The sequence below is a fragment of the Corylus avellana genome, chromosome 8 (genome assembly GCF_965113065.1).
Source record: "Corylus avellana chromosome 8, dhCorAvel1.hap1.2, whole genome shotgun sequence".
NCBI lineage: Eukaryota > Viridiplantae > Streptophyta > Magnoliopsida > Fagales > Betulaceae > Corylus > Corylus avellana.
Genome location: NC_142497.1, coordinates 17,920,416 through 17,992,504, shown reverse-complemented (window position 1 = coordinate 17,992,504; position 72,089 = coordinate 17,920,416). Strand labels below are relative to the sequence as shown.

Genomic DNA, 72,089 nt, shown 5'->3' with positions numbered 1-72,089 from the left:
AAATAATTTAAATATAATTTTTAGTCTTCTAATGATTTATTAATTATTTCTTTATTCTTTCATTTTCTCCAACATCGCCAAGCTCAGCCTTTAGATCCCTGCAAGACCGCTATCGCTTTGAGCCTAGCCAAGTTGCTCGGCCTCAAGACCCCATTCGTTAGTAGGAAGCTCTTCTCATTGGGTCTTCGTGAGGCCATCGACATGCACATCAAGGAGGAGACCAAAGTTATTGAGTGTAGAGAAGATCACAAAGAGTGTTAAGACAATCTAGTGTTGGAGGAGAAGGTGTAAAGCAGAAACGTGTTGGAAGGAAAGAACTTTTGTGAGAGAGAGAGGCTCATGTGGCATCTTATATGAGTGCTACATGATAAGTTTTAAACAACAAAATTTGATAAAGGAATTTAATTATTTAGTGACTGACATAATAAATGTTACTAGATTATTACGTCAATTTATAAGAAATTTATAGTAAAAATTACAATACTTTTAACAACACTTTACAGACATAAACATTCATTATTTTAGCATGATCGTTCCTTTTTTTTTGGAAAAAGTTACTTCATTCAATAAAGGATTAATAGATCAAAAGATCAAACTGATCAAAAGGGGGGGAAGACACCTTCCCTCCTTACAATACCACAGATTGGTGGAGTCTCCTCCAGCTAGGTGAAATCTGTGACATGGGTTGTTGCTAACTTTGCTAACTCGTGTACTGTCCCATTTGCCTCCCTTGGCACATGCATAAAGGACGCATACTCCAAAGAGTTTAGTTCAACTTAGATACCCTCCACAAAATGACCATAGCAACTATTCCAAGGACGAGCATCATTTACTGCTTGGACAACCAGCTTTGCATCCCCTTCAAAAATGATCTAGTTATAGCATAGTTCCTTGTCCAGCATCACATCGTAGAAAGCAGCTAATGCTTCAGCCGTTGTGGGGTCAACCTGTAGCTTCCTTCATGATGCTTCGGCCAGCTAGGAATCTCCCCATGGTGCTTCGAGCGATGCACCCCAGACCAATTCTCCCATGCTTTTATCCCCCGTTGCGTCCCAGTTAATTTTAACCATATTTTCAAGAGGCGGTTGCCACTTGATTGTTGTTTCTCCTTGACCTTGATGGCTTTCCATTTCTTCCCTCATATTTGCTCTTTGAAAATCATCTAAGGCCTCAATCGATTCTCGCATGAGCTGGTTGGGAGGAACGAAAGCTTCGCCGTGAACCATACCATTTCTGCGCAGCCATATATGTCTGGCTACCACTGCAAATAACTCCAATTACTTATGCTCACACCGCTCCAGAAGGTTCTCAAACACAATAAGAAAATCGATCCCACACAACATCCTTTTTGGAACTTAACATCATTTGCAGCAGGACAGCTCCAGAGGGTGTGTTCCACCGACTCATCCTCAGATTCACAAATAGGGCATGCTTTATTCTGGACCACTCCCCTTCGCCATAAGTTAACTTTGGTAGGCAGAAGATTATTAAGGGCCCTCCAAAAAAACATTTTGACCATATTGGGGACATGCAACTACCAGCACACCTTCCACACCTCCTTCTTATAATACAATTTCGATCCCTCACTGTTCATACATGTTGCTTTCTCCATCTCCATATGATACGCACTCCTAACCAAGAAAACTCCACTGGGAGTGCATCTCCATATAAGTCGATCCCGCAACTGGAGGGGGCTTAGTGGAATACCCTTGATCACCTTTACCTCCTCTTCATCACAAATTGTAGCAATTAGGTCACCATTCCAAGTCTTCGTATCTTGGTCTATTAAATCAGCAACCCAAGCATCCTCATCCAATAAGACTCTTAGAGACCGCACCATGTAGGTAACCAAAGATGGGATCCATCGATCACCCCACACTTTGATATCACTTCCATTGCCCACCCTCCAAATGAGCCCCTACCTAAGGACCGAATGAGCTGCCATCATACTCCTCCAAGCAAAAGACAATCGGTTCTCCACCTAGGCCTCCAAAATAGATCTCGAGGGATAGTATTTAGCTCCAATAATACGTGCTGCCAAAGAGGAGGGATTTTGCAACAACCTCCATATTTGTTTCGCAAGTAGTGCTTTGTTGAAGGTTACTAAATCTCTGAAAACCCAAACCCTCATCTGCTCCCAACTCATCAATGAATTTTTGTTATATAATCTTTATGCCACCCCCCCCCCCCCCCCCCCAAAAAAAAAAAAAAAAAAACTATTGCATCATACCATTTATTTCTTTGGACAAAGAGCGCGAAAGATGCTCATACAATACGTGAGAATGGTTTGTGCAACCACTTTTAGCAATATCTCCTTTCCCGCTTGAGACAAAAATTTGTTCTTCCAATTGTGGAGGTAGTTCCACACTCTATCTTTTATAGTTTTGAAAGCTTGCAGTCGAGATTTCCCTACAAGGGTTAGAAGTCCCAAATATTTGTCATAATTTTGGGTTGCCTGCAAACCTGAAAGTTGAGAGATCTCTACCCTCTTCCCGGGACTAGTATTACGACTGAAAAAGATAGACGTCTTCTCGTTGTTGATTTTCTAACCCGAGGCTACTTCATATTTTTCTAAAATTTGCATCATCCGCCTCCATTCTACAGAATTAGCCTTACAAAATAAGAGGCTATCATCTGCAAAGAAAAGATGGCTAATCCGTTGGCCAGATTTTGAAGTAGGTACCCCTGTTATGATTCCTCTATGTTCAGACTACGTAAGTAGTGAATTGAGCCCTTCCGCACAGAGAATAAACATGTATGGGGATAGTGGGTCACCTTGGTGAATTCCCCATGATGGCCTGATATTCCCAACTGGCTGGCGATTCACCATAATAACATAAGAAACAGTACGTACACACTCCATCAACAAATTAATCTCCCAGTCAGAGAAACCCATTTTTTGCATTATTGCTTCCAAAAAAGTCCACTCCACCCTATCATACGCCTTACTCATGTCAAGCTTTATCTCTATAAAACCCACTTTACTCCACATGCGAGTGTGCATGGTGTAAAGTGTTTTGAAGGCCGCTAACACATTATTGATTATCAATCTACCCAGTATGAATGCACTTTGATTCTCCAATATAAAATGCGGAAGCACCCTCTTTAGTTGATTGGCCAACACTTTGGAGATAAGTTTGTAAGTCACATTACAGAGGCTAATAGGTCTAAAATCAGATACATTGCAAGGGTCTGTTTTCTTTGGGATTAAAGCAATACGAGTAACATTTATCAAATCATCCATGGGCCAGACTTTGAAGTAGGTACCTTTGTTATGATTCCTCTTTTTTCAGCTTGTGTAAGTAGTGAACTGAGCCCTTCCGCACAGAGAATAAACATGCATGGGGATAGTGGATCACCTTGGTTAATTCCCCGTGATGGCCTGATATTCCCAACTGGTTGGCCATTCACCACAATAGCATAAGAAACAATACGTACACACTCCATCAACAAATTAATTCACCGTTCGGAGAAACCCATTTTTTGCATTATTGCTTCCAAAAAAGCCCACTTCACTTTATCATACGCCTGACTCATGTCAAGCTTTATCCCCATAAAATCCACTTTACTCCACATGTGATTGTGCATGGTGTAGAGTGTTTTATAGGCCACTAACACATTATCGATTATTAATCTACCCGGTATGAATGCACTTTGATTCTCCGATATAACAAGTGGAAGCACCCTCTTTAGTTGATTGGCCAACACTTAGGAGATAAGTTTGTAAGTCACATTATAAAGGCTCATAGGTCTAAAATCAGATACATTGCAAGGGCTTGTTTTCTTTGGGATTAAAGCAATATGTGTAAAATTTATCAAATCATTGTAAAACCATTTGGACCTGAGGCTTTGAGAGGTGCCATTTGAAGCAAAACTTAATATACCTCATCCTCTGTAAAGATGGCTTCTAGTTGGGTGTTCATTTCCGTGGATACATTGCATTCAATAGCCATGATGCATTCCCCAACATTTTGGGGTTCAACCGTGGTGATGAGATCGTGATAGTAGTCAATAGGGTTGTGCAGATCGGCCGCCTGCTGCCCACCGGCCATATACCATTCGTCACCGCACAGACGCCGACTCGCCACCAACAATTGGCGGCCGGTAAACGGCAAGAAATCTCCCTACCGACATCAGGTCGGTCGGTAGGCGAGATACTACGTTTCAGTTCGGTTTTCGAACCGAATCAAACCGCATCTGTTGTAATTTTTTAAAGTATAAATATATAAAACAAAATGACACCGTTTTGTGCCAAGCAAATGATTCTAGATCTCCTTTTTTATTTTTATTTATTTAAAAAAAGACCGTAACTTAACTGAAAACACAAAAAATAAAACCCTAACTTAATTGGAAAAGGCTGAAACCCATTTTCTTTCGTCATTGCCGTTGCCATTCAGAAAATGAAGTAAGGTCTCTTGCAGTTGCCGACATTCTCTCCGACTCCAAAACTCACTTTCTCTCATCTCTCTGTCCAAGTGAGTTTAAAATAGTCACACTTATTTGTGTTTATGTTTTTGGTCTTTATTTTTTTTTTCTGCACACTTTTTCTTAAAGTGTATGTCTTATCTTACTTCTTTTTTCTTTTTCTTTATCTTTTTTTTTTTCTTTTTTTGAGGACAAGTCAGAGCATGAGTGTGTATCAGGACTCAGACTTCTACTTTTACTTCTGAGGATGCGTGTGTTTTGTGCATTAGTGATAGCATGTGTGTGTTTTGTGCATTAGTAGGTGATAAAGTAAATAATATGGAGGGGGAGAGTAAATGTGAGTTGGCTTTAAGAGAAGATAATCCAAACAACTCTGCCGTTGCATGCCTCTTTTCTACCAAGCGCTTGGCTCAATGCTTCAACCTTTAGACATCAGCTTTACGTCAAATTTGCTACAGTAATTGACCAAGTTTAAATTTGATGTTAGTTGTCAAATTAAATTTATTTATTCTTATAAAAAAATCAATGTTAAATGTTGATGAATTTATTTATTCTTATAAAAAAATCAATGTTAAATGTTGATGAATTTATTTATTCTTATAAAAGAATCAATGTTAAAAATTTATTAATTTTTAGTTCTTAATCAATTAAAGATGGATTCACCTCAAATGACACATTTATCAGGTAGTGCTCCTTGTCATCTATCTTTGCCTATGGACACTCCAATGACTCCTATAAAAATTGAAGATGTAGAAATATCTGATGCTAGTTCTATGCCAATTGATGGTTGTGGTGGTGGTGGATGACCATCACTCCCTAGGAAAAAAAGAAATGTGACAAACAAATCTGTAGCATGGAACCATTTCACTAGGGATAAAAGTACTCCCGATAATGATCTTGTAGCACATTGCAATTACTGTGGAGCTTCCTATAAATGTCATCCAAAAAACAATGGCACATCATCCATGTTGTATCATTTGAGCTCATGCCAAAAGTACAAGAGTCTAAAGGATAAGCAAGATAGGTCTCAATCTAAGTTTATTTTTGGGGCCAAGCAAGATGGTACTAGTAACAACCTCATGATTGCCAATTATTCTGAGAAGGTTATTAGGGAAAGACTTTGCGAAATGATTATTGTTGATGAAATGCCGTTTATGACAGTGGAGGGAAAGGGATTTCAAAAGTTTGCCAAGGCTCTTGAGCCTCGATTTAATGTTCCTTCTCGCTATACAGCGATGAAGGATTGTCTCAAGCTATATATAAATGATAAAAACACACTGAAGAATTCATTTTTGATAACTGGTCAAAGAGTTTGCTTAACAACCGACACGTGGACTTCAATTCAAAATATGAATTATATGTGTGTTACTGGAAATTTCATTGATCCTAATTGGACATATCATAAAAGAATATTAGCATTTCGTCGAATGTCGGATCATAAGGGGCAAACAATTGCGAAAGAATTAGAAGAGTGTTTGGTAGAATGGGGGATTCATAGGATGCTGACAATATCAGTTGACAACGCAAGTGCTAATGAAACTGCAATTGATTGGTTTAAAAAAAAAACTACATCCAATAATGAAGTTTGTTGTCACGAGTTTATTCATGTGAGATGTTCTGCACATATTCTTAATATAATTGTGCATGAGGGTTTGAAGAATGTTGACGATTCAATCATAAAGATCCAAAATATGGTGAAGTATGTGAAGTCTTCCCCCCAAAGATTGGCTCTCTTTAAGTCTTGTGCAGAAAGAAAAAGCGTTGAGTGTAATGCTTCATTGAAACTTGATGTTTCCACTAGATGGAACTCTACTTATATCATGTTGGAGGTGGCAGAAAAGTATCAAAGGGCCTTTGAACTTATGCTAGATGAAGATGGGCATTCTATGAACTATTTGTATGATGATGGTGTAGGAAAAAAGGGGTTGAGAACTCTGACTGATGATGATTGGCACAATATCCGTCAATTTATTAAGTTCTTACAAGTATTTTATGATGTCACAGAGAAAATATCTAGTTCTATGTATTCGATTTCCAACTTATTTTTCGACATATTATGTTTTGTTCATTCATGTTTGATAGAGTATTGTGAAAGTAATGATCCTTTGTTGAGTACAATGGCGAAGAAAATGAAAGAAAAATATGATAAATATTGGGGAAATGTCGAGAAGATTAACCCATTGTTGTTTGTGGCTTCTTTGCTTGATCCACGTTACAAGATGATTGCTTAGGAATATTGGTTTCGGCTTAGTTTTGGGGTTGAGAAAGCAAAACGGATGGACACTCAACTAAAATGGGTATTGAGTCGGTAATACGAGCACTATTCTAATGGTTATAAAAATGTTGGAAGTGGGTCTATATTGTCAAATGATGAAGAGGTGAGAAGTGGTACAACATCAGTGGGTAGTTCTAAGTCTAAAACTATTTTCATACAGAATTTTCATTCAATTCAGGCGTCTCGAAATTCGATGCAATGTAAGACAGAGATAGAACAATATTTTTTTGAGGATGTTGAGACGCTAAGTGAAAACTTTGATATTTTAATATGGTGGAAGGTAAATTCAACAAAGTTTCCGATCCTCGCTGAGGTAGCCCGAGATGTATTGGCAATTCCAATTACGACAGTTGCTTCTGAGTCAGCATTTAGCACTGGAGGTCACGTGATAGATCCTTTTCGGAGTTCTTTGGCTGTGAAAACAGTGGAGGCTCTTGTACGTACTCAAAATTGGTTGACATCTTCTCTTATTAGTGCACATGAGTCATACTATTAGAAAAATAAATTTCATAATTTTGTAACTGTTCAACTTATTCGTTGTTTTGATTTTACTAATTCTGTCAAATTTTTATTGTGGTAGAATATATGTCCAATTCCATCACATTTGACGTGGAGTAAGGCTTCAAGGATGGACTCAGACGAATGGTGTTTCTTTGGTCGAAGGAATCAAATGATGCTATTTACTATTTAGTTTTTTTTTTTTTTTTTTTTAATTCTAAGTTGGGTTGTGAATTAATAATTTGCACTTTATTTAATTGTTTTAGTGCAGTATTGTATTAACACTAAAGTATTTTGTGATTTGTGAAGTATGGATAATAAGGTTAAGTTTAATTGTTGTTGTGCTATTTAAAATGTATTTGTGATTTTCTTTAAGTGATGTGTTTGTGACTTGAAGTTTAAATTTTTTTTAAGTGATTGCATGTGTTAAAAAACCCAGATAAGTCTTTTTTTAAGTGATGTACAAGTGATTCCCATTTGTTTATTACGTGGAGTACAACATAAACCTTGACACTTTTTTCAGAGTTATACTTCTTTTTTCTTCTTTTATATTTTATTCAAATATTTGTTTTATTATGCATACTTTTTTATTATGGTCACCTGCTGGCAGCTGCACACTTTTTCTTGGCCACACCGCATTTTGAATGGTTATCTTTCTTTCTTTCTTCTCTCTCCCTCATCTGCTTTTTTTAGACTTCCAGTTTTCAAGCAAGAATGGTTATGCTCCAAGCAAGAACGACTCTTCCTTCTAGTTTATCAGCTAGAATCTTGCTTGTCTTTGACTCCTTGTTTGCAATCTAAAGAAACACAAAATGGTTCTTGAAGAACCAGCTTTCTACTTTGCGAAAATTGAGATTTGCCAGCCCGTGAAGTAGTGACGCCAAACAGATCAACCATACCTCTCCACCCCAAGAAGCTCTCTCTCTCTCTAACAGGTTACCAACCGTTACCGTCAGCGAATAATCGGTGACGGTAACGGTCGAAATCAAATTTGTTGAGATGAAGTCGGTGAAATTACTGACTTCAACAACAAATTCGGGATGGTAGGCGGAAAACCCCCTACCGTCACCGATTCCCCCAATACCCACCCCTTGTAGTCAAGAAAAGCTTGCTCGATGGTTTCCTGAGTTGTGCATAGGGGTGGTTATCGGTCATAACGGTCTAGTTTTGCCTATTTCTGGTTACCGACCAAAATTTATCGGTTAATCGGTTTCCTTACCGATTACCGACCGATAAGAATTTATTCCAAAATTTTCGGTTAAAATGGTTCGGTTAAACCAGTTTTCGTGGACTTTTTATTGGATAATTACTGTTTGCTAATTGGGCCAAAAATTAGTTGTTTTGGAGGCCCAAATACTTTTTATTGGGCTAAAATTGCTTATTAAAAATTAGTTGTTTTGGCCCTTTTAAGAGCCCAAATACATTTTTTTGAGCTAAAATAGCTTATTGAAGCTTTTTTATATTGATCCACCACAACTTTTTTATCTTATAAAATAAATTTCTCTAAAGCAAATTGACTAATTAACACAAGGAATGCTAATTAGACTAAGCAAATCTCAACCAAACAAAACTAATGAATGAAAAATGCTTTCACCAAAGGCAAAGAAATCTCATCCAATGCCTTCATTAAAGCAGCAAACACCAGCACCAATCTGGCAATCTCAATGCATCAAATCAACAAAACTCAAAAAAAAAAATCAAACCTACCCAAACCCAAATTAGAATCTATCCATGAATAATAAATAAAGTATCAACTAAGTAAAGTCACTTAGTAAAAGAAAAATAACTCATATAAAGGGGAATACCGATTACACAAACTTAGTAGAGAGAAAACATAAAGATAGTGATCAATATGAATAAATATAAACACGGTTGCACAATAATTTCCATGAGCCACCTCAAACTTGGATTATCTTCAATTCCTTAAATTTGATTCCTTTAATAATCCAACAAATCAAAAGATAAACATAGTGAATCGCTATTAGTGATTAATATTACAGAGTAAGAAATAAATATCAAGTAAGAAAACAATAAGATGCAAAAAACTTACCAAATACTTGAACAAAACATTACTTCGTAAAGTTCATCTATCAAACCTTAATCCACGTCAAATGTGAGGGACTTAGACAAAATTTCTACCACAATGAAATTGTTAAAGGATTAGTAAAAATAATTTACTCAAATAATTCGAACAATGAACAAATTTGAAATTAACAAATATTACCTAACTCAAGCTTGTAGCTTTCTTCATCTTCAATATCAAGCAAGAGTGGCTCACCATACTCAGAAATGGGAGAAAATCTCAACTAATTCTAATAACAAATAAGAGCTTTCACTGTTATTGGAGCCAAAGAACTCCGAAAAGAATCTATGATGCGACCTCTGGTGCTATACGTCGATTCAGAAGTACCAGAAGTAAGTGGAATTGCCAGGACATCTCGCGCTATCTCAGAGAGCACCGAAAAGTTTGCCATATTTATCCTCCACCACATTAAAATATCAAAGGTGTCATTTGGTGTCTCGACATCCACAATATTGCTCTATCTCTGTCCGACACATCATCACATTTTTTGATGCTCAAAATGTATGGTAGTCCGCTAAAGCATCTTTCTTATTAGTACCCACACCTCTTGAACTTGTGCAATTATGCTATTCATTTGAAAACCTAGCCTCACTTCCTCCAACATTCTTAGCATAATGTTAATAAAACTGGTCCAAGACATTCTTTAAGTTGTCAACAATATTTTTTTTGCTTTTGGTATACCCACATTATTCTGGAACCAATATTCCAAAACATTTATCTTGTAACATGGACCAAACACAGAAGTAACAAACAACAATGGGTTAATAGCCTCAACATCTCCCCAATACTTATCATATTTCACTTTCATTTTCGTTGCCATGTTACTCAACGAATAATCATCACTTTCTCAATACTCCATCAAACAATAATAAAATTTTTGGAGTATACTAAAAAACAAGTTGGAAGTTGAGTACGAGGAACCCGACATCTGAATTGTCTCCTCACACACGCAGGAATTTAACAAAGTGTCAAACATTATTCCAATCTTCTTCAGTCGGAGCCCCCAACGCATCCCTCCCTCCACTATCATCAGTCAAATAGTGTAAAAAATTTGCATATTCGTCTAACATAAGATCAAATGCCCTTTCATACTTATGTGTCACTTCCAACATGGTATAAGTAGAGTTCCATCTAGTGGAAACATCGAGAGTCAATGAAGATCTACACCTAAGTGTCTTCCTTTCCACACAAGACTTCAAAATGGCAAATCTTGGGGGGGGGGGGGGGGGGGGGGGATCCCTTCACATACTTCACCATATTTTAGATCCTTCCAATTGAATCATCTACATCCTTCATATCCTCCTGCACAATTAAATTTAGAACATGCGCACAACATCTTACATGAACAAACTCATAGCGACAAATAACATTTTTATTGGACATATTTCTTTTTTTAAACTCACCAATTGCACGATCATTAGCACTTGCATTGTCTAGTGTTATAGCTAACAAACGGTTAATCCCCAATTCCACAAACATTGCTCTATTTTCTTAGTAATTGTTATTGCCTTGTGATCTAACACTTAGCAAAATGCCAATATTCTTTTGTGATATTTCCAAGTAGAATCAATGAAATGCTCACTTACAACCATGTAATTCATATTCTGAATCGAAGTCCAAGTGTCAGTGGTCAAACAAATCCTTTAACCAGCCATCAACAACTTATTTTTGATTTTGTCATTTTTGCTTATAAACAACTTTAACATAATCCTTCATCACTGTATAGCAAGAAGAAAGCTTAAATTGAGACTCAAGAACTTTAAACATTTTCTTAACACTCATCTTCTCCACAATTGAAAATAAAAATTCATCAACAATGATCATTTCACAAAGTGTCTCCCTAATAAGTTTTTCAGAATACTTAGCAACAATTAGGTTATTACCAATACCACCACCACTCTGACTCTGTTCGGCCATAAAAGTGAACTTAGATTAAGAGCTATCTTCTTTTGCTTTTAAGCTCTTGTACTTTTGACATGTTCTAACATGATACAACTTGTTAGAGGTACCATATTTTGTAGCATGACATTTATACTGAGTCTCACAATAGTTACAACTTGCAGTATGAGAATCTTCAGAATTATTTATATCTTTAATAAAATGTTCTCATACTGAAGATCTTTTTTTACGAGGGATTGGTGATCATTGACCACGACCATGAGATGCTCTCATAGAACAATCGCATCTAATTCCTTGGATATCCGTATCCAACTCATCCGAATCATCGTCATAGGTTTCTAATTCTTCATCATCTATGCCTATGGGACAACAAGAAGTAGCTAATGTAGGTACATCCATCTAAACTTTTGAAGTTTCAGAAAAATAGTAAGTGTTAATGTTTACTTTTCTGTTTCTGGGTTTATCTCAATTACAATAAAAATAAAAATAGTTTGTATTCAATTATCTGACATTGATAAAACCAAACTTGAATATTTAAATTTCTGGCAGAACATAGCTACATGAAAAACACACAGAATTCTGATTAGGAGACTTTGATTTAAAAATAAAAGTGCCAGGGAAGTTAAAAATGAGCTTAGCTTTCAGATTCTAATGCAAAATGTTAAAATAACAGCATTGTTGAGGGGGATAACATGTTTCGTTTTAAAGTCTGAAGGTTCAAGGATGGTTGGATCTAGAAAGAAAAACTGTTTCGGATGGGAATTATAGATTATCTTTATAGCTTTCTAAAAAAAAAATTATTTAGTAAAACCTAGGCAATCGCACCTAAGTTTCCAAAGCAATCACACTTGGAAGGGGAAAAAAAAAAAAAGAAGAAGAAGAAGAAGAAGATAATTACACAATTAAAAAGAGCTTAAAATTCCTGGAAAAGAGTTGGCAACAACCTAATACGTTCCACCTTGTTTATCTAATATTTGTTTTGAAACTACAGAACCATCATGCTATATGAGAGTAATTCTGGCCGGCATTCTCTTGTCCATCCAAAGTCCATCTCGGCTGACGTGGTGTGGTCCACTCAGCCACGCCACGTCAGTCCTTAAAAAAAAAAAAAAAAAATTAGGATTTACACGAACGAAACATTCTTTTTGCAAAAACAATTTCCCCCCAAATCTTTTGCTCTGCTCTCCATCTCCCTCTCCCAACCAGCAGCCACCCACAAGCATTGTCGACAACCAGCTACCACGGCCACCAGGTTCGTCCATCTCCATCTCCGGCCACAAGGTACCTCGCCATCTCCACCTCTGACGACCAATCGGCATCTACATCCACCGTACCGCCACGATGACCCATCATCTCTTCCCACTGTACAACTCCGACGACCTATCACCACCGCCGACAAGCGGAGACATCAAAAGAGGTCAGATTATTTTTGTTTTTTCTTGTTTTTCTCGTTTTGATTTCTCCTCCTCTGGTAGTGGCACATAGATCTGTTTTTTTTTTTTGTTTTTTTTTTGGATTACTAATATGAGTTTGATTGTTCTAAATCTGGCTGGGTCTGAATCTCAGATTTTTTGTGGGTTGAATCTAGGTTTTCTCATTTTTAGGAAAATATATGGGCCTTTCGTGTCAAGTGTTGTCGTTTTTAGGGATTTTTTTTTTTTTTTGCCACGAAGTTGGTTATTTTTATGGTTGTTGTATAGATGATTTTCGGTTATACCCACTTAATGATTTAGCCCAAATCCCTAAAAACTTTGAGAGCTTAGGTTGTAAACTGAAATTTTCTCCACAATATTGCGTTGCTTCAGATTCGGTTTTCAATGATATCCATGAGATTACAGCTCCATTTTTGGCTTACCCATTGGTTAAATTGGTAGATATTAAATCATTTATTGATGGTTTATGCTGGGTCTTTGTTTTATATAGCCGATTGGGGTATTCTTGTTAGTTGAAGTAGTTTTATTTGTTAATTTTCTGGATGTTGGCAGATTTATGAAAGGTAAATTTTGGGTGTTTAGTTGGGTAGCCTGATTGATTATGGGTGGAGTAGGAGTTGGGTCTTGGTATTCTCTGTATTGGCCGAAATTGGAGCAAATTTGGGATCTTTTGTTTTAAATTTCCAGAGAGCTTATTTCCGCCAAGTTGTTTAATACTACTTGTTATTTGAATATTCAAATGCTTTTTCTAACATTGTTTGTATGATTTTCTAATTGAAGCTTTGCCAAGGAACACAAGAAGACACAAATGATGTACTGTCACCTCTTATTCAATTTGAGATTTAAGAGCTCGTGGAATCTCATTTTTTGTGGAAGTTATGTAATCTCATTTGTTGCGACCTTGTTAAATAAAATGAAAGTATTTTGCTTTTGTCTAGCAATTGATGTGCATAGAAATATGCAGGAAAATGGCAATTAACTGTTATTATCCATGACTGTGGGTAGCATATACATCATGTCCTCTTGCCTGTGTTCAAACTCAATTTTTGCATTAATTCTTTCAGCAATGAGAGAGGGACAGAAGTATAGGAAGCAAAAAAACCCCAATCCATCAAAATCAGTTGCCTCGCCATCAAACAGAGAAAATCCAAAACAATTGACACTCTTTGGTAGCAAATGAAGGAGGTGACAAAGGGAAAGAAAAAAAAAAAAAATTGAATTTTTCTTCACTAGGAAACAGAACTCAGGATTTCAATTTCATGATTTCATTCAATTCCTCAGTTTTTCACAAAAACCAGCCAACATAAGTGTATATCTAACACAATTAGAACTAACAAAAAAAAAAAAATCTACGAGCTACTTGCAAGAGTAGCATGAATGGCAGAAACAACACACCTCCATTATCAACCAAAACTAAAACAACTACACCAAAGGACCTGTGAATCTCAATTTCAACCTCCATCCACAATGGATCTTCCAAATCAAACATGTTAAAAATGAGATTTCTCATACCAAATGCAATATGTTCATAATGAAGCACTACATTACCAACAATTTACTATTACTGAAAATAGCAAAAAAAGTAGCAATTTACATGGATTGAGTATTACTGGAACTAGTGTGTATCTCCACAATTGGATACAATAGTAGAAAAATGTGCTAAAAACATCTGGTTTGGAAGGGAACTGAGCAATTCTTTCAACAATTTCCATGTCTTCCGAAAGAACAGAACATAACCCCTTCTTATGATTGGGCAAGCCTCCGTTGGAATCTTCTTGAAAAGGAGTCTGAGAAATTCACAAAGATTGAGTTATAACTATTTGAACACTTCAAATATTATATAACCATTGTTCAAATAGTCAATATGCACATTAAATCACAGACATAGAAACAAACACATGGGGGAAAGAGAGACAAAAACAGAACATGCAGGCATAGAAACAAACATAATGCATGTTTACTCAGTCTTAATGATTACTCAATCTGAAATTATAAATTTTGACATGATAAATGTATAACCTTGTCTAATTTAATTCCCATTAGATAAAAGAGTAGGAGCAAATAAGAGCTAGCACGTGAGGAGGTCTACGATACAATTATTGTAAAACAAAAACTTCATAAAAATGTGTGTTTATATGTACAAATATGGTAAAACCACAATGTAAAACCAAACAAAGCCAACCTCAATGACCTCGGTCCTATGCACTGTCAAGTGAGTTGTTAAGTTATATGTAGCACCAAAAATGATCTTATTACATGAAAATGAAGACCTCAAGACCAACTGGTGAAAATCAAAGTCTTAAAGAAGCCCTAGAGAAGCAACTACACACCCAATATAAAACAAAAAATCAGTATACCATCTCCTAGTAACAAATACATTCTCCAAATTAAACAAAACCAACAAACCCATACGTGATCTATAGGAAAAAAAAATAAAAGCAAATCATCAAACACATCAACTACAAAAACAAACATGTAAAACAATAATCAGAAATCCAAATGCCAAACAATAGCCAAACAAAACGTCGAATAGAAAAGAAAATCAGTTACCTGAGGGAATTAAAATCGAGAAACGAAAAGAATAGAGAAAAAAAGCTTACCTCTTTTGGTGGCCCAGCTCTTCGGTCGGAAGCATGAGTGTGTTGAAGGGAGGAGAGGGAGGGAAAACGACGGTGGGAGAGGGAGAAGCTCGTGGGTTGTCTGGGATGACTCGACGACGGTGGGAAGGGAACAAGCTCATCTGTGTGCTTGGTTTGCAGTGGGTGGCTTGTCGGAGGTGCTTCTGCATGCCAGTGGGTGGCGGCCGGTGGTGGGGAGGGAGAAGATGAAGACGAGGGATTTAGGGATTTTGAAATTTTTAGAAAAAATAGAGGTTTATAAGTGGGAGGGAAGGACACCAATTTTTTAATTTTTTTTTAAAGGTCAGATGTGGCGTGACTGACTGGACCACGCCACGTCAGCTGAGAGGGACGTTGGAGGGACAAGGGAGCACTGTGTAGAATTACTTGCTCTATGATGGTATAGCGCAATCCAAAATGATAGCTCAAAAAACCCAGAAAAAAAAAATACAAGAATCATTCTCAAAAAGTACAAATGGAAACATAAATTAAAAACAAAGTATTCTAAACAAAAATTAAAAAACCCAGATAGTTTTAGACAAAGTGAATCTATTTCTATTAAACCTTCAAGCATCATACCCAAAACAAATTTGATGAAGGAGTCGAAGGACCAAACCTGGTTGATGAAAATGCACGACTGTTAGACCACCACCGCGCAAACCCATGACGCTTCGACGTTCTAGAATAGCGCACAACGCAACTCACGACCACGACCACGAGCGAGCTGAGAGTGAGACCAGAGGGGCGTGCGAGAGAGTCAGAGAGCAGGGGGAAGAGAGTTTTGATTTAGGGTTAGGAGAAAAGAGAGAAAGATAGGTATATATGCCTTAACAAAAAAATGTCATTTTGTTTTCTATAAATTGTATATTAGAAAAAATGAAAAATTGAGAATTACATTTATACTCCACCATCAGTTTCTTATCGGGTATATCGAAAACTGATAACCAAATTTTAACTAACCGATTACAACCGATAAGATAATTAGTATAAACATTTTAACTGATTACCGACCGATATCTTTCGGTTTCGGTTAATATCGGTTCGGTCAAAATCGATGAGCGGTCGGTAATCGATAATCAATTAATCTGCTCACCCTTATTTGTGCATATTCGGCTAGCCCCATCTACAATTTGTGCAATCCGGTTACCACACTGCCTTTGCCAAACACACACATGAAAAAACTGTGTTGCGGTCCCCATCCCGTAGCCACTCCATCTTGGCCACTATTGCTTCTGCCTTCCACATCAAAATCAGTCTCCCACTACGCCCCACACTATCCACCACGAACATATGATCAAAGCCCAATTTTTTTCGCACAAAGTCACACTTTTTATTCATCATTTTGGTTTCCATAAGGAAACCAAAAGGGGTCTATTTTCCTTCACCATCTGGTGGAGGTCTCGAACTGTCCAAGGGTTCCAAAGCCCTCGGTAGTTCCAACTTAAAATTCTTATTGCGGCTGGTGGGGCTATACCATAGCCTTCGCATGTTCATTTCTACACTGCTTGGTATGTTGTACACAAGCCTTCACCCATTTTCTGCTAGACTTCTCTTGTTGCCCTTCCTCCAGTTGTGTTTGTCTTCTAGTCGGTGTGAACTCCTCATCAAGATCCTCCCATCCACTCCATTTCTCTCCCACGTGAGGCGGACTTCTACGTCCAACATATTTTTGAGTTGGTGTAATGTGGAAACCTGGTGCATTGCTCGAGCGGGAAGGACCAGCTCACCTATATGGTTATTATGGCGAGCCTCAGCAGCCTCCACGCGGCCTAGACCTAGAGACGTGGGCTTAGTTACTCATGCTTCATTTAAGAAAATTCCTCTATCTTTCTCCATCCTACCCCTCCTTTATTATATCCCATTGACCCACCTAGATACTCGACGAGCCCCCCATATCACGTTCCTTTTCTTACATTTAATAGTCAATATCTTCTTCATTGGGCTAGAATCTCCATCTTCTCCTGATTCCAAATATGTGTTTGTTGTGAATTGCGCCCCACCAGTATTCTCAGCATGATTCTCTGCATGACTCTTGCTTGCTTCCAAAATCAAATTCCCAGAGTCTCCACTTTCCTTATCAGTGCCATATAGGGTTTCATTTTTACCAAAACTGCCCTTCCCCCATGCGCCGATGAGGTTGGAGTTACCCTCGTCCAGCCACCTTGCTAGGCCACGCTACCACCATAATCACCACCGTGCTTTCTTCCAGGTCCGTTGCTTGATTCTTCACCCTCATATTCCTTCTTTGATTCTCTATGCCTAGGAGTGTCAATACGGGCGGTTTCGCTAACCGCTAACCACGTAACCGCTTAATCGTATTAACCGCTATAACTGCCTAGTGGTTAGCGGTTAGAGGTTATTGAGTTTACTAACCGTAACCGCTAACTGCCTTTTTATATAATATATTTTTATAACTATAATTATAATAATATTCATACATATAACATAATCACTTGATCATTAAATCACAATTTTTTTTAGATAATTAAATCACAATTTGAGTAATAATATATTATTACTATAATTTATATGATTATATCACATGATCAATTGATCATTAAATCATTTGATTATATAATAACAAATTATACATATATAATATGACATGACTCATAAGTATACCAATTCATACTAATATAACAATTAAGTATCTAGAGACTTAGTTCCAATGTATGTTATAAACTTATAAGTGTATATATGTTATAAATTATAATTATACATATATGCATATGAATAATATAAATGTATAAGATCAATACTTAATCATATGATTCAATGACAATTCAAATATTTTATTCAAGTTAATCATATTATTATTGTACAATGATAATGTGATTCATATAATATCAAATTAAGTAATTGACATTAGATTCAATAATGTGTTACTTATAACCACAATTGAAGTATTAATGTATTATCATTCTAATTTATATGATTATATAATAACAAATTATACATATATAATATGACATAAGTCATAAGTATACCAATTCATACTAATACAATAATTAAGTACCTAAAGACTTAGTTCCAATGTATGTTATAAACTTATAAGTCTATAGATGTTATAAATTATAATTATACATATATGCATAAATAATATAAATGTATAATATCAATACTTAATCATATAATTGGGATTTTTCAAAGTAAATTGGGATGTTGCCATTGCACAAGGGGAGAAGCGAATGGGAGTAGGGGTAATCATACGAGACGAGATGGGAAATACTATTGCAGCGTTAAGCCATCCTATTTCAGCCATCCACGATCCAGCTACAGCCGAAGGATTAGCTGCTCTACGGGCGGTGGAGTTCTGCAGGGAGGTGGGAGTAAATGATGTGATCCTTGAAGGGGACTCTTTGCTGGTGGATAGGGCAATTAGTGACCCCCAAAAAAATTGGCTTCCATATGGACAGATTATTGAAGATATCAAATGGGTTTTAGGGTTTCTTAATAGATGGAGAATCCGACATGTCAAAAGGGAAGCTAATTTAGCCGCCCACAGTTTAGCAAAGTATGGTATAAGGAACTGAGAGACTCAAGTATGGTTGGAAGAAAATCCTAGTTGTATTTCCGAGGTTGTGATTTTAGAGCAAATGGCTCTATCTTTGTAAGGCTTAGGCTTGTTTTTTCATTTTTTTGGAATGAAATGATTTATCGTTTCCCTAAAAAAAAAAAAAAATCATATAATTCAATGACAATTCAAATACTTTATTCAAGTGAATCATATTATTAATGTACAATGATAATGTGATTCGTATAATATCGAATTAAGTAATTGACAATGGATTAAACTATGTGTTACTTATAAACACAATTGAAGTATTAATGTATTATCATTCTAATTTTAGTAATGTTATCACTATAATTGATATGATTATATCACATGATAAATTGATTATTAAATCATATGATTATATAATAACAAATAATACATATAATGATTTATAATATGACATATAATCATATATATCATATGTTTTATTTGAACTTCTTTTATATGTTGTGTTGAATTTTTTATTTTTTATTTTTTTTATATGTTGTGTTTAATATTTAAGGAATTTTTTTTAAAGTACAAGTAAATGTAAATTTGGGGTCAAATATTTTTTATTTTTCAATATGGACTCTTTGAATAAAAATTGGGCCTAAGAAGACACTAAAAATACAAAAAACAAATGAGGGTAAAAAATGCTATACTAATAAAAAAGCCCAAAAAGCCAAATTTTAAAAAAGCGGTTAGCGGGCGGTTACCTATTTCACTAACCGCTAACCGGCGGTTAGTAGCTAACCGCTAACTGCTAAGCGGTTAGCGGTTGCGGTTAGTGAAATCTACTAACCGCTAAGGCGGTTACGATTAGCGGTTATTGCCAATAACCGCTAATCGTAACCGTATTGACACCCCTATCTATGCCAGCCACCCCCATGACCATAACGTCGTTTAGGGGACGCAACACGCAGCCACAGACCAAACTGATCCTCCTTCTCCCCCCCTTGAAGTTGTCAGCCACTCCCCTTCCCACAGCCACTGCTACCATAGCGGATAACTCCACACTTGAAACAAAACTTTGGTATCTTTTCGTATTGAAACGCCACCCAAGTTGTTTTTTCTTTTAGCCTTAGCATTCTCCCACGGGACAGAGGCTTGGTCAAGTCTAGCCGGATTCTTACCCGTAGGTATTCTCCCCACCCAACGCCATCGTCAGTAACATGCACCTCCTCTACTTCCCCCACCGTCGCCCCTACCTGTTGCCCAGTCTCCTTACTCATGCAAGCAAGTGGGTGATTGAACATTCGAACCCAGAACACCGCTTTCTCAAACTCCAACTGGTTGGGCGGGGTTAGCCCATCAAAATCAGCCAGGATACGAGGTCACCATCAAACGTCCATGGACGCCCCTCAAGAACCCTAGATTTATCCTAGAAATTCTCAAACTCAATAAAAAATAGGTTCGTCCCCATAACCTTAAAAGATACCAACCCGTTGGGTGCCAAGCCCAAATCAGTGGTATTTTGATGATATCCTTGCTTACCGATCTATCCGCCAGAAGTTTTCTTACAAGACAGGATGAGCCCCGTGACACCAAGGGATCAGTCATTGTTTCATCAATATCCACCCTCACACATTCCTCCTCCAGCAGATTAAAATTTCCCCACATCTTTGTGAGGTCCTTCGCCGTATTATCCATAGTCAATTGGTTCTCTATCGATCACGCAGTAGCATGTCACTCGCACTCCAATAAGGAGATCCAAGATTCACTTGTGGGTTCCGGTAGGGGACTCAGAGAGAAGATGAGACTTTTTTTAAAAAAAGAAAAAGAAAAGAAAAGAATGACTTAACTAACAAAAGCATGATAGTTCCTAATTTTATTAGAGTAGTTGAATCAATAATGAATTATTTGATGAGTATGGTCAAGACTATATAATAGCACATTAGAGCACTCACAATGGAGGAGCCAAATGATACTTTTATCTAAAATAGCTAATTAGATTTGTAAAAAAAACCCCACATTGGATTAGGGAAAAAAAAAGAAAAAAAAACGGATATTTTATAGGATTAGCCTAAATAAACATGCTACATGTAGCCGCACTATTCATGGAAGCCATTTTATTTTCTCCTACTATTTCTCTTCCACATCTCTCTTCTCTAGAGTTGGCAAAATAGGTACTTGACACGACCCGATTACGACTTGCGGATACCCGTTACACTATTAACCTATACACGAACACGACCCGTTTATTAAATGGGTAACCGGGTCTAATACGATTATGACATGGAAATAGCCGGGTAACCCGACAAGACCCGTTTAACCCGTTTATAATAAACGGGTCATATCGGGTAGACACGACCCGACACGACCCGTTCTCTTAACAAGCAACCCGGCCTGACCTGGCCCGACCCGCTAAAAACCCTAAACCCTAAACCCTAATTTTTTTTAAAAAAAAAATAGTAATAATAATACATGAATACCAATACAATTGTTAATAAAAACATTCACAAAATTAGCAATTTTCAACTCTATACATATTAGAATATTAGATAGTCATTTTCATAATTCCATGTAATGCAATAATGATTTTAGTTTCTCTTTAAGGAGACTCCTTTGCTATGATGACCAGTCTAGATTTTCTCTGTTTTACTGTTCATATATATATATATAAAGGTGTATATATGAAATAAATATGGATCAAATTAGATTTCCCACGACATTTCCATCATAGCAATAAAGAAAAAGATAATAATAATAATAATAAAACTAACAAAAACAAAATAATAAAGAAAAAAGAAACAAAACTCAAAACTACATCATCATTAGATTCATTACAAATTAGGTTCTCATGGGCCATTATGCCCGGTGTTGTCTACTTGAAGTCTTGAAGGATCCATGATCCATCCCATGTAATCAAAGATATGAATTATGAAACACTACAAATATACTCATTTTTTTACTTTTTTTTTTTAACCGGGCTTGGTGGGTACCTGTTAGACCCGGTTAGTACCCACCAAACCCGAACAGTAACCGGGTCTGGCAGACGCGAAATTAACCGTGTCTTAAATGGGTAGACCCGAACCCGATAAGGCTAAACTCAATACATGTTTTTTCGTGTCAGGTTCGCGGGTCATGTCAAAATTGACAACCCTACTCTTCTCCCAAAATTTTCTCCTACTATTTCTCTCTCCACATCTTTTTTTTTTCTTCAAAAAGTTGAAAAATAGGATCTTTAGGAAAACTACCATCCTTATAAAAAATAAAAATAAATAAAATTAAAATGATATAGATAAATAAAATAGATAATCAGATGTATGATGTCTTTTAAAACTCATTAGCTAAACTAGATAAAGTGGGTTTTGATTAGCCATTTTGCATAAAAATATACACAAACCACCTTGAATGCATGGAAATAGGGGGAATGAGGCAAGTCCTAGTGAAATAGCTAATCCAAAAAACTGCTTTTCCAATTCATTCAAAGCAAATTGATCAAAAAAAAAAATCCCTAACTAGTTGAGCTCATCCCTATCTTCTTTAGTCAAAATTTAGTTAAAGAATGGTATGCTAGCTTTTGCTTTGTTGTCATTTCATAAGGACACTGATTAAATTATTAATTTCATACAAAAAAATAAAAATAAAAACTTTTGAAATTAATGATTCCTAGCTATTTCCATAAAAAAAAAAAAAAAAAAAAAAAATACATTCCCCATCAAAGTTAAATATGTGAAGTGAGTTAAAACATTAGTGCTTGAATTACATTTTATTTTACCTTTCAGGATTTGTATTATGTGACTTGATTCATTATATTTTTAGTTTTTCATGATTTAGTGAATTGAAATGTAAAAGGGGACGAGTCTTTCCTTTCTTTTTTTTTAGTGGAGGTGCGTAATCAACTACTGATTGAAGGGGAACTTTAGAATAGAGAGTATCCAGTTCATGACTAGAATTTCTTCTCATAAATCATCAAGCCACAAATGGGACACGTGCCCCATTAATAAAAAAATAATAAAAAATTATTTAAAATTTAAACAATAAATAAATAACAAATTAATAAAAAAAAAAAAAAGGAGTGGCTGGTCACTCCATCTTGGCCATAGGGTGTGGCTTTTTTATTATTTTATTATTTTTATATTTTTTTTATTAGTGGGACACGTGTCCCATTTGTGGGAGAAGAAATCCTTGTCATGAACTGAATACTCTCTAATCCATTTTCGACTGGAGATGATCTGGATCCATTGAAGGGAGGCATTCTCGATTGATTCCGCACCGTTTGGCAAAAGTTTGTTACGATTCATCCAAAAAATTTAACTTTCAACATTTTTATTTTTTACAACATATCAATAACATTTTATTACTATTCAAATAAAAAAGTCACTACAAAACAAAAAAAATTCACTTTTTCATATCACATTCTTACTTTTTTTTTTTTTTTTTTTTACATCAATCAATTTTTGCTACAGTTCCTGTCCACTAAACAGTAACTGTCCAATGCCAAACAGAGTGTTGGATAAAATGTTGGTTGAGGTGATGCATTGAGAGTCTCTTTGAGATGTTGTGTTAGAGAGTTTAAAAGATATTTTTATTATTTTAAAAGTTGTGTCAAACAAAAAGTTGACATGCTTGGTAAAAAATTTCAAAAGCACTTATTTTACTTTTTAACTTTATGACATAAACGTATATTTGAGAAAAGCTTAAAAATGAAGGTTTTTTTTTTAAAAAAAAAAAAAATCATTTTTGACTTAAAAAGCTTCATTTCTCAATGCAATCTTAAACATGCTCTGAGTGCGTTTGATACTGCGATTTTGCAAATCAAAAGTGCGATTAAATTAGAAGGTGGAAAGAGCAAACCCTAACCCCCTTCCAGTGCAATCCAAAAGGAAGGAAGGATGGTTTCTTCCATCCTTCTTCCCTTCCCCTTTTTCCTTGTTTTTGTTTTAAATTTTGTTTAGACTCTAGCAGCAGCGCCCAACCTCCTCCACCTCACCATTTGTTGTCCTCCTCGATCTTTTGGCTTTGTCTGTTTTTGCAAGGGTTCTTAGATCAGTTTTTCCCAAAGCAGATCTACGTTTTTGCCGCCGGTCCAAGTCTTATACGTGTCATTACACATTCTTCTCTGGTGCCAACGAGTCATGTAGACAACAAACGTTTTCCCTCCAGTCGGCACACGATGGTTGTGGTTTCAACTCGTGGATCGCGTGAATCTCACGCACTTTTGTGCAAGCATACTACTGTTGTTTGTGGTTTTTTGTTTGTTTATATTGTTCTGGTTTTCGAGTTGAGGATAAATAATTTTCGGTGTGAGGGCTTATCTCTCAAGGCCAGTGAAATAAAAACTTTTGTTGTCGGGATATAATCAACCCATGTCTTAAATCTAGTATGCTAGGAACAGATCTATGTCATAAATGAAGTTTGTCCATAGGTGAGATCGGAGGTCATGAATGCGATTTGATTGTTAAATTTTTCGATGTATCTACGACTTTGTAACCACATAGTTTTTGCCTATGTTCTTAAGAGCTTTATGCCCTGTGATGTAAGAGTTTTATACTCTGAATCTTTTATGAAATGAAAAGATGTTTATCTATTTAAAAAAAAAAGTGATTAAATTAAATTGTAGAAAATATAGCATTTGATAAGTGCAATTTTTTAAAATTGCGATTTGAAAATTTGAAAATTTGAAAAATATGCTTTTTTAAATTGCAAGCAAGAGAATATGTGTTTAAAAACGCACTACTTAAAAGTTAAATTAGGATATTAAAAGTCAAATTATAATTTTACGAAATTCTTAACTACATTTTAATTCACAAATTTTGAATTTACAAACCAATTGTATCGAGTCTCTGACTTGAGATTTCTCTCATGGGGGAATTTTGCAAGGCCCAAGGATTAAAGAAATTAGTTGTAATGGAGGTTATGGGTTTGGGTCGATTACAGAGCTTGCTATCTTAAATTGGGCTTTTTGCACAATTTATGGCTTCCTGACTCGGCATTCAGAGTGTTAGGACAGTCATGGCCTTAAATTTGCAGTATTGGCTTGGGTTTCCTTCCCGTCACAGGACGCAGCGGGTTTTGGCTATAATTTTTTAAAATATTCATGTACTTGACCTGGCCCGCAAATCCTAAGATACTGTAGTTACTGTTTATTGAAGTCGAGTATCGGGTACCAAATTGTCATACCCAAGGGGTGCGGGTTGGGTATAGAAAAACCCGAAAACCACCAAAACTGATCGGTGCCCACCCCTTAGTCTTACATGCCACATGGGTTGCCTTTGGGTATTTTATTAGGCTACTTAGGCAATCACTTAAGACTCTCACCCAATAAAATAAGTCTTCTGTATAGCAGGGGTACAAATACAATTAAGACATCTTCTATACAAAATGGTTTAAGGTTTTAATTATGGAAAAAAGATTATATATGTTCTCTAATTAAGGCCCAATTATGATAACACAATTTTTTTGTTCCCAATTGAAAGAAGAAAGAATTTAATGAGCAAAATATTGAGACTTAGGGAGAAATGAAAACAAATAGAAAGAAATGCCCAAATTATGGTAAAAATGATAGTCAACACTCTCTAATTAAGGGAAATAATTCAATACAAAAGATATTCAGACTTTAAAGAAAAAAAAAAAAAAATCTCAAATATAAAGTACGGCCTCAATTATACTACAAAGGTTAGTCAATGCTCTCTAATTAATAACTCAATTACGGTCAAATTATTTAGTTTCAAGAAATTAAACTCATTGGACTGATAGTTTGCGACAAAAAAAAAAAAAAAGAAAAAAAGTCCTTTGAAAGTTTTCTTAAATATGATATTTATTTGTTGGTTTGAATTTTTTTTTAAAAAAAAAAAACCAAAAGTTTTAAAATAAGTTTTAGAAATAAAAGAAGGTAATCAATAAATTTTACAACAGCCATACTCACAAAACCCTAGCAGAGCTTAAGGAAGTGCCGCACAGCTAAGGGAGAGGGGTTTCTCCCCCTCCCCCCCTCCTCTCTTTCCCCCTCTCTTTCCTTGATCTGTTCCCCCTCCCTTCCCCATTTTCCTTCTCCCCTCTCTTCCCAGATCTGTGTTTCTTTTCTTTTTTGTGTTTTGGATTTCGCTTTCGTTTCCGTGTTGTTGTTCTTTGTTTGCTTGTTTATTTTTTCTTGCTAGGTGTTTGTTTGGGCACACTTTGTGGGTGCCGCTCATGGGGGATTCACTCAAACTTCCCCCCAATTCTTTGAGTGTGCCGTCAATCCCCTCCGCGCCAGCTTTGTCGTTTACTGTCTTCTGCTGGGTCTTTTCACACGTCTCCACCGCGATGTGCTTCCAGCGCCATCTACGCATCAGTTTCCGACAAGCACGTGATCGGCATTTCTTCCGGCTGCTGTCATCCGCCTAGTGTGCTCATATTTTTCAATTTTTAATTGTATTGCTTTGATTTTTCCTGTATTTTTCTTGTTTTCTTGCTGCTTGTAATAAGGCCACGTCCTCTCTCTTGATCTACTCACTTGTTATTTTGGTCCAGACCCCTGAGGTTGTGGATGTGAACGATATCCTGGCTTTCGGGTTTAGGAGGATGTGTATCGGCATGGGGTCCTTTTGATCCCAAGGTCGAGGAATAAAAGCTTCCTATGCATTAGTTTGTATCTGCCTAGCGCAGATCTGTTATTCCAACTGAAGATTAGTTATAGGTTAGCGGATGTTTGGCGTCTTTGATGTGTAATCTTTTAGTTACGACTTTAATCTTTTAGTTTCGGCTAGGATCTTTCAGAACGTTTTGTTCTGTGATTGTAAGAGTTTTAATGCTCTTGATTTATCTATTAATGAGATAAGAATGATTTTCCTTCAAAAAAAAAAAGAAAAAAGAAGGTAATCAAATTGGCGTACTATAATATATAAACATAAACCCTAAACATAGGATAACGCTAGATATTTCAATGGATTCTTTCCAAAATGCTTTCTAAATGATGTGGCAAGCATTTTTTTCCTTAAAAAAATTTTCATTCTCTCTCATTTGAAAATATTTTAAGGAAAAATAGTGTTTACCACATCACTTGGGAATAATCATTGAGACACCTAGTAGCCCTCATAAACATATTAGATTTAAAAAAAAAAATACATGCATCACTCACAAAATTTTAGACAATGTTTATTACAGTTGCTTATATATATATATTCCAAATTAAAATAATTAAAATTGGTATAATCTTACAGTTATATATATTCCAAATTAAAATAATTAAAATTGATATAATCTTACAGAGGACTAACATGAACTAATAAAATGATTTAATTAAATTACCACATAATTGACAATGTGGTTTCAAACTTTTAACTACCACAATGTGTGTCCCAAACTACCAAAAATTGTCAATGTCTCTCCTAATAGCGAAAATACCCTCAATACAATTAAAATAATTTTTTAATTAAAAAAACTAAAAATTAAAATTTTAAAAAGGAGTGGAAAGTTAAAAAAAAAAAAAAAAAAAAAAAAAATTTAAAGAACAAAATTATTATTATTATTATTATTTTCGAATTTATAGCGGTATTTTTATCTTCTTGACAAAAATTTAGGATTATCTTTGTTTTTTTGTTTTTTTTTTTTTTTTGGCCTTGAGGGATATTGACAATTTTTTAATAGTTTGAGGGGACATTATCCCAATTAACATTATATATTGAATGGTTATTTTGAGGGGTACATGAATTTTTTTTTCTTTTTTTTAAAGGAGGAATTGCACCTCATGTAACTACACTACATAAAACCTATCAATTTCTGACGTGGCTAGAGTAAACGAATTTATGCCACATCACTAATTATTGATATGGCATTTTATGCCACGTCAATAAATATTTTTCTAACGTGGCAAAGTTGGCAGGTTAGTAATTAGTGACCAGGCAATATCCACACGTCATTAAATTCTGACATGTTAGACATTGTCACGTCAATAAATTTTTTAGGATTTTAAAACTTTAAAAATTATATATTTTATTGACGTGTTAAATTTTTACACGTCAATAAATTTTGACGTGTAAAATTGCCACGTCAAAAATTTCTGACGTGGTAATTTTACACGTCAATAATTACTGATGTGTTTAACTGCCACGTCAATAATTTCTAACGTTGTAGTTTAACTCGTCAATAATTATTGACACGTCAGAAATTTGCTGATGTGGCAATTACACACGTCAATAACAAATTTTATCATGCCAAAATTTCCTGACCTGGCAATTTCACAGGTCAGGATTTCTTGACGAGTGAAATTGCCAAGTCAGGAAATTATTGACTTGCCAGTTTCACACGTCAATATTTTATGACGTGTGAAATTTCAAAGGCAATAAATAATGAGAGGTGATTAATTTTATTTAATAATTAATTAAATTTTATACAAACAATATAGTAATTCATAATTTATGAATTTAAGTTAAATTTTGTGCAAACTAATTAATTAATTAATTAGGTATATATATATACTAATTGGACTTGGCATGTAGTGCACGTGTATATCACGTATATATATAATAAAATTATTATATAATGTGCACCGAATTATCGATCTTTGGGTTTTTTTTTTTTTTCTCTAATTAATTATTGTTCTTATTAGAATTAAATATATTGCATGTACATGCTATAAGCTATATAATTAATAAAGTTAAGTTAATTATATAATGATCATGATGCATGCATGCAATATGCTTCCCTCCATTAATTAATTCTATTTCAAATAACTAATTATAAAAGTATACATATATATAGACCTAACTAGAGATTCTTTTGAAAATAACTATTAGGGGTGGGCACGGGTAGGGGCGGGGTGGGTATTGGCATTTTTCTCACCTGACCCCGCACACTGCGGGTTCTGGAAATTCCAACCCGCCACTCGAGGACAATGAACAACATCCGCGCGGGGCGGGGGAGATCGGGGCAGGGTAGATCTGGGCGGGTTGTGCTGGTTTCTTTCTTCTCCTCTGTTTCTTCTCCTTCATTTTCGTCTCTGATTCTTTCTTTTCCATTTTATTCTCCTTTGTTTCTTTCTTCTCACAACCCAACAACAAAGTTACAGAACCCCCCCAAAAAAAAAACCTATAAACAATGGAAAAGAAAATTTATTTGTTTGAACAAACACAACCCAATATCAAATCCATTTATGAAAGGGGTCTAGAGAGAAAAAAACTTGGATCGTGGTTTATGGAAGAGGGAGCGGCGCAGCAGCTCGTGGTTTGAGGATGTAGAGTGGCGATGCAGATGAGAGACGAAGATAGAGCAAACCATAGAGACCACAGAGAGAGAGAGAGAGAGAGCAAGAGAGTCAGAGAGAGAGCAAGAGAACAGACGAGGTCACAAGAGAGAGGAAGAGAGGGAGAGAGGCGGCAAAAAATGAGAGAGTTAGGAACTTAGAACTAGGGTTTTTTGCTTTTATACTCATGCGGGTAGGATCGGGGCGCGGCGGGTACCCGTAGGAAATAAATCCATATACCCGCAACCCGCCCAGCCCTGCACGGGTTGAGTAAATCCTACCCGAACCTGCAAAAATAAACATAAAAACCGCGCGGGGCGGAGCGGTTCAGGGTGGGTCGAGTCGGGTTTGCGGGTTGGGTGGGTTTTTGCGAACCCCTAATAACTATGGACCGGAAGAAATAATCATAAACATATATGACATATTTAATCCATCACTTTGTTCTGCAAATTAATTTAGTATATTCATCACTGATCACCACTATCTGGGAATTGTTAAAAGATGGTTGGAAAATTGATTTTTAATTTATCAATTCTTTCTTTTTTAATTATTTTAATTTTACTTTGAATGTCATTCTCCTACATTAATGCAGTCTAGTTGCTAGCTGTGCGCAACCTACACGATGAGAGAGGCATGCATTTATCTTATCAGTCAACGTCCTAAACATCTTTTGGCGATGCCATGCCATCTTATGAATTTGATAATATAAATACATTAGAGAGAAAATCATACAATTTTCCTAATTAACTATATTATCATAATTTTATTTAAAAGACGGTTCAAATATTAATAAAACTTGGTTTATCATACTAAGGGCCTGTTTGAGATTGAGTTTGAGGGAACTAAAAGTGCTTTTAACACTCAAAAAGCCCGAAGAAAAAAGTACCCGTTTGATAAAAAAATTAAAAGTACTTTTAAAGGTCTAAAAAGCCTAAAAATTACCAAAAAACACTTTTGGCAAAAGCTTAAAAATGAAGCTTTTGCCCAAAAGCTCTTTTAGACTTAAAAGCTCTATTTCTCAAACGCAGTCCCAAACATGCTCTAAATTATTCAAAGTTATATCAACCTTTTGCGTGCTAGAACCCCACAAGCTAGTTAAGTATTCACAACTAATTAAATCAAAAGAATTAGATTTCTTAATTTTCTCTAAGCCTCTACTAGTTTTCTTAATATATTACTTTTCATAGTATAAGTAACATGTCAGTAAATTTTCTGATGTGGCAAACAATGCCACGTTAGTAAATTTACTGACGTGCCAAACAATGCCACGTCAGAAATGTTTTTGACGTAGTACTTTTACCACGTCAGAAAAGTTTTTGACGTGAAACTTTTACTAGGTCAGCAAATTTATTGACGTGGTAAATAATGCCACGTCAATAAATTTATTGACATGGCACTGTTTGGCACGTCAATAAATTTTATTGACGTGGCAAATAGTAGCACGTCAGTAAATTTTGACGTGCTAAAATTTACTGACCCCTACGTTTCTAACCTTCAACACACATCAGAAATGCCACGTCAGAAAAGTTTTCTGACGTGTCAAACATCATGACACGTCAGAAAAAATTAGTCAAGAAAAAATAGTTATTTTGTAGTACTATGAGAATGGGAGATTGACAAAATAAAAATAAAAAGTAGGGATTCCGATTCGTTGTAATAACTAATAAGATCTAGAGTTGATAAAAAAAAAGGAGTGTCTTGTATTAAAGTGGAGAGAGAAATAGATGAAATAACATAAAATAAATAAATAAATAAAAAAAAAAGTTCACGTACCTTCTTAAATTACCACCTAATTGATAATATTTTTCAAACTTTCAGCTGAGACAATATCCATAAACTATTAAAAATTGTCAATATTTTCCAAATGACAAAAATACCCTTAAAATAAAAACAAAAAATTCATAAAAAAAAAACTAAAACCAATTTTTATTTTATTTTATTTTCTTAAAAAAAAACTAGAGTGTATTTTGGTTTCTTTTTTTCTTTTTTTAAAGAATTTTTTTTTAATTAATTAATTTGTTTTTTTTTTTCAAAAATTTATTGAAGTAATTTTGTCTTATTGACAAAATTTAGTGTGATTTTAGTCTTTTTTGCTGCCCGGAAGACATTATCAATTTTTTTATAGTTTAAAAGAAATATTATCAATTGTATAGTAATGGAGGTATGTAGACTTTTTCTTAAAAAAAAAACAAGTAAAGAGTGGATTTTGACTCTTTAAATGTGAGGAGGTTGGTGACAAAACTAAATATAGGGAGGAGAGTACGAAGTTTGTTTTTCTTGTAAATTAATCCAAATTTGACTGAAAGTGGTGTTTGTGAATGCTCTAAGAGATTACCTTTTTCATCCTCGTGACGGACATAAATTAGCTACAAACTAATTTGTATCTAATAACGTGACATGTGTAATTTAGTATGTGAGAATCACATTTTTTTTTTTTTAATAACACGTGATTCTCACATTTTTTTTTTATAGCTATAGGACCATATTACTTTATTAGACTGATTTGTCTGAATTAGTTACGTACCAATTTGTAGTTAATTTTTGTCTCCTCCAAAATATTTGAGCATTTTTTGTGGTACAGAAGAAATCCTGATTTTTTTTAAAAAAATGTATAAACGTATTTTTGGTTTGGATGGATGACAATGACATGGCTCGTTTTAAGCCGTTCATTAAAATGACGTAATGAGCTGTCCGAATTTAAGAAATTTTTAAAAATGACCCAGGATCTCTATCAAAGTTTTATGTGACTCTGACACCGTGGGATGGAGACAACAACCGAACAGAGTGGTCGCACAACTCGCACCTTTGAACACTTCGGTATATTCCTTTCCGCATTTGTCCCCACAGTTATTTGATTAGGATCAATTTTATTATTTTCAAAAACTCAAAAAATGATTTAATAAACATCATAACCCCATGGCCTAATTTTGAATTGAACCTTTATTTTAATTTCATTTGCAACATAAATAAAAACTATTTTTACTAAATTAAATAAGTGGTTAAATACTTTATTTCCTCTGTGGTTTAATTTCTTTATTTTTTTTGCCTCTTAAAGTTTATTTTTTATCACATGAGATACATCTGGTTTGCTTAAAGAATGAGATGTTACCTCCGTCTAAATTTCGTCTAAAATTTGACGAAACGCCATGCCAACACCAATAACAAATTAACACGTATGTATATAATTAATTAAAAAATATTTTTTTTCAAAATTAAAAACATTAAAATTATATTAAATTAAATTAAATTAAAAATGTAGCCACCTCTTGGCCACTTGGGGGTGCCACCCCCATTTGGGCGGTTTGGGTGTGGCCGAGAGGAGCCAAAGGAGGTGTCTGAAACCACTCCCACCCAAACTGGCCATTTGGGGGTGGCCATAGCGTTCTCCAAACCCTTTTTTTTTTTTTAAAAAAAGAAAAAATTAATTGAATTTTGTTTTTAAACTTTTTTAAAAAGGATTTATTTCACCCTTAAATAAAACTAATAAGAATTTGTTTCCAATGATAGTTTGAATTATTCTCCCTCTCTTATGTGGATATGTTAAAAAAAAAACAACAAAACTAATAAGAATTTACTTATTCTGTTGACCGGAAAAGTCTTCTATTTTTTTTTTTAACCTTTTAATCCAACGAATCAACGTTAAGCGGCATGTATCGGGCGCGAATGGCGTAGCTAATTCCTAATTATGTCATCGTGGCAGCTACGCAGCCTACGCCCAGAAATTTTCTCACTCTCAAAATCCGTCAAAGACCACGTCCAATAACGTGGCTGTATTTCATTGGATGCCTTTCACTCCCATCAGGCTATCCCAATGATATTACAAGCTGTGGTCGTGATTGTTTAAGGTGCAAGCGTTTTCGTGGACCAATGAAATTAGAAGGGTGACAGGAGTAGTATACTTTGGGAAGTCATTCGATTCTTGCTCAAAGCGAATCTTCCGAAGCTTAACGCGTTCACACCCTGAGGTGAGCAGATTTTTAACTCTCATAAAGTTTTTCACACGTTTGGAGACCGAATGACGGAAATAACCCTATACCAGCTTCTATTATGTAAAACACTTTTTAAGGGTATGGTTCTTATTGCATTTTAGAAATAAAATTTTTAAATAAAAAATACTTTTTGACAAAAGTTTTTTTTTTTTTTGGTTATTTTTAATTTTTTTGAACTCTTAAAAGAGCTTTTAATTTTTTTATCAAACAAATATTTATTTATTCAAATAAATTTTTTGAGTATTAAACACACACCCAAACATATCATAAGATCTCGTTTGATTTACGAAATGTCTAGTCAATTGGAAAATAAATAGTTATTACTATGAATAGAATAATTATTCCTATTCTTTAGTTTGATAACAATATACATTCAAAAATTGGAATTGAATCAAAATTGCGAAAAACTCAATTTTTTTTTTTTTTTTTTTTTTCACTCGTTAAAAAAAAAAAAATCTGAAATAAATGGGTGGTTGACCACCCTGATATGCAACGGCCACCCCAAAATGCGACGGGGGTGGTGCGGCCACCCCCGACCTCTTTTGTGGGTGGCCGACCACCCCAATGACCACCCATTTTATTTTATTTTTTTCATATTTTATTTTATTTATTTTGTTTTAAGTTTAAATATGAGCATTTTTTTAAAATGTATTACATTCCTTAATATTTAGCTAAATCACTCATTTTTTAGTGACTTTGCTAATCTTGTGTGTATGAGATTAGTAGTTTTATGAAAATAAACTATTTCTAAGAATAGTCTATTACCAAATAAAAGAATAACTATATTAGGATTAGTTAGTCAATTGTAAGAGTTTATTCCGGAAACCAAATGGACCATAAGTATACAAATATATACAGAACTTAAAGGGTATTTTGGTCTTGCAACAAACGATCCACCACAAAATGTTTCCAATTCTCTTTTGGTGGTGGACCATACCGTCTTTTTGGAAGGGTACTACAATTGAACTGAAATAGATTATACTGTTTCTCCTAATAAACTCTTGACCTTTGCTCCGTGTGCTTTCTTATCCGTCTTTTTCTTAATTTTCCACCTACCCAAAAGCTCGACCTTGTGATCCGGTTGTTCAAACCAATCTCAGCTGTCCAAATCCAAAACCATTAATATCCACACGATCTAAGTAATCCAACGGCCAAGATCAAAGTACTAGAACCTTCTCTTTCCCCACAGAGCCCCCATGGCTTCACCTTTATAAGCTCTCCCAGTCCCTGGCCTGTGCTCAACTCGTGCCACTCTCTGCCTAGGGTTTCATTTCTCTATTTTTCTTTCTCTCATTTCTTGGATCACTCTCTCTACTTCCAAGGTTTGTTCCCGCCAGCTTTCACGGATCTCAAAGACTCCGATCTATCCGCTTCTGTTTCCATTTAGCTTATGGCTGCATTTTGGAATTTGGATTGTAGATTTAAACGCAGATCTTGTTTCTGTTTGGATTTTGCTTTCGTTTTCTATAAATTTGGTTTGGTTGTGCTGAGAACCGGATCTTTCTTGTTGTAGACTCGTGAAAATGGTGAAGAAGTATCCATCTGTGAACGCTGAATACCATAAGGCCATCGAGAAGGTCAAGAGGAAGCTCAGGGGCCTCATAGCTGAGAAGAACTGCGCTCCGATCATGCTGCGTCTCGCGTACAATCTCTCACTCTCTATAATATTTACCATGGAATTTGTGTTTTGCACCAAGGCTAAGCAGACCAACAAGAACTCTAAGAATGCCAATAGGAGCTCAGAAATTGTTGACTCTCTGTGTATTTGTGTATTTAAGTATGTAAAATGATGTGGTTGGTGCAGATGGCACTCTGCTGGGACCTTTGACGTGAAGACAAGGACCGGAGGTCCGTTCGGAACCATGAAGCACTCGGAGGAGCTCGGCCACGCCGCCAACAGTGGCCTCGACATTGCCGTCAGGCTCTTGGAGCCCATCAAGGAACAATTCCCCACCCTCTCCTACGCCGATTTCTACCAGGTAGGTTAATCCTTATTTATTTGCAGATTTAATTTTGATCCTCTTTTTTTCTTTTTCTTTTTTAATCGCTGTTTGATTGATATTTTTATTTTTATTTTTATTTATTTATTTATTTTTCACTTTAATTTGTTTTATCCTTTTTAATGCAGTTGGCTGGGGTTGTTGCTGTCGAAGTCGCCGGTGGGCCCGAGATCCCCTTCCACCCCGGGCGTGAGGCAAGTCTACTTTCATTTTTGGAATTTAATAATTAATTATTTATATATTTGCGTGTTATAGATTTGGATCTTCTGCCTGAAACGTGTAATTTTTTCTTCGCATCTGGTCGGTCTTGTGAATTATCGTGTTAAAGTTTCACGGTTTCGTTCATTGTTTTTGACTTACTTGGTTCCTTTTAATTGAAAAACTTTGTGCGCCGAACGCATTCAGTCCTGGCCGCCAACTTGCGTCGACTTGACTTTTAACATTTTACAAGCCACCTTGGATTTTTTGTTTAATTGGCTATATGATTGTCTGAAAGCTTGTTTGGATTGCGCTATAGGAAATTTGATAATTACTTTTTTACATTTTTTTTTTTTTAACTTTTTGTTATTAAAAAAAAAAAAAAAAAAAAAAAAAGGTCAAAACACACTCTAGTTTTTCGGAAAAAATGAAGTTTTTTATTTTAAAGAAAAGCTATTTATAGCTTTAAAAATTCTATTTCCTTCCAGACATGCCTAGTAATTTTTTAGTTTCCAATATGTCTCGGCCGGCTATGCAGCGGAAATCATTGTCCCCGTCACTCTTGGCAAAAGAATCTTCTGAATGTACAGCGGCAGGCGAACTTTTTAATTTTTTTTTTCTAAGGAAATCAGATGATACTTTCCAATAACATTTTCTTTTGTGCTTCATCTAGAGATTAAGATCGTGAGAAGTCAACAATTTAGATGTGTTATTCTTGTATTAGAATCTTGTATATTAAATTGAATGTATACTCTGGTTATGTTGTCCCCATTTGATACTGATGGTTGCCCTCTTATATTCTCAGGACAAGCCTGCGCCGCCTCCTGAGGGCCGTCTTCCTGATGCTACTAAGGGTTAGTATTCTTGTTGGTACCCTGGCTGATCTTTTGATTGGATAGCCTGTAACTGTGGGTTGTTTATGGAATTATGGGATGTTTCTTGACTCTTTTTTTTTATTGATGCAGGTTGTGACCATTTGAGGGTGGTATTTGGCAAACAAATGGGCCTCAGTGACCAGGACATCGTTGCTCTTTCTGGTGCTCACACTCTGGTTAGTATGTTTCCTTAGGATCCTTTGGGTTACTTCTAGGAACTATTGTTTATGCTGAAAGGCTTTAATTCTTTGCAGGGAAGGTGCCACAAGGAGCGTTCTGGCTTTGAGGGACCCTGGACTGCCAACCCTCTCATCTTTGACAACTCATACTTCAAGTGAGTTTCCTTCCCTGCCGGACTTTCCTGGTCTAATTTATTAAATTGCCTGTCCCCTTCATGCGCTTGAAATTTGCTGAGAGAGAATCTTAAACAAATGTTTTTGAATTTTATTAGGGAACTCTTGAGTGGTGAGAAGGAAGGGCTTCTGCAGCTGCCATCTGACAAGGCACTTCTGTCTGACCCAGTCTTCCGCCCTCTTGTTGACAAATATGCCGCGGTATGTATTTCTATTTCATTTAGCTGTCAATTAGATTTCACTACCGATGTGGGACAATTGGTAATTTGCTTACTCCTGTGGAACTTTTCTCCTCTCTCAGGATGAGGATGCCTTCTTTGTTGATTATGCAGAGGCCCACCTGAAGCTCTCTGAGCTTGGGTAAGTGTTGGATTTTTATCTTATTTGGTAATATTTTTGCAATTGTGAAGTGGTATGATTGAAATGCTCGCCTTGGTGTGTGCAGATTTGCCGATGCCTAAGCAGTTGCAAAAGAAATGGGGACGTAAAGGATAGTGCCAATGCCTTCTTGCCTTTCCTCTTTTGTTTTGATTCATCAAAGACTTGGTCTTTGGGTAGTTGGTTGATGAAAGTTGGGGTGGTTTATTGCTTTCTTTTGTTGGTCAATGGAAGAAATCGGGTTGAATTCTGTGGTACTCGTCCTTTAGTTTACAATAATACATTTTGAGAAATTGTCTGTTTGGTATGTTACACTCTTACCTGACCGGTCACACGCGCGAACACTGCGTGATTATATGTATCTGTGATGTTAAAACTGTTTAATTATATCCCCCAACCAATCTAATAGCATTTTTTGTTGGCTAATTAGTAGAACTTTTGGTTGCATGGTCTTGCAATATGGATCAGGATATTAGATGGCTGCTCCCGGGTATGGATTGGTCGGGATATTACTTTGAGAGGTCTTCTTAGGGAGGGTAATAAATTCCCAATTGAGAGGTATTGTCGGGAGGTTTTGGTTCAAGTTTTCATAGGGGTTCAACTAGCCAGGTATCTTATTTAATTATAAAATTAAATCTTGTTAAAAAAAAGAAAAGGAAATGTTCAAATTGTCTCCCCAAAACTTTAGTAGTTGGTGCTCTTCTCCCTTGGCCTCTCCAAATTTAGGATATGCCCCTGACAACTACACCCTGATGCTTTTGCTTTTCGAACCAACCTATTTTGGTCAAATTTTCTCGGCCGAATTATCTCGTTCGGCTCTTTATTGTGGTATGGTTCAAAGGAGCAAAGAATGTGGAGGTCTCTCTCTAATGCTCTTCTTGTACCATCATTATTTATATGTGATAGATCCATGAGTAGAATCTGACATGTGAGAAAAACTCATTCAATCCCATCAGGAATTGAAACACATACTCTTTATGTTGATATTCAAGAACAGTCCGTGAGGCACCACAAGAACACGAAGGCAAGGGATGATAGTTGTTCAATTCATCCCAAAATTCTTTTAAACAAGTGTAATAAGAGCTCGCCGGAATGATTATAGAGAAAGAGCAGATATGATCTTCTGCAACTAGAAAATGCGAGGTCCATTTGATTGAGAGTATTGCTCTATGATATCATTCTGCATTTCTTGCTATTGCTGGTTTTGCCAAAGATTCGTCAATGAATCCTAGTTTATTCTTGGCACAGAGAGGCTAGAGAGCCATTGACATTGATATATTCCATGTATGATAATTGTTTTCAACCTAAGGTTGTGAAATGAGGAGAGTTCATGGACTATCTCTATGGTGAAGATAGAATGGACTGGAAAATTCTACACCTAATGATACAGAACTTGATGGAATAGCATCCATGAAGTTAGCGGGAGGTAAAGTAGGTGAATGCATAAAGAAGAAATGAAGAAACAAAGAATATTGGAAGATTAGATGAAGAACACTGACGAAAAGTGAAGAAGAATGAAGAATAGTGTGCTTTGATACCATTTAAGAAAGCAGAGCATGCAAATAAGGAAGAAGACTTGTGGAAACTTTCGATATTTGCGTTAATGAACAAAGACACATGAGTTCAATATTTATCCTAAGAGCTTTACATTGAAAAATAGATTAACCAATTGTAAAATAATCAACTAATCTACTTAAGAAAATAACCAACTTGACAACTGTATTAACAAGCTTAACAAACATTTCCAGCTCATTCTCACACATGGTAAACATTTTAATCCAGCTCATCTTCCTCCTAAATTGTTGCAATTGTAATAGGAAATTCCTACTTTGGGGAACCAAAATGATAAAATGCATGTTTTTAACTTTTCATCCGACTCTCTATTATAAGAAAATTTTTGGAGAGGTTACATGGTGCGCAAATGGGGGATTGGCGGGAGAATCTCTCTTGCATGAGGGTTAGCATGAGATATCTCACCCAGAAACTCCGGGGCGGTTGGCTACTGGGGAGTTCTCACCCCGTGATCCACCGGTGTGGGAGATCCCCACATCTTGTGGGTGGGTCATGGTGCCACCATCTCTCCAAGGGTTGCAAGGTAGATCTCTCCTGTTTGTCCATCATTTTTTTTTTACTAGTATGGGGGACACATCACACATGCATGGTGAATGTTGAATAGTGAGTTGTTATATTTTTGGACGGAACATAGACAAAAAAAGACAAAAGATTAACAACAAAACTGCATATGCCACTTTTGATAATTTTTAAAATCGAATGATGATAGAAGTGTAAACCATAAGGAATAAAAAAAACATTCAATCCTAATTTCAATTAGGGCTTGACTAGGCAAAATTATAGATGGATTAGTTCGATGTGGGTGTATTGCATGATTGCATACATACTATGTGAGGGAAAATGTTGAGGTTGACCAAGTCACCAAGCTCAAGCATTGGGCAAGTTTTTTAGGTGTGCAAGGGTGGATTGGGTTTGGGTTTGTCAACTTGAAGACCATAGACCTTTCACCTTAGGTGGCGTTGGGTCGCTCGTGGAGTCAGTGACGGGGCAACCCTACTGACTTTTGAATTGGGCAGGATCAAGGATGTTCATGTTTTACCTTTTAACATGGTCTCTAGAATGAATGATTAGGCCAATTTTTTATTTATTTATTATTATTATTATTATTATTATTATTTCTTTTCGTGCTTTCTTAAAACAAAATTATTATCAAATAATTCAAAACACAAAAATAATTTTCATTTTCATGTCACATCATAACATTTTTTCAACAAAAACTAAAAAACTATTCTCACCGAGAATTGGTACTCTCAACATTTTCGAGTGTCAATCTCCTAGCATTTTTGTTTATGTGGTACATTCACATTCACATTCACCTTTTTTATTTTATTTTATTTTTTAATAAACAAAAGAACAAAGAGAATGCTAGGAGATGGACACTTGAAAATACTGAGTAACATTTTTCATTCTCAAAACACATTAACAATCAGAGCTTACATTATTGTTTAGTTATGAAAGGTACGAAAGATTACATATGGAAAAGTGGAAAACTTTTTGTTGGGGAGATAAACATGAGTTTTACCAAGAGAACATTAGTATACACATTAAGTAATATTTTTCTTTATGCTTTTTTAATGTGAGACTCAATACTCATAAGTGTACTCACAACACTTTTATTATAATTTCTTAACAAATTGAAATTCGTGTGACAGTCTATGTGAGTGCCACATGACATAATATGGATAAAAAGGAGGATAATTTGATAAATAAATTTAACTATTTAGTGACTAAACACCAAGCATACTGTCAAGTCATTTGTAAGAAACCTAGAGTAAAAATTATAGTCGTAATCTGAAATTTTAATCCATCCTTTTTCGTTACAATTTTGTTGGAATAAGATAACATTTCCCCTTGAGATTCAATGTTTCAAATAGGGGTAGACAGATTAACCAATTACCGATTACCGACCGCTTATTGAATTTGACCGAATCGATATTAACCGCAATTGATAGTTATCGGTCGATAATCGGTTAAAAATTTTATACCGATTATCTTATCGGTCGGTTAAATGGTCGTTATCGGTTTTCGATATAACTGATAAGAAATCGATAAGAAACCAATAAGGGGGTACAAATGTAATTCTGAATTTTTCATTTTTCATACTATACAATTTATAGAAAACAAAACAACATCGTTTTATTAAGGCATATATATACCTATCTTTCTCTTTTTTTCCCTAATCCTAAATCAAAATTGCCGCAAATTACGGCCCCCTGCTCTCTCATAGATTGATAGATCGATCTTTTGCTTTTATATATATATATATATGCTTTGCGTTGGTGTGAGGGAGAGGGGAGGAAAATCGATGACGAAGATGGTCAGTAGCAGCAGTGAGGTGTCCAAGCTTGACAGAAAGATGGTGGAGAGAAACAGAAGAATCCAAATAAGAGGCCTTTGCTTCAGGCTTGCTTCTCATCTTCCTCCCCCTACCGATATGCCCAATAACCATCCCTAGTTTCAAACTTGAGCACTACTAATAAAAATTCATTCCTTCGAAATACACATCCAAGCTAATCAATATGGAAATTATGGTAGCGGACTATTATAAGTCATTTGGCTCGAAGATTTCATTAATTTTTCATAGTTTTTTTTTTTTTTTTCACGGCCAATTTTGTGGGTATAAGAATTCCTTAATTTCAAATGAAATTGATAATATCAATTTTATGATCATGATTTAAAATTTGTGCATTTAACTGTGTAAAATAATTCTTGTTTAAATTTTGTTACTTTGAAAAAAAAAAATTGAAGGCCTAATAGGGGTTGCTTGAATAGGGGTAGTCCAACTAGAATATGACGAAATGGAGAGGAGCCGGTTCCTTATTTTAAGAATAGCAAAATTGTCATTTCATTTTTTTTGGGAACAATTTTACCCCTATCGAAAAGGAACGACTCCTCTCTCAATTTCATTTTCTTTTCTGGCCATCAAAAAGAAAAAAATTTATTTTTAGTTTTTTATTTATTCATTTTTTTTTTCAAATTTATAGAAATATATTTTTATCTTTAATGAACAGAATTGGCAATTCGTACGTACCTTTTCTTGGGATCCGGATCCTCTCTAGTCTTGTTGGACTGGAGAGGTCTCCAGTTAATGGCCAAAATGGCCCGAGGAAAAATCCTAGGGCCATCATGCTGCCACGTGTTCCACTTCGAAAATATTAGTATTTTATTATTTAACGTTTTAAAAATAAATAAAAACTAAAATAATAAAATAATGTAATAATATTTTTTGTTTTTGGATTTTTGATATGGCCCTTGGGGGTGGCTGACCACCCCCAAGGGCCACCGTTTGGCCTGAGGGTAGCTTTGGGTCTGGGGTGGCTTCATGGCCCTTTGGGGGTGGTTTGGCACCCCAAGGGCCAAAAGGAAAAAAAAAATGGATTTGGTGGGTTTGGCCATTGAGGGTGGCCGAACCACTCCCAAAGGGCCATGGGGGTAGCCGAAGCGCCCCCAAGAGCTGGTCGGGGGTGGCTTCGGCCACCCCATGGCCCTTGGGGATGACCGGATGAATCAGCTACCCCAAGTGCTAAACTCATTATTTATTTATTTTTATTTTTTTTTTGTCCATTTGGGGCCACCCTCAGGCCAAACGGTGGCCCAAGGGCTATATCAAAAAATCAAAAAAAAAAAAAATTATTACATTATTTTATTATTTTAATTTTTATTTATTTTTAAAATGTTAAATAATAAAATATTAATATTTTTGAAGTGGAAGTGTGGAACACATGGCAGCATGGCCTTAAGATTTTTTCTAGGGCTATCTTGGTCATTAACAGGACTCAAGAGGATCTGGATCCCTTTTCTTGACCCTATCTCTTATTCCTCCACGGGTCAAAATTTGAGTCCGGAATTCTAAAAGAATTGTTGTGTGTTTGTGGACTCGGTTTGAAAGTCCCATTCTCTTGCTTATTTTATTTTATACATCATCATGTTCACTTGACCAATTCAACTCAACGTAGCCCTTGGGTTTTGTGATTTTCAATCCTATCTGAACTTGCAATCTATTTTTAAAATAATCCATTAATTTCTATCACTTGTTCAATTTTTATGAAGACCTTAGGTTATATTTTTCCATTGCAATTTTTATATATAATACAAGTGATCAGAGACGTAACGAAACTTTTTCATTCAGAGTGGCCAAGGTTATTTTGATAGGGCTCAAAGTTAATTTGTATTTCTTTTCTTAGAATATTAGTTAAATAATTAAATTCATTACTTTTTAATAAATATGATTCTAAAGCTTTTGAAATAACTTGGATAAGTAATGATTTAATAGTATATATGTAATGAGTTCGAACATTAATTCTATACCTTAACTTCTATTTCAATTAAATATTTCATGTGTGTGTGGAGAGTGCTAAAATATTAGTTAAATAATTAATTAAATTCTCTATTTCTCTTATTGACTTAAACTTTTAGAATAAGTAATAATTTAACATTTTTTATAAAAAAACGTAAAATATTTTGAGCTAGGAATTGAACTTTAAATCTTACTGAAACTTACCATTGTATTTACAAAATAAGCAATAAACTTTTAACACTTGTTTAATAGGGCTATCAATTTTTTATACAAATTTAACATAAAATTAGTGGATTTAGGGTTAATAGGTTTGATCCGTTTAATTAAATAGGTCGGATTCAATTTAACCCATGTAATCTTATACCCGTGTCTCGGCACGACTTGAACCCAATATTCGACATTTAGGGTTAATTATTTTTGACATAACACACATGAACCCAACACAAAATAAGCCGGTTAGGGTTAAAAAATTTGATCCGTTTAATTAAAAGAATTGAGTTAGAATTAACCTATATATTTTTATACGCCTATCTTAACATGACTCGAACTCGACAAACGAACACAGATTGACACTCCAAACTTGTTGTGATGTATCTCCATATCACAATTTTTTATACAAAGTAATGTTATTTAATCAACTTTCGTAAAATTATCTATCATTAATTTTTTTAATTTTGTTTTTCTTTCCATATGACAGTGATATAATAGTATTTCCTTTTTCTATATCATACAACTAATATACCTCTTTTTGTAATTGTCTTTTTAATAATTTGTCTTAAATAGTTGCTATTTAGGTGTGGTCCATTATAAAAATATTTTGGTGGGGTCCTAAATTGAACAATCATATATAACGTAACCATTTTTGGCTGTACATAAAAAAAATTAACATACTTCCCCTGGATCTTTGTCAGGGCGTCCAAACGCATCAAAACGACGTGTCTTAAAGTTCAATAATTGAGCTCCCCTAGTCTGTCTACTCCAAAATACAGCTGGCTCAATTAACCATGACACAAAATTGACAGCACAATACTTTGTGTATGATTAATGACATTACCCTTTGCATATATGGTATGGATAGGATTTCTTATTAAATTTGTTTAAAATTATAGTAAATCCAGGCCGTTCTTTACATCAAACGGCTTAAAAGATAATAAACATTAAAAGGGTGAGGCAACACAACAAAATTCTTTTTAAAAAGCTTCATTTTCAATAATTTTTTTTTTTTTAAATATTAGAAAAAAACAATTTTTAGCTTAATTCTCTTGATAAAAATATACTCAACACTCTCATTGGTAATATGCGACATTTTTAGTAGATGATATTATTTAAATAGTTCGATTAAAAAAATTGCCTAAATTTACGTAATTATAGAATTTATAATTTCTAGGGATCCTTGGTAGATTCGTATCCCCCAAAAAGAGAAATGCCACGGTTTATTTTGGTATTCTCTTTAGACTGCGTGGATATTGTTTTATAAAAAAGATAAAAAAACTTGAAAAATGATAAGGGTTAATAATTTTTTCATATTTGATTCATATTTTTCTATAAATTTAATAAATCAATCATTAAATTTGTGGGGTCTACCATTGACTTATATGAAGTTCACGTAAGTTTTTAAATTTAATGGTTGATTGTAAAAGAATATGAGCCAAATATGAGAAAAATATTGACCTATGTCATTTCTTAAAAAAACTTACCATACCAGTTTCTCATAATTTTTTGAGAAATGATTAGTGTCAATATTTTTCTCATCTTATCTTACAAATCAATCATTAGATTTGTAAGTTTATGTCAAATAAGTCAATGATAAACTTCATAAATTTAATGATTGATCTATTTAATTTATAAAAAAATATAAATAAATTATTGACATCAATCATTTCACTCGATCGGACGGTTCATAATCCTATACGCATCATAAAAATCTTTTTTATCACGTCTTTGACCTATGAGAAAGTCGAATCGAAAAGAAATCCAGTTTTTGGTCTGTAAATACTATTACTCCACGTTTTGTTGACTTTTAAGTTATCCAAACCAAACCAAACCAAAAAAAAAAAACTATATTAAAAAAAAAGATGGCCGTTGAAAAGATTGAACAAATACCAACCGTCGATGAGAGGCGGCTGGAATCTCAGCCCTCCGATCCCGTCTAACGCGTTGTTGTCTTTCTCGCTCGCGCGTCTTCCTATTCCCTTCCTCGCATCTACTCCGAACTCAGACGATCAAAAGCACTCTTAAGACTCTCGCTTTAAAACCTCTCTCTTTCCCTTTGAAGTCTTCGTCCTCATACTTCTTCCACAACTCTTGCAGCGACAAAGTCTCAGAGAGAAAGAGAGAGCGAGAGAGAGAGAGAGAGAGATGGCTGACGTCAGTCACAATTCGGGTACGGGTCAGTTCTCGGATTTCCCGGTGATTCCGACGCACAATGGGCAGTTTGTCCAGTACAACATCTTCGGGAATCTGTTCGAGATCTCGGCCAAGTACCGCCCTCCGATCATGCCGATCGGTCGCGGCGCGTACGGAATCGTCTGGTACTTGATCAGATTTCTTGTCTTTTTTATTTTATTTTATTTTAGTTTGATTAGTTGTGGTTGGATTGTAATTTAACTTGGTTTCTGGGTTTTTTTTTTTTTTTTTTGGGTGAAGCTCGGTGCTGAATTCGGAGACGAACGAGATGGTCGCGATGAAGAAAATAGCGAACGCCTTTGATAACCACATGGACGCCAAGCGTACGCTTAGGGAGATTAAGCTGCTTCGTCATTTCGATCATGAAAATGTAAGGGGCGAAAAATTGTCGTCTTAATAAGTTTGCTCGATTGGGTTTGCGATTTTTTTTACTCTAAATCAAAATTGTGAATATCGAGGATAAAAAAGAGTTAAGATTATGTTTGGGTTCAATTGTTAAATTTTTTTGAGTTGAGTTGAGTGTTAATGATATTAAATCGACTAAATTAGAGAAGAATCCAGAAGAATTGTCTTCCCAAACAAGCCTTTGCTTCTAGGACTGTCTGTCGCTGCTTAATTTACAGTTTGTTCAGTTCGCGCGTGCGTTTTTGTAGGGGTATTATTGTAAATTCACTATATGCATTGCTGACCTTAATTTTGTTACGGCTAATCTAAAATGTAAAAAAGTTTAATAATTTAGGAGGGTGTAAGTGCCTGACAAATTGTTTGTCATTTTTGTGATAGCAGGGTGGTATTTTTCTAATTCAAGAAACTTATTCTGAAAATGCTTGAGTTTGATCAGCTTTTGCAATGGCTGGTTTTCAATTTGGGTCTGGTGATTCACACCCCACAATTGGATCTCATCAACTTTGTATAGCCTTGTTAAGACAACCCCATTTCCTCTTTTGTACCCTTTTGCTTATGCTTTGGGTTTTTAGCCATGCATTTGATTTGCAATGGCTGGTTTTCAATTTGGGTCTGGTGATTCACACCCCACAATTGGATCTCATCAACTTTGCATAGCCTTGTTAAGATAACCCCATTTCCTCTTTTGTACCCTTTTGCTTATGCTTTGGTTTTTTAGCCATGCATTTGATTTAGTACAGCTAAAATTAGAGTAGCACTTTTGGGAGATTGTAAGTTTAAACTTGTATGAGGGTTTGCTTCAGTAATGCAACACAAAACACTTCTACTTGTATTAACTTTAATTGTAGCTCAAGAAAGTTGAAGTTATGCTTTATTTGATGTTTAATACACATTCATCTTGAGCCCAAGTTATAGGTTTGGCCTTTAATTGATTCGATATATGACTGTCTTGTATTAGTATAAGATTTTGAAAACTAAAATCTGCTGCACATGTAATACAGGTCGTAGCTATAAGAGATGTTGTTCCTCCGCCTTTACGGAGAGAATTTACGGATGTTTACATTGCGACAGAGCTGATGGATACCGATCTTCACCAGATAATTCGCTCCAATCAAGGTTTATCAGAGGAGCACTGTCAGGTACAATGCGTCACTTTTTGAGTCTAACAATGGATATAGCACCTCAACAGTCTGAATGATGAGCTTATTTTTTATTTGTTTTTGAACTGACATTAGTTTATGATGATACTTTGCAGTACTTCTTGTATCAGATTCTTCGAGGGCTCAAATTTATACATTCTGCAAATGTTATTCATAGAGACTTAAAACCCAGCAACCTCTTGCTGAATGCAAATTGCGATCTTAAGATATGCGATTTTGGTCTTGCTCGTCCCACTGCAGAGAGTGATCAGTTCATGACTGAATATGTTGTCACCAGATGGTACAGGGCACCTGAGCTACTCTTGAACTCTTCAGATTACACGGCTGCCATTGATGTGTGGTCTGTGGGCTGCATCTTTATGGAGCTTATGAATAGAAAGCCTTTGTTTCCAGGAAAAGATCACGTGCATCAGATGCGCTTATTGATAGAGGTAAGAAAAAATAGGCACATTGATCAGAATAGAAATTTTGGTTTTCTGCGAGCTAATTTCAACTTCAGTATTTTGTTTTGGTCATAAGATTTCTAGAGTTCCGGATCAAGTTCTAGAAGAAGTAATAATAGAACTTAATAGACTTATTATAACAAATGTTCTGCTCTGGTTTTAGTGTTTCATTAAAGGCGTTCCATGGATGTACTTTAAGTATTATAATAGACCAACAATACAAAATATACAAAAACTCTCCCATCTTCAAGATCCTGAATCTGATTATGCTTACTTTAAACATTTCTATGGGCCTTCTGGAACCATTAATAGACATATAGTCTTCGGTTTGCTCAGCTTCTTTGCTTCTATGGGTTGGCTATTTAGTTTATATATATGTTAATGTTATTCATGTGTTTAATGCTTGATTCAAAAGTTTCAGAGTATCTATAGTAGTAAAAGAATTGCTTACTAATATATCCTTTCTCTTTAATACGATATTGAATGCATTATGAATTTATTTTTTGAAAGTGATCTCTGCTGTAAATATGCTTATGGATGCCATTATTTTTTGTAGCTTCTTGGAACACCAACTGAGTCTGATCTTGGGTTTGTTCGGAGTGACGACGCAAGAAGATATATTCGCCAACTCCCTTCACACCCTCGACAGCCATTAGCCATGGTTTTCCCACATGTTCATCCTTTGGCCATTGATCTCATAGAGAAAATGTTGACATTTGATCCTTCTAAAAGAATTACTGGTAATTTTACTATCCCAAGTTTATCATTTTCTATAATTTACTGGACACCGAAATTCATTGATAGTTAATTATTGTATCTGTGTGGATGTGAAAATTTCCGCCAATCACCTTAAAAAACAGAGAGACATGTATATCAGCAGCTATTATCTAGGCCATTGACTACATCTAGAATTGACTGCATCTAGAATTGCCATATCAGACTCTTCAAACACTGAAGAGTGAATTTTTGTTTACTTAAAGCGTGCTATTGAACCTTTGCTTTTGTCCTCAGTTATGATAACCCATTAAGAAGTGTCCCTTTCTTCTCCATTTCACAGAGAAACTCACAAATGCATGCATGCACTTTTATTAGTTTTCAGAATCACACATTTAGAGCCCTTTTAATCTCTGGATCTGGGAAATTTTAGTGCTTGATCGACACCACGAGTGTTGCCATGTGACACCCTAATAAGCATCAACAGATCATATACGAACAGAAAGCTCTTTCACTGTCTTTAGTCATCATACGGAGTTGAATTATAGTGCAGCAGATTCATACTTAATGTACTTATTTTTCTAATGCAACATTTTTGTCTCTGGACAGTTGAAGAAGCATTGGCTCATCCTTACTTTGCAAGATTGCATGACGTAGCTGATGAACCAGTCTGCCCAGAGCCATTTTCCTTTGACTTTGAGCAGCAACACTTTGGAGAGGAGCAAATGAAGGAAATGATTTACCAGGAGGCCTTAGCCCTCAACCCAGAGTACGCATAAATAAACAACAGAATTTCTTCTTGGTTGTCTCATAAGTTGATAACCCTGCAACTTACTCTCCTCAAAAGTATTGCAACTAGCAATCTAATGGGTCAGAGATTGAAGAACAGAGTTTATCCTATTTCATCTGTATAATTACCTCGGTGGGTTTGCCTATATTACATAAATGACTGCCCATCAGTTGTACGCTAACAATCTTTTTCTTTATTTATTTTTTCTTTTCTTTTTTCTTTTATTTTTTTATTTCTTTTTTCCTTGTACCACTTGTATTTTGCATAGATGTGCTTGTATTTTAATTATGTCTTGCTCAATCTGTTTTTTGTGTGGCAGATTGAAATGATTGTAACTCAGATTGAATGATAATTACCTATTAATTGTCTTTTCCATAAGTAGTATATTTTGTTTGTACTCATGGTACTACTAGTATTATCGTATTACATTTGTATCAATTACTTATAAATATTTATATTACACAATATTATATGATAATTTTTTATTAGCTTTTATGCAATCTTACATGCAAGGAGGGTATCTAGCCGAAAACCCTAATTACCGTCTCTCACTCTTTCTTTTGCCAAAATCATGGATCGAGCTTTTTATTGCTTCCATGGGTGATAGGGTGTACAAGCGGTTACTGTTTAGGCGGTTATCATATTTTTGTAATCATAATAATCTCACTGCCTTAGACGGTTAGCGGTTATTGAAGTCCGCATAACTGCTTGTTAGACATAAGCCTTTTGAGTTTATTTTGGTGTTTTGGGTATTCATTGTGCCTCTTTTTAGTGCATATTTTAGATGGTTTTGGGACCCTTTTTGGCATGTTTTTAGTGTTTTGGGCCTGTTTTAGTGTTTTTTTTAAAGCTTTAGTATTCTACATTTTAAAAAATAACCAATTAATAAATTTGTATAGTGACACGACAATTCTTTTATATACAAATTATGCATTCAAAAAAGAAAAAAAGAAAAAAAAAAGAAAAGCATATTTTATAATGTATTAAATTCCAAATGACAGTGTCTATAAAAGGATAGGGTAATTAGGCGGTATAAGCACCTGCCATTATGGAATGCAATAATTAATTAAGCTAATTAAAAATAATAATGAAATGGAAAATGACATATCAATAGTAAGTAAATATGAAAGGGATAGGGCAATCAGGTGGTAATCCACCTTGCAGGAATGTAATGCAAAATAGAAATAATTAAGAGTAAGCGTGAAATTGAAGCGAATAACGGAGTAATAAGCACTAAATTTAATAATTGCGAAGATATTATTGTAGCAGTAGAGAATACTTACAAAAGTAAGAACAAGGTATGATACAAAGAAAAGAAGTAGGAGTAGAGGAGAATACAATTAGAGGGGATGAGAGGCTTTGGGAGATTTTAGGACCTATCTAAAAGCTTCTGCCTCAATGAGGAGAGTTTTGGTCCTTATATAAGCCCAAATCAATAGATGGTAAAACAGTAAAGGAAAATTACATCAGAAGTACAACAGTAAAAGTAGATTCGCAATGGTGGTCAATAATTCATTCAGGAGCAATGATGCAGATTCGCAGTAGTAGTCAATAATTCATTCATAAGCAAAAATACCGCCCAAAGCAATTAATGATTTTTCCCAACCGCCCATTAAAGTAGTATTGCGGTTATTAGCTTTTAATAACTGCCCAAATCGGTGCAATAAGGAGAATATGACAAAAAATGGTGGGAAAATGCTTGAAGTTAGTACTACTTTTACTACCGCCCTCCTTACAAACTCATGTAGTATTCTCTACATGAGGGCAATGTGGTATAACATGGATAAAAAAAATTAAACAATCAAGTAAATCTAATTATTTAGTAACTGATGTGATAAGTGTCATGTGAACTGTCACATCAATTTATAAGAGACTTGTACTAAAAGCTGTAGCACTCTTAGCAACAATCAAAATGGTTAATCTACTATTATCATACTAAAACTTGAGGAGCTCAATTGATACTTCGATTGATCGTAGCACAATTGTGATACAGAAATCTTAAAGTTCGATCGATACTCGATCCAGCATTTAATTATTCCAATTGCCCTCATTCAGTTTTATTTTTTTACCCGATTTACCTGTTTAAACCCAAGTTTAGCCCTACCTATATAAGCCTATTATATCATAAGTGCAGTTCCATCATATTGTATTTTGAGATTGTAAATGTTTATACGATGGAGCGATCGAATTAAAGATAACAATATAAGCCACTAAATATACAATAATATAATATGTGCCACTCACAAATTTAAAGTGTTTTCTCTAATCATTCTCCTGCACAATAGGGAATAATCTTCGGCTGGAGAACCATTGCTTGCCTTTTGAGTTTGCTCAAGCAAAGCCCATATAAAAACGTCTATTCTGTACTCGAAGTTATTCGATTGATAACTTTTTCTTTTCCACTACCTATAAAATCATTATATAATAATCTCAAGATATAGCAAAACACCAAGACACTTTTTTATTTATTTTTATTTATTTTATTTATTTTTTTATTTTTTTAATGTGTTAAAAACCAATAAAAAACAATTTCACTATTTTTTTCACTCAATATACTACATTGTAACCATCAAAGGTGGTAGTTCAATGGCCCAAGGAAATTCTCAAGTAGTTAGGTAAGTATTAGGGTGTGGGTTCGAATTTTTCCAATGGAAAATCCCTATGTTTGATTAGTATAAACCACCTTGGTTCTTATTGATGCCCTAGTGGGGTAGACGATTAAGCTATGGCTTGGTTGATCTTGAGAGTGCGCCTGCGGTTTCGTTTGTCTAAGTTCCTCCTGAGCAGTTCCCCGCGGGTTAGTGCTATGGACTCATAGTAGCTAAATATGAGTCATTTAAAACATCGGCCGAAAATGCTCCACAACACCATAGTCAAACAAAGAGCATTTGGATCATCTTCAGTTTACTTAATTAGGAGCCGGTTTTTGTTAAGATAGGGACAAAATTGTTCAATTTATTTTTTTAAACAATTTTGCTCCTATGCTAAAGAAAACTGGCTACCCGAGAATCCAGTCCAAACAAAGAAGAGTGAGCTTTGTCCTCTTGTACACTTAATGCTCCACAACACCATAGTCAAACTATCGAAGAAGAGTGAGCTTTGTCCTCTTATACACTTTTCTGAACATTATTCACATAGGATGTCATGATTAATGTACTTCGCTAAACCTTTCTGTGAAATGCAAGTTGACCAAAAAATGATTAATATATATTTGCAAATGCACTCCACTTCATCCCCAATACTTCCAATGTTTACAACTTCTAGTACAATGCATTGTGACCAATATTACAATCATAATGATTGGAAGACAACCAACCTTCAATATGTTAGTGACAAAGTGCTATATATGAAGCATGTAGATAAGAACATGGAATAAAAAAAAAAAAACTTGTGATATATATGACAGAGTAGTCGGTATCAAAGGTGGATGAATGTCATTATAATTTCATTTTTGTTAAATTAATTTCCGACTACAAAAGGATAACAACGAGAAAGGGTCAATGTAAATCAGGGAGTGGATTATGCTTGATCATCTTAGGGTCTGTTTGGCAAAGTTGCAGTTTAGTTTTTAAAATTGTATATTTTTTTTTAAAAAAGCACTATCATGCCTGTGATTTGAAAACTTAAATTTTTTACGTTTTCAAATTGAAATTTTTTTAAAAACCCAAATCCAAATGATCAATTTTTTGCGATTTGGTTTAAAATCACAATTTTTGTCTATAAAATCTTAATGCCAAACGCACCCTTACTGGAGTTGTAGTTGCCTTCATTTCTCCATCTCTGGCCTCCAATTTTGAGTCTCAAACAACAAGGACTTAATATATTAATGGCATGTTTGTGTAATACTATAATTAGGAGCCTTAAATTAGCAAAAGAATTGGTTGGTCCATTTGCCACCACGGCTAGATGGGAATTGGAGACGATCCCATAAGTTATATTTGAAGGGTATTATTGTATTTTTACTTTTTGAGGGGACACAAATACCCATAAAATATAATTGAATATTCTCCAGTTAATATGAACCGGAGAGGATCCTAATTCTGGCTTGATAATATAGCAGAAGTTCCTCAGGCAAGATCGCCTGTATCAAGTGGATGTGATAAATTGTGTAGAAAAATTGCTAATCATATTCTTGTAATAAATAAATCCATGTGGTTTCCAAAATAAACTTATAAATCCCTATGGTATCCCTGTATTGCAAAATGATCTCTCCAAACAAATTTTGACCATATTTCCAATATGGTTCTTGTGAAACAAATTTCCTAAAATAAAGCCGACAAGAATGCTGCTTGAACATTGTAAGACATTCAACCGTCTCGCTCTTGTGAACATTGATCATAAGTGGCAAAAGCCGCTGCATTATAAAAATAAAAAAAGATTTGAGGTGGAGTGGTACAGCCTAGAACCGACAGTTAGAGATGGTCGAACCAACCTCAAGGCTATGCATGGGAGGGGTTTGGCCACCCCAATAATCTGCTAGAGGAGGTGGCTGAACTTACCCCCAAGAGCCTTGGGGGTTGTTGGTCATCCCTTTTGGTTCATTCTAGGGGTGGTTGATGCTTTTGGAAGGTAGTTTAGCCATTCTTGAAGGTCGAACTAACCTTAAGGATATGTAAATGGTTTGGCCACCCCACAAGTCTGGCAAAGGAGGTGGCAAAACTTACCCCCATGGGCCTTGGGGGTGGTTGGTCATCCCTTTTGGCTCGTTCTAGGGGTGGTTCAACCACCTCATCTCCCTACTTTTTTTTTTTTTTTTGAATTTATAGAGATATTTTTGTCTTATTTAAATTTAACGTTATTTTTGTCTTTAATGTTTTTTTTTTTTTTTTAGTTTTAGTTTTAGTTTTAGTTTTAGCTTAGGAGTAGGGGAAGAACCATCTTTAAGGCCCCGCGCGCACGCGGGGGCGCGGGCGCGGGGGGAGGTGGGGGGGGTGGATCTCCCTACCCTTTTTTTTTTTTTTTTTTTGAATTTAAATTTAACGTTTTTGTTATTTATTTTTTGTTTTGTTTTGTTTTGTTATTTATTTTTTTTAATTTTTTTTTAAATACTCTTAAAAATTAAATTCTCCACCCCATTTTTTCTTTTCTTTTAATTTCGCCATCTAAACTAAAAGTTATAGTTCCGTCCCTGTTTAGGAGGACATTGTAAATTGAATTTTAGTTTAAGGTGGTATGTGTACTTTTTTCATACAAAATTTAGGATCTCAAAGAAGTAGACAAAAAAGGGAATAAAAATAGACGATCACGAAAAAATTCATTATCAAAAGATGTAGTAGAAAAAATAATAAAAAGAAAATACTTAAAATCTACAATTTCAATATATTCAAATCTCACTCTAAAATAAATTTTTTTTCTTTCTCTTAGCGCCTGTGGCACACTACAAATGATGTGAAAAATATGAAGCTGAACGGCTGGGTTATTACCTATATTTTTCATCGAAAGTAACTGCCCTTATTGATTCGAAGCAGCTGGTTTTGGGACCAGAATTAATTCTACTCAAATAATTCGTGTCATTTTCAAAGCAAAGCAAAGCAAAGAGTGCAGCATGCATTTTCCTTCTAAAACATGATTGTCAAAGCAACTTTGGATGGAGAGCAAAATGTAGTAGTGGAGTGAGATCTTTTCGTCTCTTGATTTCCACATTCTGAGTAGTTTCTTTGCCGATATATGCATGCCAATGAATCAATGATGCCATATACATATATATTTGAATAGGATATATATATATATATATATATATATATATGTCGTGGTTTAATGATCATGTGCATGCTGTCATCGCCAGAGATATGCTGCAGCCTTTACTATTATGGGACCAGAACATCATATATAGACAATTAGGGTAGGCCATGCACGGATTGTTCTACTCATAGTAAAACAAACATGAATATTCGTATATAGCAACCACTTGAAAAACAGCCGTACGTTGAAATATGGATGGCACACAAACCTATATGTCATTATGTTCTGCTCTCTCTCTCTCTCTCTCTCTCATTTTGTAGATAGATATTCTTTGACTATGGTGGACAACTTTACGTGAGAATTCTTAAAATTTTATTTATTATTTTTACATCTCAATATTTGTTATTTATATTTGAAGCATCCTTAATTTTTTTCTTATATCCATATTGTATTTCACGAAATTTTATGTTAAGATAGTCTAGATAGAAAAATATGAGTTATTTACCTAAAACTAATTATCCTCTATCGTTAATTTCTAAGCTAATGAGGAAGTGAAATATATTTTTGTGTCAAAAGGAAAATATCCTTTTACCTTCAGAAAACAATGAAAGAATATATGACTATAAGTTAGAATGATCTCTATGTAATTCTGCCTACCTCGACTGTATGGCAGTGTGTTGTATTTATAATAATAAAGAGAGTCATCTTTACAAGATCTATCAGTATACAATAGTCTAATACAAGATAAATGAGAAGTAGAATTGCATCATGATTGATACAAGATAGAGTTTAGATTTCTATCAAGGGTAGTCTTATTCTTTGGTTGATACTTGAAGTAAGATAAAGTTGTGTCATAGGTGGTCTTTTGTTTCGGTTTGTTCATGTTCAATATTATATGATCTAATAATGACTTATAGTACATGATTTCAAAGGAAGAGTGTCTTTTAGTCGGAGTCTTATAATACTCTTTTCTGTCATGCTCGAATCATTTGAGTTTTAAAAGGAAGAATGTCTTTTAGTATAACTCTTATAATACACGATTTCATAGTCAAAATTTAATTAGGCTCTTCTACAAGTGTGTCAATTGAAAACTTGAGGAGTTGAGTCAGTTGTAGAAGTTGCAATTAATTTCAATTTCTTATTTCTATGAAGGACTTCTCTTGATAGATTAATGAACATAAGGACTACCATCGATCATTCGTAGGGCTGGTTGACTGTTGTAGAAGCCCTAGCTCTTAAACTAATTAATTAAATAATATTTTTAAAGCATTTACATCTTGTTCGTAAATGTTTACTATTTTCAAAGCATTTACATGTTAGTCGCTTTACAGATACATTTGCCTATATTAAACTGCCACAGTTACTTGCCAGGTACTTCATAAAAACTTTGAATAAACTTTTATGTTTGAATTATTTTTATGTTTTCAGGAGTGTTTTATCCTCGAATTATTTGTTAATGTTTTTATTTTGAGAAGAGAAAAATGAAAATTTTAATAAGCGATTTCTTAAGGAGTTTAACATATATAGTTGTCACTTTGGAAACTGAAAAAAATTATCTTACTTCTTTATTTTTTATTTTATTTTTTTATTTTTTTGGGTGGATCAAACTGTTATAAATCTCATAGTTATTAAAGTGTGGCTAACATGTCACATAGGGCTAGTTAGACGCAAATTAAGGTGTTCGATAATTTATTATAAATAAGGAATTATTTGTGGAATCATAATTATTGGAAATGATTTTTTGTTCCTTTGATGTGAAGTATAATTAAGAAATGTTCTAATTGAGAGTCATTGATCTAGCTATAAATAAAGAGTATGTGTATTCCATTTGTAAGGCATTATTGTTCGAGGTTAGAAGACATCTATCTACAAAAGTCTTTTCAAGTTTCTGTTGCTGAGGTTCTTTGATTTGCTTGAGCAAATATGGTTGAAGGTATTGTCTATATTTTCCGCTACTTATTTGATATATTATTTTGAATAATTTTAGAAACACTATTTTTATTCTACCACTGTCTCACTTTAATGACGTGAAAATGCAAATAAGGCACTGTTTTTTTTTTTTTTTTTTTAATGGCCTTTTGGCATTGGAACATTATCAAGATGAGATAGTGACAAGATAGAAGTCTATTATTTTATGTATCGACATAATCAATTAACAATTGCATCCCTCTACACTTACTTTTTGATAGTCATTCAAAGTACAATTGGAAATTCATCTGTCTACAAAAGTCTTTTTAGGTTTCTGTTGCTGAGGTTCTTTGATTTGCTTGAGCAAATTATATGGTTGAAAGTATTGTCTATATTTTCCGCTACTTATTTGATATATTATTTTGAATAATTTTAGAAACACTATTTTTATTCTACCACTGTCTCATTTTAATGACGTGACAATATCAATAAGCCACTGATTTTTTTTTTTTTTTTTTTTTAATTTTTTTAAATTTTAATAATGGCCTTTTGGTATTGAAACATTATCAAGATGAGATAGTGACAAGATAGAAGTCTATTATTTTATGTATCGACATAATCAATTTACATTTGCATCCCTTTACACTTACTTTTTGATAGTCATTCAAAGTACAATTGGAAATTCATCTATCTACAAAAGTCTTTTTAGGTTTCTGTTGCTGAGGTTCTTTGATTTGCCTGAGCAAATATGGTTGAAAGTATTGTCTATATTTTCCGCTACTTATTTGATATATTATTTTCAATAATTTTAGAAACACTATTTTTATTCTACCACTGTCTCACATTCGTACTATACACTGTCCCATGCACGGTCTCAGAATTCATGGAGCTCCTCATTCTCACATATGACGGATAGAATTAGAGAACTGGAAGAGAAGCGGGCAGAACAAAGACGTGCGATGGATGAGATGACCAAGCAGATTGAAGAACAAAAAGCTCAGATGATAGAGAAAGATGCCACCTTTGATGCCCGTTTCCGCCAGCTTGAGGCCTTGTTCGCGTCGACCTTTGGATCTGTGCCCCACAGAGGTAATGATATACTTTGAGTTTTTTTTGTAACAGTTATTAAATGTTAGAAACCCTTACTTTTCACAAAAGTCCCAGTTGGCAACGCTTTGTTACAAGGGTCTAGTTTAGAACTAACGTATATTTGCATCACTGTATAGATTAATTTTGAAGTTTTGTATTGATTATTATTGGTTCACCACTCATTTGTAGGTAATGCAAATTAAGTGTCGCGGGATGACTGTGTTGATCAGTTGGGCTGAACACGTCGTTTATCATCAATGTTTGTTAAGTTCTCTATATATATTTTGTTTATTGGTTTGTTGTATATAGTTAGATTAAACTATATGTTTGTTGAGACTAATTGGAACTTATTTCTAGCAGATAGTATATAAGTGTTAGATTGAATATTTGTTTTGCCTTGTGTTGGAACGTGTTGAAAATTGTATATATCTGTTTTGTTATGTGTTGTGTTGGAACGTAGTATGTACGTTGGAATTTTGTTTAATGAAGTTGTGTTGTATTGGATATTGGATATTGGATATTAATTGTATTGTATTGGATTGGATATGATATTGGATTGTATTGGATTTGATTGTATTGGATTTGATATTAATTGTATTGGATTGGATTGGATATGATATTGGATTGTATTGGATTGGATTGGATTGGATTGGATATGATATTGGATTGGATATTAATTGTATTGGATTGGATTGGATATGATATTGGATTATGTTGGATTTGATATTAATTGTATTGGATTGGATTGGATATGATATTGGATTGTATTGGATTAGATATTAATTGTATTGGATTGGATTGGATATTATATTAGATTGTATTGTATTGGATTGGGTTGGATTGGATAGGATATTGTATTGGATATTAGATATTGTATTGGACATTAGATATTATATATTGTATTGGATTGGATATTATATTGGATTGAGTTGGATTGGATATTGTATTGGATTGGGTTGGATTAGATATTGTATTGGATATTAGATATTAGATATTGTATTGGATATTAGATATTGAATATTAGATATTGTATTGGATTGGATATTGGATATTGTAATTGTAATTGTATTTGGATATATATCAGGTTAATTGTAATTGTATTTGTATTTGGATATCAGGTTAATTGTATTTGACGTGCTGAAATTTAGCACGTCAAAAAATACAAAAACTTTTGACGTGGCACTGTAAACATGTCAAAAATTTGAAATTTTTGACACCCCCGTTTTAACCGGTGAGGAACGTGAAAAGGCTCACGTCAAAAGGGGTTTTTGACGTGTTAATACCATTGACACATCAAAAACTCCTAGTTAAAAATTTCTAGCATTTTTGTAGTGTGACCCAAATAATTAATTAAACTTAAGACAGCTTAGTTAAGGGTTCAATTGCACTTTGGGTTACTAGGAACACCTGAATGGGCATTCGCTTGGCAACAAGACATGAGCGGCCGCCTGGCGACAGTACATGAGCACTCGTGTGGGGACCAGGTCGAGCGTTTGTTGACTTTTGTTGACCGCTGATTTTTGTCAGTGCGTGCCACTTGCAACTCAAAAACCCCTTAATAAACAGTACATAAGCGCTTGACACTGTAGTAAACGAGTGCTCGCACCATTTTCAGGAATATTCTATAGTGCCCTAAGCTTTTTCCCCCATTTAAACCCACCCCGCTACGCCTTTAAACCCTCATTTTAACCTTTGAAGCCTTAGAGAAACTTTGTTGGTTTGATTCTTGAGTGTGTGTGACGTGAGTGTTTTTAGAGAAGAATGAGGTGTTCTTGGATAGCTTGCTTGTAGAGGTAACCACTGCACTTTCTTTATATTTGTTAGGTTGTTATGCTAGCTTCTTGATTTATAATAGCTTAGTTGTTATATCTAGGATTTTTAAGCTTTAATCTCGTTTTAAGTTTTTCCTTTCCGTTTGGACTTAATCTTGTTACTTGGAGATGTTGTTGTGATTATAAGATGTTAGAAACCATTTCTGTAGCTTAAGGACCCGTCAAGAAAGATTCAGGAATACGTTGGACCAAATGAGGTTCCACCTACCCTTCATTGGCCGAGCGCTCACCCCTAGGGGACAAGCACTCGCCCAAAGACATTCCAGGGAACGTCATCTCGGCCCGACGTTCTGCTACCCCTATTTTTGAGTCTTAGATTCGTTTTAGTTGAACTTAAAACTAATAGTAGGTTTTCCACAGATTTGGAGAACCTAGATCGATTTTCAAAGTATGCACATTTCATTCCACTTAAACACACATACTCTACAACTAGTGTGGTTTAGGGGCGATAAACCCAAGGATTGGGTTAAATGGTTATCTTGGGTTGAATATACATACAATACAAGTTATCATGCTAGCATTGGCAAGACTCCTTTTGAGGTGGAATATGGCCGACTTCCCCCTACACTACTTTCATATATCCAGGTACGGCAAAGGTAAAAACAATGGAACACAATTTGTTAGAGAGGGACTAGTTGGTCAAGGATGTCTGATTTAAATTGCAAGTGGCTCATAATAGAATGAAATAGATTTATGAGTGTGGGCATCAAGAACGTATCTTCCAGCCTGAAGATTTTGTTTATGTTCATCTCCAACCATATTGGCAACATTCATTGGGGAAGTGGTCAAACATGAAGTTGGCAGCCAAGTTCTATGGACCATATCAGGTATTAGTTCGTATTGGAGAAGTATCGGGTGGCATTACCATTGGGGTCAAAGGTTCATCCAATTTTTCACGTATCGTTACTTAAGCAGAAGATGGGCAATAATGTTCCTACTAGCACCATTATGCTAGAGTATGATGATGGGGATCAACACCTTCAGCCTCAAGCTCTCTTGGATTATTGTGACAACTACAACAATCCGGAACTTCTTATCCATTGGCAAGGATTCAATCCAACTGATGCTACTTGGAAAAGTTTATTCGTGATAAACATATGCTTTCCGGAATTTTTCCTTAAGGACAAAGACAATTTCAGCGGGGAAGGAATGTTACCAGAATAATAAGTAGTTTATTTTATTTCAATAAGGAGTATGTACTCTAGTGTCGGTGAATAGCGTAAGTGTTTTACTATTTCAATAAAGAGTTCGTGTAAGAGTTAATAGTGATCAAATTCTTCTAAATTCTCCTAGCTTGGGTAGTAATAGTAGTACGTATCCTATTGGGACTAGGTTTGTTTTGTAATCCTATTTAAACCCATGATTGGGTGAGAGAATAATAAGAAAATTTTATCCCTAAAACCTAGTGTTTAAAAGAGGCTAAGGATCCTTTTAAAACATCCTATTGCTAATTCTCAATTAGCAACCATAGGCAAGAACAAGAGGCCGAATCCAGCTTCGTTTCTGGTTGAAAGGTGAGTAACTTGATCAGTTACAAATTCTCGTAACAAGGACATTGCAACTTGAGTGTTAGTTTAAGATGGTATATGTTTTCTCTCTACTGTGTAGCAAGCATCTCTCGCTCGCTATTGCGGTGAAGTCTCTCTTATGGGTTTTTTGCATACTTGTTGCATTATGGTTATGGTTGAGAAGACAGTTACAGTTAGTAATTATTGGCTAAAACCTCTACTTGCAACCGCCTAAGAGGTTAGCAAAATTGAAAAATTGTGCGGTTAACAGTTATTAAATTAGAGAAAATTGCTCTTAACCACTAACAACTTTTTAAAAGCAAAAAAAAGAGAAAATAAACAAAATTAAATAAATAAAAAAAAAAAGAAAAAAGAAGACGTTGTTTCAAATCTTAAAATGGCTAACCGGATTGCCTTAGGCAGTTAAAGATTTTTTTTTAAGCCACCTTCAAAAGTTGTTAGGCAATTAACAATTAGGACCATTAACAATTAGCTGTGATTAATAACGCTCCACTATTTCGGCCACAATTATTTGTGGAAAACTCATGCTTTTATTATAAGTCGGTCAAAAGGAGAATCATAAACCAAAACGAAAAGGAGGAACAAGTAACATGTCTCCAAAACCAATTTGGGCAAAAAGAAGACATATGGCGGGCCCTACGAACTGACTTGTACGTGAAATACAAGTAACATGTCTCCAAAACCAATTTGGGCAAAAAGAAGACATATGGCGGGCCCTACGAACTGACTTGTGAAATACAAGTAACATGTCTCCAAAACCAATTTGGGCAAAAAGAAGACATATGGCGGGCCCTACGAACTGACTTGTGAAATACAACTCACACGTCACAACAACCACATAAGACTTCTATGCAAATTTCTAATTAAAACAACAACTGAAGTAAGAGATGGTAGAGAAAGCTAAAGTGTGTTTTAATTTATTCATCGAAAAGTAAACTGTTCTTATTGGTTCGTGCTAACTCTCTTTATATCTTATCAAGAATCCAAACTACAAATGGTTAACTCAACTCATGCTATCCTTATCTTCACTTGAATGATTGTTTAAATTCTTGATAACATGGAGAGAGCTATCAATTGATAACTCTCAAACAGTTCGAAGCTGGTTTTTGGGACCAAAATTAACTGTACTCAATTTTATCATGTGCTGCCACTACCGGTAGTTATCTCGGATCCGGATCCCCTCCGATCATGAGTAATTGGAGAATTTCAGCTTTTAGATTTTAGTCATTCAAAACATTTAAGGATCTAAAAACATCTAGATCAAAAACTCAAAAACAAATCTAGCTAACACACCTGATTATATGAAATTCTGGTTTTTCCTGTGCTGCCAGTAGTTATCTTACCTAAAGTAGGATCGGGAGTAACGGCCCTTATTGGTTCAAAGCTTGTTTTGGGACCTGCATTATTTCTCTTCCTCTTTTGAGAGTTTTTACTCCTTTCAAATGAGTGAACGCTACAGAAGTTTCTGTGTAGTAAAACCAAGCGCGAGCATATATATATATATATATATATATATATATATTCAGCAAGATTTCAGATGTAATCATATTGGCTTTTTTATTTATTTTTATTAATTTAAGTTAGAAATTGTTGTATTACTTTTAGGTAGCAGTAAATCAAATCTTTACTTAAAATAACTAGCTAAATGTGGAGATTTTTTTGGTATTTTGTACTATACGATTACTAGTCAAAATAACCTTTTGATTACTTTGACTGGCCGATGTAAGCATGGTCGGAAAGTATTTACTCTTTTAAAATGAGTAGAGATTTTTATGAGGAGTAAAACCACAAAACCAAAGCATATCTATTGATTTTTCATGTCATTTTCAAAGCAAGATTGCCAATATATATATATATATATATATATATATATATATATATATATATATATACTGACCACGGCTGGGTTGATGTGGATGCGTTTGGTGCATGCTAGGCCTCAATGACTGCAGCATTTTCCTTCTAAAACATGATTGTCAAAGCAACTTTGGCTCGTGAATGGACTCGTTTGTATTTGCGATTTTTTTTTTCTATTCTACTGAACTGAATTCAAAGTTGTGAATATGAAAAAAAAAAAAATTAAAAAAATAATAATAATAAGAGTTTGAGATTACGTTTGGGTTGTTTAAAGAATATAAAATTTTGAATAAAGTTGAAAAATTTTGAGTTAAGTTGAGTTTAGTGATATCAAATCAACTAAAAAAAGAGAAAAAAAATTCAGAAAAATTGGCAAGAATTATCTTCCCAAACAAGCCCTAATAACAATTAACAATAAATACAAGGACAAATGGAGAGCAAAATATAGTAGTGGAGTGGGATCTTTTCGTCTCTTGATTTCCACATTCTGAGTACTTTCTTAATTTCCCGATATGCATGCCATCTTCATTCTCCCCCTTTCATATATATATATATATATATATATATATATATGGTGTGATGGCCAGAAATGCTGCAGCTTTGTAGAGGGAAACTATTATGGGATCAAGTTTGGCGTGCCAACAGAACATCATATATGGACAAGAAGGGTAGGCCAGGGCATGCAGTGGATTTTTCCACTCTTTCTCTTTCACGTGGTTTTGTTCACCATAAAACAATAAGTAGAGAAACAAACATACATTAATAGTAACCACTTGAAAAGCAGCCGTTGACTTGAAATATGGATGGCACAGAAGCCCAGAGCTCCAACTCCGATGGCAAACGAGGCGGTTGGATCACCTTCGTCTTCATCTCTGGTCGCTTTCTCTCTCTCTTTCTCTCTCTCTCTCTCTTCTCACTTACGCGCTTGCATCACAAACGATGTGTTGGAGGAATTAACTGATCATATGTTTCTTCTTTCTAGTGGCTGTGATGGGGTTGACGCTTGCGGCTGGAGGATGGACGTCAAACTTGATTGTATATCTGATTACGGAGTTCAATGTGGAAAGCATAAATGCTGCTCAGATTTCAAACATAGTTAACGGCTGCTCCAATCTTTTTCCGGTCATCGGAGCAATCGTTGCCGACTCTTTCTTAACTTCTTTCTCTGTTGTCTCAATTTCAGCCTGTATCTCCTTACTGGTACGTAATATACTCTCTCTCTCTCTCTCTCTCTCATTTTTTAGATAGATATTCTTTGACTGTGGTGGACAATTTTACGTTAGAATTGTTCTAGATCTGATCTTTGTGTCAAAAGGAAAATGTTCTTTTACCTTGAAAAAACAATGAAAGAATATATGACTTGTACAGTTGTACTACACGATTTCAAAGGAAGAGTGTCTTTTAGTCTCACTCTTATAATACTCTTCTGTCATGCGAGAATTATTTGAGTATTAAAAGGAAGAGTGATACAAGATTTCAAAGTCTAAAAGCTAATTTCGCTCTTTTACTACAAGTTTGTACTAACACCGTTTGGTAATGGCAAAATATATTCGTCAAAAAATTTAACTCTTAGCCTTTTTATATTTTATATCATATTAACTACCTTTTATTATTATTTACATATAAAAATTACTATAAAATAATTTCTTTTTTAATTTTTTTATACATAATATTCTTATTTTTTTTTCACATCAATCAATTTTTGCTATAAAAAAAATACAAAAACAAAAAGAGCCCCAAGACCTTTTACCAAACAGAGCTACTAAAACTATGTGCGTATGTATCATGTGTCAATTGAAAACTAATTTAATTTTTTATTTGTATGAAGGACTACCTTGATTAGTAGGGCTGGTGTGGCTGTTGACAGTCCTAGCTTTTAAACTAATTAATTAATGAGTAATGATTCACAGCATGCTGGGCGTGCTTGAACAGTCATGCACACTCAGCAAATTTTTTTTTTTTGCCATTCATTCACGCTCAGCATGCTGTTTACCATTACCCTTAATTAAATAGTATTTAATTATACATCATTTACGTCTGGTTCACCAAATGTTTAGTATTTTTAAAGCATCTGCATCGATTGAGTTTAGCATTTTAATTATTTTATTTTAGCCAAAGAAGTTAGACCGATGATGATTTTTTTTTTTTTTTTTATATATATATATATTTTTTTAAAAAAAAAACAAAATATTAAACTACATGACTAGCTAAAATAACCTGAATGCTGTTGTTCCAAAACATTTACATTTGCAGGGAATAATTCTTTTAGGATTGACGGCAACACTTGATCCCTTGAGACCTCAACCGTGTGATGTTAATGGATCAAGCATTTGCACGCCACCCTCAGCCGTCCAATATGCGGTTCTGTACGCAGGTTTAGCTCTGTCGTGTATTGGGTCGGGAGGAACACGATTTACTCTAGCAACAATGGGAGCAAACCAGTTTGATAATCCCAAGGATCAAGCCATTTTCTTCAACTGGTACTTCGTCGGCGTTTACGCCGGTTCTGCGCTGAGCAACGCCATCGTCTACATTGAAGATAACGTGAGCTGGAAATTAGGATACGGCGTCAGTGCAGTCGTTAATTTCATCGGCCTCGCCGCCTTCTTGCTGGGACGCCGTTACTACATCCGTGATAAGCCGCAGGGGAGCCCCTTCACAGGGTTAGCTCGTGTGGTTGTTGCCACTTTTCACAAAAGGAAGGTGCAGCTCTCTTCCAAAATCGAGGATTACTACTGTGGAAAAGATGGAATCACGACGGAAAATATTGCTACAGTACCTAAGAAGAGATTCAGGTACGCAGTTATTATAACAAGAAAAAAATATCATTTTTGGCCGATAAAATTCTTGAGTGCATGGCAAGGGCCTACAGGCAACATTTGTAATTGTTGTGATCACACCTATTGATGGGACTGTAACTTCTTGCCACCTACAATTTTTATAGGCCAAAAATAATTATTTTATTGCATTATAGCATATCTCTATTATAAATACTTATTAATGAGTTTAATTTTTTTTTTTTTTTTAAGAGAAATGAAAACGAAAGAAAGGGTTGCCAAACAGCCCATTAATATTACCTACATTGGAAAGAGTGTTTTTTTTTTTTTTTTTTTTTTTTTTTTTTTTTTTTTTTTAATTAGGTTAAGGGAACTTTCTCGAATTACATCTATAAAATAATACGTGTCTCTTGATCATGAACATGTGAATAACAAGAAATTTTTTTAACCCAATTTAAAAAAGAAATGGACAGAAATTTTCTCCAAATCGGTATGAAGGAAATATCTTTCAACCCATGTAAAATAGTGCCAAGTGTCTATAAACATTTAAAAGACACATTAAATCGGTATGAAAGAAATATTATTCAACTTATGTAAAATAGTCTCAAGTGTTTATAAACATTTAAAATACACATTAAATTTTTAACCTCATTAAAATTTACTCATTTAGTGTGTCTTTTAAATATTTATAGACATTTGACACTATTTTACATGAGTTGAATAATATTTCTTTCATACCGATTTAGAAAAAATTTCTGTAAAAAAAAAATTACGTCGATATTAAACCACCGCATTTATTTGTAGGTACTTCTTAAGAATTCTTTGGATAAAATTGAGCTCACCGTCCAATAACTTCAAGTTGGTGTCCTCACTACCAATTATTGTCCATAATATTATATTAGTGTGCTACTCATGTAAACCATATATATACATAATTATATATATACAATGCATTTACTTTGTATTAACGTGCTACTGAAACTCTGAAAGTATTAACTAAAAATAGATAATATGAGCCACTTTTAATATCACTACTGCATGCTCGACTGAGACGTAAGGCTTAAGATGGGGAATAGGACAAGAGCAGGTAAAGTCGCGCCACAATCCACGAAAAATACGGCAAAGTAGTTGTCTTTTTTGCGGATCACTGGTTGCTAGCTATCATTAGATTTCCAAATCCCTTTGATGATTTTAATTAATTAGTCTTTTTGGATGGAAGTGGTACAGAACAACAAAAGATACTACAGTTGTTAACATATTCACGATTAGAGTACTGTTCGGCTGCGCTGTTTTTCATTACTTACTAGAAAGTTGTGATATTCCCTTGAGAGCTGACTCCTATTCATCCCTTATCGTAAATATCTCCAGGCTCAGTGGAACACTAATTAATTGGTGGTGGGAGCACTACCATGGTGATGACGACAGTTTCGATTTGATTGAATCATTTTTTTTTTAATAAAATATTTGACAAAGCATACCTTCTATAATTGTTACGTCTATTTAATTCACGTACATCTCAAAAATTCTACTTTTTCTTTACACGTCAAGTTCTTCGGAGCACTGTTGACTTTTATGAGAAAACATCAAAGTAGAATGGAGAAATGTTTGCTATAATCTTGTTGACACCAATTCTAATGCAAATAACTTTATGAAGAATGTAACTTTGTAGCACACCTTTCAATCTATTTTCTTGTTTTAAATTGTCATATTAATAGGTATGTTGTAACTTTTATTACAATTTATTTTATAAATTGATATAAAAATTCATTATTAGTAAAATGATTAACCAAAGTTTTAATGCAGGTTCCTCAACCGTGCAGCACTTAAAACGGAAGGAGATGTTCAGCCGGATGGTTCAATTGCAAAGCCTTGGAGGATATGCACAATACAACAAGTAGAAGATCTCAAAACACTCATAAGAATCTTTCCATTATGGTCATCCAGTATTTTCTTAAGCACCCCAATAGGAATCCAGATCAGTTTGACCGTCCTCCAAGCTTTGACCATTGACCGTCACCTTGGAACTCATTTCCAAATCCCAGCTGGCTCTATCCTAGTCGTCGTCCTAATCTCCACAGCCATCTTCCTCACCCTTATTGATCGTTTCTTGTGTCCCATGTGGCAAAAGCTGACTCGCTCATCTCCAACCCCCCTCCAGCGAATAGGATTGGGCCACGTGCTAAACGTTCTAAGTATGGCCACTTCAGCACTCGTTGAAACAAAGCGGCTCAAAATTGCCCGAGCCCACCACCTCCAAACCCGGCCCGGCTCCATAGTCCCCATGTCGGTCTTGTGGCTGTTTCCACAGCTGGTTTTGGTTGGCCTTGGAGAAGCATTTCACTTCCCGGGGCAAGTAGCGTTGTATTATCAAGAATTCCCAGCGTCACTACGAAGCACATCAACGGCGATGATTGCATTGATCATAGGGATTGCTTTTTATCTGAGCACGGCTTTGATTGACCTTGTTCGAAGGGCCACCGACTGGTTGCCAGCTAATATAAATGATGGGAGGGTAGATAATGTGTACTGGGTGGTGGTTGTGGTGGGAGTGGTCAACTTCTTTTACTACATGGTGTGCTCTTCTTTGTACAAGTATCAAAATGTTGAAAAGGGAGCAGATGAGAGTTCTTCTAGTGAGAAGTGATGCCACCGGTTAACAACGCAAGGGGCTTGATGTATTTATAACAAATTATTCAGGTTAACAATAAAGATCACAACAAATTAAAAAATAGGGATGTAGTGATGCGTTTACAGTGTAGGTTTTTTTAAAATGTCACCAATTGTCACTAATTTTTTTTAGTGATGTGTCAAAGTTCACACGTCACCAATTAGTGACGTGTGAACTTTAACACGACACTAGCTAGTGACATGTTAGCACCAATTTAAAAAATTATTAAAAAAATATAGAAAAAAAAGGAAAAAAAAATTGTGACGTATTGGTGACGTGTAAACAGTAACACGTCACCAATTGGGGACATGCCATAGTGGCATGACACCGGTGGGTGTTTTTTTTTTATTATTTTTATTTTTTTCTGATGTGTATATTATTTTTGTTTTTTAGGAAAAAAGAAAAAAAAGCTTGCTCTTCTTTCACTTGGTTTCAAAAAAATAACATACATTTTCATACCAAGAAAACATTTAGCATTTCTAATTAGTTTTTACATGTTAAGATATTGTTGAGATTTTTAATTAGAAGATCTAGTATGATCTTATATATATATATATATATATATATATACTCTTAAAAATCAAATTTTCATAACAAATGCTCCTCACAATCATTTGAGTTAAATTATAATATAACATTATAATTTCTAACTTTACTCATAGCCATAAATAGTGGTTAATAAACATATATTAATGTTTATTTATGCAGATCGTGGATCATGCATAAACTACTTTGGTTTCTAGTACTACTAGCAGATAGTTTGCATTCTCATTAGGTTAATCGATAGTGATCTACCCTTTTAGGTTAGTTGGATCATGTCCAATTTATGACCAATTTTTACAGGTTTATTGTTTACCCATTCAGTTTTTTTTCGAGTAATGTTAGAATGAAGACCTGTAATTTTTTTTTTTTTTTTTTGCATCTTGATGTAAATTTATACCTATCAACATTTTGGTTTTTCATCTTATGGGAGGGAACAGAATGTATCCTCACAAACGAGGCATAATTACTAACATATGGCAGGCATTACAAATTTACAATGAACTCCTGAAGGGGTTGTTTTTGAAAATAAATAACAAAGAAGTATATATATATATATATATAAAATAAACATGATATCTCACTAAAAAGGAAATATTATAAATCATACGAAGTAAAAGATTTTTTTTTTTTTTTTTTAGAAAAAAAAATACACAATGAAGGTAGAGGGATAAAGGATCCTACAATTTTAAATAAATTGTAAATTCTTAAATTATGTGAATTTATATCGTTTCTTGTATTTTTATTTATTTTTTAAATGTTATCTAATAAAAATTACTAATGGGAATTTATATATTTTCATCAGGTTCTTGAAAAAAAATGCCTCTTTAAAACTAAAGAAAAAGTATTTTGTGATGAAAGGCTTTTTGACTGTGTCAGTACGTAACATATATGCTATATTTTTAACAGGTAATATTTTTCAAATTGTTTAAAAAAAAAAAAAAAAAACTAAATTTACGTAATTTTTTTTAAAAAAAATTGTAGGTGATCCTAATTAAGGCTAAAGAGGTTGTTGGGAACAATAATGTTGGAGGTGTTTCAGTATATCGATCGGTAGAGCACATGTACATGTGCAGGAAAAAATTATGAGCTATATAGGTGGGGAGGTGGGGGAGGATGAGTCTGCCATCACTCTAATCAATTATTAATTAAATAATTAAATTTATTATCGTCTACCTAATTAACTTTTGCATAAGTATCAAACACAGAATATGTTGGTTTAAGACAATATTGTTTTCTAGTTAGTTACTTGAAACCGTGTCGTTGTCTTTTGATTAGTTCTGGTGACAACTGCTATAAATGCATGTCTTTCATGAAGTAGAACAGTAGACAGAAAAAACGAAAGAGATATGCAATAAAAAGAGGAAGATATATATATATATGAGATCCTTTAAGACTTCACCCAGTGAGTGATTATGAGTTTAGTTTGTGTGTCATAATGTGGAGATCTACATCTTCTGTTAGCTCTAATTCCAGTTTACCACCGGACGTGGTTAACTATGAAAATGTTTTGGTTGATGGTGATAATGATTTCAAAAATTGGAACATTCCCAAGCTGGACGCTAGGGATGTCTACAATACTACTTGGTTTCAATCTTCTTTTAAGATTCAATATTCTGTCAAAACTGTTGAACAGACCTTTCCGGTCACGGGTAATAATCAGACTATTACCTTGTTCAGCAAGCGTTTTGTTAACAATGCTCTTGCAAAGAAATTCAGATTTTTGCATGTTGGTTCTGTCCAAGTTGCAGTCAAATCCTTGACTCGACTCGGTATTAATGCATCTGTTTTGCTTTGTTTGCGTGATGCTCGTTTTCTTGATTTTAAAACAAGCATTATTAGTTTAATTCAGTCTTCATTATTTGGTGGCCCTGTCCACTTTGATGTTTTTCCAAACATGACTTTGAGTTTAACCGATGTTCATATTCTGAAAGCACTGACGCTGAATATTCTCACATCTGGTTATAATATGGAAGAAGGTAGCCATCCTGTTGCTATCATCTACCGTATTTATTACAAGTTGATGAAAACAAATCTTGATCAACGTGCTGTGATTAAGAATACTGGCGAATCGACCCTGTTGATTCAAAGTTCTACTCAGAATGCTAATATTAAAACTCCAAAAATGATTCGGTGGGCTGAGATTGAACTCCCCAACGAGTGGCTTTTGGAAGGTGTTGCAAAACCTTCTCGAGTAGTTAACGATGCCTCAAATCTTGATTACATCCAACAATACATGGATGGATCTGTTAAAATCAATTTTGCTGATTTGGGATATTCAATCAGAATTTTCCAAAACAATGGGTTTTCTGATTATTCTTCTAATGATGATCTTCCATCCTCTTCGGATTCTGATTATCATTCTGATTCTTCTGTTTATGAAAATTGTTATAAATTTGAGAACTGTGCCGGTTCTTGCTGCAACACAAAAACTTGTTCGATGATGTCCAAATCAGAAGAACAAGAAGATTTGCTTTTAACTTTGATTTCAAAAATTGATAATCCTGAGTTAAAAGAAGAGTATCTTAAAAAACTTAAGAAACTCATGTTAAAAGATTTTGAAAAACCAGCTACTTCCAAAATCTCTCTTAAAGACACTTTGAAACGTTTTTCAAACCCGAAAAACAAAGTGCTTACGGTCTCAGAGTTGCAGCATGAGATCAGTAACATCAAGAAAGATATTGTGAAATTGCAGACTGACCTGCAAGCTGTGAAAACTGAAAACAAAGATTTACAACAACAGCTTCTGCTGTTAAATCTTAACAAATGTTTTCCAGAAAGTGCTTCCAGTAACGAAGACACTAAAATTTCTGAGCATGATGATGAGGCTGAATCCACCCATAAACCTCTCTTTGATGAGGTTAAGGTTGTCAGTATGATTTCTAAAGTTGTTCCTCCCAAATGGTATTCAAAAGTTCATATCCGCATTTCTGATGAATATGTTTTTGATGCTATTGCTTTAATTGATTCTGGTTCTGACTTGAAAGATGCACTGTTCACTCACTGTTCAAGATTTGTCCGCCGACACTACAGTGCCGACAATCTACTGTTCCAGATTGATGCTTTCACTGTTCAGACTGGCGCCAGACGTGCCATTACTGTTTACTTTTTACTGTTTGCTTTTGACCGCATGAACGCGGCTCATGATTGTAATTTACTGTTTTTACTTTTCTCAAGCCTATATAACGGGCTCCCCTCCCCCATTGTAAGGCAGAGGTTTTTTGAGAGGTTCCTTGAGACACTCTATCCTCCAGCCATTCCCCTTCTGATTCTTTTTCTTCTATCCTTACTTCAGTAAGTCCGAACGCTTACTCTAGCAAAGGTTTTTTATCTGTATAATCTATAACGATTATCTGTTTTCTGAATTTAAACTTATCAACTGTTTTAATTTCAGTTGTTTATTTTGATTATCAATTGTCATACCGCCTTCTTGGACGGTTCTATTGCTTTGATTTTCAACTGCTTATTTTACTGCATCTATTATCACCTCCCCCTCATCCCCTGCATCTATTATGCATACTGCGCTTCCACCCCTCCCCCTCCTTGGTATCAGAGCCGTGAGTGTTGTCGGTCTCTTTGCTGCCTTGATTATACATCTTCTCTCTTTCTCCCCCCCTGAGTGCATAGTCTTTGCCTCCTCCTTTTTATTTACCCCCTGTTAATCTTTCTCTGTGTCGAGATCCTAGGTTGTTA

At 34.8% G+C, this 72,089-nt stretch overlaps 3 protein-coding genes across 4 annotated transcripts; all 3 read left to right on the top strand.

Moving 5' to 3' along the window:
• The first annotated feature begins 33,976 nt into the window (after window positions 1-33,976).
• Window positions 33,977-37,153, top strand: LOC132163322 (L-ascorbate peroxidase 1, cytosolic). 2 transcript variants are annotated; one of them, XM_059573570.2, is made up of 10 exons: window positions 33,984-34,245; window positions 34,437-34,565; window positions 34,728-34,902; window positions 35,052-35,117; window positions 35,927-35,975; window positions 36,087-36,172; window positions 36,251-36,330; window positions 36,448-36,550; window positions 36,651-36,709; window positions 36,795-37,153. In XM_059573570.2, exons 2-10 carry the CDS (start codon window positions 34,447-34,449, stop codon window positions 36,808-36,810), a joined length of 753 nt encoding a protein of 250 aa, XP_059429553.2. In that variant the 5' UTR covers window positions 33,984-34,245; window positions 34,437-34,446; the 3' UTR covers window positions 36,811-37,153. The 2 variants fall into 2 exon arrangements, with proteins under 2 accessions (XP_088375451.1, XP_059429553.2); XM_088519325.1 differs by having other exon boundaries at window positions 33,977-34,245; window positions 36,651-36,814.
• Window positions 37,154-44,793: 7,640 nt separating this feature from the next.
• On the top strand, window positions 44,794-48,892 carry MPK3 (mitogen-activated protein kinase 3). The gene is made up of 6 exons (XM_059573996.2): window positions 44,794-45,127; window positions 45,243-45,372; window positions 46,409-46,546; window positions 46,663-46,998; window positions 47,567-47,750; window positions 48,334-48,892. Exons 1-6 carry the CDS (start codon window positions 44,955-44,957, stop codon window positions 48,501-48,503), a joined length of 1,131 nt encoding a protein of 376 aa, XP_059429979.1. The 5' UTR covers window positions 44,794-44,954; the 3' UTR covers window positions 48,504-48,892.
• Window positions 48,893-63,197: 14,305 nt separating this feature from the next.
• LOC132164300 (protein NRT1/ PTR FAMILY 2.7) lies at window positions 63,198-67,892 on the top strand. The gene is made up of 4 exons (XM_059574787.2): window positions 63,198-63,286; window positions 63,394-63,611; window positions 64,665-65,206; window positions 66,992-67,892. The coding sequence occupies exons 1-4, from the start codon at window positions 63,211-63,213 to the stop codon at window positions 67,830-67,832; spliced, it is 1,677 nt and encodes a 558-aa protein (XP_059430770.2). The 5' UTR covers window positions 63,198-63,210; the 3' UTR covers window positions 67,833-67,892.
• The last annotated feature ends 4,197 nt before the right edge of the window (window positions 67,893-72,089 follow it).

Coding starts and splice junctions, on each gene's coding strand:
- MPK3 (XM_059573996.2), top strand. CDS start 44,955: ATGGCTGACGTCAGTCACAATTCGGGTACGGGTCAGTTCTCGGATTTC. Junction 45,128..45,242: donor GGCGCGTACGGAATCGTCTG/GTACTTGATCAG, acceptor TTTTGGGTGAAG/CTCGGTGCTGAATTCGGAGA. Junction 46,999..47,566: donor AGATGCGCTTATTGATAGAG/GTAAGAAAAAAT, acceptor TATTTTTTGTAG/CTTCTTGGAACACCAACTGA.
- LOC132164300 (XM_059574787.2), top strand. CDS start 63,211: ATGGATGGCACAGAAGCCCAGAGCTCCAACTCCGATGGCAAACGAGGC. Junction 63,287..63,393: donor CACCTTCGTCTTCATCTCTG/GTCGCTTTCTCT, acceptor TCTTCTTTCTAG/TGGCTGTGATGGGGTTGACG. Junction 63,612..64,664: donor CAGCCTGTATCTCCTTACTG/GTACGTAATATA, acceptor TTACATTTGCAG/GGAATAATTCTTTTAGGATT.
- LOC132163322 (XM_059573570.2), top strand. CDS start 34,447: ATGGTGAAGAAGTATCCATCTGTGAACGCTGAATACCATAAGGCCATC. Junction 35,118..35,926: donor CCTTCCACCCCGGGCGTGAG/GCAAGTCTACTT, acceptor TTATATTCTCAG/GACAAGCCTGCGCCGCCTCC. Junction 35,976..36,086: donor TCTTCCTGATGCTACTAAGG/GTTAGTATTCTT, acceptor TTATTGATGCAG/GTTGTGACCATTTGAGGGTG.